Source organism: Mobula hypostoma, chromosome 11 (assembly GCF_963921235.1).
Source record: "Mobula hypostoma chromosome 11, sMobHyp1.1, whole genome shotgun sequence".
Classification (NCBI taxonomy): Eukaryota; Metazoa; Chordata; class Chondrichthyes; order Myliobatiformes; family Myliobatidae; genus Mobula; species Mobula hypostoma.
In genome coordinates this window covers 111,181,051-111,253,139 of record NC_086107.1, presented here as the reverse complement: position 1 = coordinate 111,253,139, position 72,089 = coordinate 111,181,051, and the positions used below count along the sequence as shown (strand labels likewise).

The window sequence follows — 72,089 nt, the reverse complement described above, 5'->3', positions numbered from 1 at the left end:
CTCTATGTTCTATGTTCTTTCTGGGACAGATGTTTCACTGACTTCACATCCCATAGTCTACCAGTTCCTTCTTGCAGAGCTTCCATCCACAACGGGTAATGTGAGTCCGACGGCTATTACCTCAGAGGCCACAAGATCTGAATCTGAATCTGAATTTGAATCAGGGTGAAGATCACCAGCATGCAGTATGTTGTGAAATACATCATAATAAAAGCTATAAATTACAGTAAGAAGTATATTTAAAAAATAAATCAAATAACTAGTGCAAAGGGGGTCACGGTAGCGTAGTGGTTAGCACAACGCTTTACAGTACAGGCGACCCGGGTTCTATTCCCGCCACTGCCCGTAAAGAGTTTGTATGTTCTTCCCATGACTGCGTGGGTTTCCTCCAGGTGCTCCAGTTTCCTCCCACAGTCCAAAGACGTACCGGTTGGTAGGTTAATTGGTCTTTGTAAACTGTCCCGTGATTAGGCCGGGATGAAATCGGAGAGTTGCTGGGCAGCACAGCTCGAAGTTCCGGAAAGGTCTATTCCACGCTGTATCTCAATTTTTTTAAAAAGAGGGAAAACGTAGTGAGGTAGCGTTCATGGGTTCATTGTCCATTCAGAAATCTGATGGCAGAGGGGAAGAAGTTGTTTCTGAATCATTGAGTGTGTGTCTTCAGGCTCCTGTACCTCCTCTTCGATGATAGCAATCTCCATTTCATCAGCTGGACTTTATTCCTGCTATTTGTCATGAGGTCGTAGAGCTCAGAAGCATGCACAACAAGCTGCCCGCCCATTTAACCCTAGCCCAATCACAGGGCAATTTACAATGACCAATTACCCTATTAGCCGGTGTGTCTTTGGACTGCGGGAGCACCAGAGGAGACCCACGTGTTCACGGGGAGAGCATACAAACTGCTTGCAGAGGATGCCGGAACTGAACTCTGAACTCCAACAGCCCCAAGCTCCAATAGCTTCGTGCTAACCATTACATTACTTACGACATAGTTGGAGGCCTTCCAGCCCATCTAGTCCATGCTAGCTCCCAGAGAACTCCCATCAGTTCCACTACCATCAGTAAGGAGGTACAGAAGCCTGAAGACACACACTCCAGTCGTGGCACAAGGGAACACACAGCGCACAAGAAAATTCCACGAAGTGTGGTTTTCTGCGAACAATTCTGTAAACAGACACATAGATCTCAGTCCTACTTTTTTTTTGCTGGTTGTGGAGGTGGGGGTCGTTGTTTGGCTGCTGCTTATCTATGGGTAGGGGAGCTGGGGGTGCTTTGGCGTTCTAACATTTAACTGTCATACATTTCTTGGGGCACTCCTCTGTTTTTGTGGATGTTTGCAAAGTAAAAGAATTTCAGGATGTGTATTGTATACATTTCTCTGAAACCTATTGAGACTTATAAGCCGCTGCGGGCAAGATTCCGGACCACAAGGCACGAAGTTTGCCACACAGCCAATCAGTGACGAGATTTCCTCCCCACATCACAACTGAGTTTCCAAAATGACAACCTATCAGCTGATTGAAAAGTATATAAAGGCCAAGCATCCGGAGGACACACCACAATCAACAGCACACCGACGACATCTCCCGGAGACAACTCAATCTAACCACACACACTCAATGTTTTAGGAACAGCTTCTTCCCCTCCGCCATCAGATTTCCGAACGGTCCATGAACCCATGAACACAACCTCAGTAACTTGCTCTCTTTTGGCTCTAATTATGTATTGTTCTTAGTCTTTCATATTGTAACTTATGGTACTTCTTCTGTATTGCACTGCCCCTAAACAATAAATTTCATGACATACTGTGTGTGAATGATAATAAACCTGATTCCGATTCATTCCCCTTTAACCCTTAAGTTCTCTCCTTTCCTCTTCAATACCCCACCAATTTCCCCATCGCTTCAACTCAGGTTAATGTTAAGCAGTGAATTAACCAATCAACCGGCATGTTTTTGGGATGTGGGAGGAAACCACAGCAACAAGGGGGTGCCCACACAATCACAAAATCAAGGTCGAATCTAGTCACTGGAGCGGTGAAGCAGCAGGTTTGCCAACTGAATGGCTTGACTGGCACTTTACTGTCAGCCACATTGGTTTGGAAGAGCAAAGGACAAGAGATGTTCTTCCCCCAAAATATCTTGGGGGGTGGGCACTCAATGGTAGAGCTAGCTGAGTCCCTGCCTGGTAGTGCCAGGGGCAAGGGTTTGATCCTGATGTCCAACAGAGTTTGTGCATTCTCACTCTGACCATGTTGGTGCACTAGTTCGGTAAGTTAGTTAGAGACTGTGAATTGCCCCTAGGGCACCGGTGAATGTTCATAGAGTTAAACAGCAGGCCCTTCAGCCCATCTGGTCCATGCTGACCAAGATGCCCGAGCCAGAGTAATGGAACCTGGGGAAGCTGATGAAAATGGGTTGAGATTAATGCAGGGTTAGTATAAATGAACAGTTAATGGTTGTTCAAAGTTCGAAGTAAATTTTATTATCAAAGTCCATATATGCCACCATATCCAACCCTGAGATTCTTTTTCCTGCGGGCGTACTCGGCAAGATTATAGCATAGTAACTCTAAAAGGATCAATGAAAGATCAACCAGAGTGCAGAAGACGACAAACTGTGCAAATGCAAATATAAATAAATAGCAATAAACAACGAGAACATGAGGTAATGAGATAAAGAGTCCTTAAAGTGAGCCCATTGGTTGTGGGAACATCTCAATGGATGGGCAAGTGAGTGTCGTTATCCCCTTTTGCTCGAGAGCCTGATGGTTGAGAGGTAGTAACTGTTTTTGAACCTGGTGGTGCGAGTCCTGAGGTTCTTGTACCTTCTACCTGTTGGCAGCAGCGAGAAAAGAGCAAGGCCTGGGTGATGAGGATTGCTGATGATGGATGCGCTTTCCTGTGACAGCGTTTCATTTAGGTGGTTGGGAGGATTTTACCCAAGATGTACTGGGCCAAATCCGTAATCTTTTGTAAGGTTTTTCATTCAAAGGCATTGGTGTTTCCATACCAGGCCGTAATGCAGCCAGTCAATATACTCTCCACTATACATCTATAGAAGTTTGTCAAAGTTTTTGACGTCATGTCGAATCTCCTAGGGAAGTAGAACCGCTGCTGTGCTTTTTTCACAGTAACATTTACATGTTGGGTCCAGCACACGTGCCCAGGAATGTAACACCCAGGGATATAAGGTTGCTAACCCTCTCCACTTCTGATCCTCTGAGGAGGACTAGCTCATGGACCTCTGGTTTCCCTCTCCTGAAGTTTACAATCAGTTCCTAGGTCTTGCTGACATTGACTGAAAGGTTGTTGTTATGACACCACTCAGCCAAGTTTTCAACCTCCCTCCTGTATGCTGATTCACCACCACCTTTGATACGGCCCACGTGGCAAGATGAAGAAACTGTTTCATTGTTATAACACTTTACAATTCTATGACATTAGTTGGATTCTAACTGCTTCAGCTCAACTTTGACAAGAAGTCTTTTTTAAACTGAATCAAAATTATGAAACTCTTGTTGGAGTACTTAAACCTTAGACTGAGTTTGAATGTCTCAGATACCATTTCAGAGACGCAAGCAGAGAAGAGCTAGGAACAGCAGTACTCTAGCTAAATGACTTAATTAATAGTTTTTACACAGATCTTGTGACCCAACTCCCACCATGGACATCCCAAACATGGGACCGAAAGGAGGAAGGTTGGGCATAGGGTTAACAACCCCATCCCATAAAGATCCGAAGCACCAGAAGCTTCTGAGAGCCTCACCAGGGGAGAGGAAGGATCTTCGAAGATGGGTTACAGCTGGGGATGGTTTGAAAGACTGGCCCAGCACAGAGGACTCTGTCAGTGGCTTCCGCCCCGTAAGGGTGATGGGGTTAAGTGTGACCCAACCTCAACTTCAGCTCAGGAATTTAAATTGTAAATTAATTAGCTTGAAGTAAAGCACTTGTATCAGGAAAGATGACCACAAAGCTACCCAGAATGAAAATCTTGGGGTTATTTCTCAGTGCTTTCCTCACTGAATTTCCATGAAGGGTGGAGAACGCAAGGAGAGCCATTATTTTAGGCCTCCTGATTTTCTTCCTGATATTTAAGGTGATTGAAAGTCTGAAGCAAAGAGCTTATGTCAGGAAAGATTACCATAAAACCACCAACAATGAAAATCTTGGGACTATTTATCATTCCATCCAGGCAGCCTCCAACCTGATGGCATGGACATTGATTTCTCCTGCCTTTATTTTTTTCTCTCTTTTTTTTATTTTCCCCTCCCCCTTCCCTCTTCTTCCATTCTTCACTTTGGCCTCTTACCTCTTCTCCTCACCTACCTCTCACCTCCCCCCAGTGCCCCTCCTTCTTCCCTTTCTCCCACGGTCCACTCTCCTATCCCATCAGATTCCTTCTTCTCCAGCCCTTTGCCTTTCCCACCCACCTGTCTTCATCTACCATCTTCTAGCTTGTCCTCCTCCCGCTCACACACACACACACACACACACACACACACACACACACACACGCACGTCTTTATTCTGGCATCTTCTCCCTTCCTTTCCAGTCCTGATGAAAGGCCTCGGGCTGAAACATCGACTGTTTATTTATTTGCATAGATGCTGTCTGCCCTGCTGAGTTCCTCCAGCATTGCGTGTGTGTTGGTCGAAGAATAAGTCTGTTGAAATTTTTCAGACAAACCATAAGGGTTATAATAATGGGAATGTAAAAACAAGAAATAGGAGAGGGAGGTGCTGGTATGAAACAGAACAGTACTGAAAGCATCGACTATAATTTTTTTCCTGCCTATTATGCCACTGGCATTTAGGGCACCAACGAAAGTCCTCCTATCTCTGGCAGTGTTCGGGACTTCCTCCATCGTGTCAGTCGCTTCCTCCTGGTTTTCGCTACCGTCAGTCACGCAGGTCCCGGGTGGAGACTCAGGAATACCGTCGCTCTCAGATGTAGAAGAAATCTTCGCTGCTGTTTCCGTAACAATTTTGTCTGACCAGTCAGGGTTGTTAATCCTGAACTGAAACCCCCACACCTGGAGGACTGGTGGACCACTCTCACTCTGGGCTCTACCCTTCGACCAGTTTGGCATGGGTGACCCCACCAGGTGCCACCCATAAAGCTCTGTCTCCGGCCAACATAACTCTCTGGGTTATCGAGGCACACAAGCCACCAAATCACAACAAGATTGTGGACCTCGATAACCCAGAGAGTTGAGGATTGACTATGAATGTGAGAATTAAAAGACTGTTTATTCTTGTAAATAATTTTCACTCCGTATTCCTAGACTGTAGTCACCAAATCGATGCCATTGCTCTTCTGGTGAATGGTGAACCCTCGGTTGTTCACGATGGGGGACATGGAGGTGATAATGCCATCGAAGGTCAAGGATAGGTCATAGAGTCATAGAGGACCACAGCCTATCTAGTCTGTGTCAAAATGTTAGGCATAGTCCCTTTGACCCACAGCCCTCCATACCCTTCCCATCCATGTACCTATCCAAATTTCTCTTAAATGATGCAATCGAACCCGCATCCACCACTTCCACTGGTGACGCCAGTCTCTCGGTGAAGAAGTTCCCCACTCAAGTTCCCTTTAAGTGTTTCACCCTTCACCCTTAACCCATGACCTTTAGTCCTAGTTTCACCAAAACTCAGTGGGAGAAAAGCCTGCTTGCTTTTACCCTATCTATGCCCCTGATAATTCCCCGACACTCTGGGCAATAAAGTCCTGACCCATTCAAAGTCTCAAGGTACGTTTATTATCAAAGTATGGATACCTTATACAACCTTGAGATTTGTCTTTTTGTAGGCAGTTGCTAAATAAAGAAACACAATAGAACCCACAAGAAAAAAACCCACAAGACAAAGACCGTCAAACAGCTGAAAAAGAACAAATCTGGCAAACAATAAAAAAGTAAATGAATAATACATGAAACATGAACCGTAGGGTCCCTGTAAGCGAGTCCAGAGCCATGGAGCCAGATCAAACTTTCCCAGTAACTCAGGTCCTCAACATCCACTGCACCCTTTCAATCTTACTGGTAGCTCTCCTGTAGATTGATGCTCAGACTTTCCTGTTGGAGAGAGCCCAGTGGAGTGTAAAGTACTGAAATTAAACCAAAGAAAATCTCTAAAACAAACACATGCAGGGAAAACAGAGAAAGCTATAATATGTTTCATAAGAATAAAGAGAACAAGAAGATATCTGAGGAAGTAATAGGGACTATGAGTTATTTACTGTGCTTGGGGGCAGAGGATACAGACATTGGAGCTGCCTTCACGTGTATGGAACGTTGCCAACATTGTGGTTAAAGAGGAAGAGCATGAAACATAGGTTGTCATAAATATAATAACAGTGGAAGAATTAAAGGGCTTGTCACCTTTGGATAAGTTGCAAGCCGGAATGAATAATATCCTGGGGTTTTACACACAGTGGCCACTTTATTAAGTCCACCTGTAAAGAACTGCCTGTTAATGCAAATGATCTAATCAGCTAATTGTTAGGCAGCAACTCAATGCACAAAAGCACGCAAGCATGGTCAAGAGGTTCAATTGCTGTTCAGCAAACATCAGGATGGGGGCGAAATGTGATCGAAATGAGTCCACACAGTTCCTTCCCTTCCACCCCACTGTTTAATTCAGGCATTCCCCCCACCAATTCAAATCCTGATGAAGGGCCTCAGCCCGAAATGTTGACTGTTTACTTTTTTCCACAGATGCTGCCTGGCCTGCTGAGTTCCTCCAGCGTTTTGTGGGTGCTGCTTTGGATTTGCAGCATCTGTAGATTTTTTTTGTGTTTGTGATTTACCACATGGCCCTTGAGAGATTCAGGGTTCAGGGTCTGGTGGCACAGAATGTGAGGCAACTTCACTGCTGCAGCCTTCCTCCACCTGCACTGCCACTGCGATGTGCCATTATCATCCCCACTCCACCATTGGGATCTTGGTCGGATTCCTCTTTGTCTGGACCTCGCCTTGACCTTCCCACTATGCGTGACCCTACCAGGAGCTAAACTCCAGACAACATCGCTCTCGGGATCTCAGAAACTCACAAGCCTCTTCACCACGACAAGGTGGCAATGCCATACAACCAGCAACTCAATGCATAAAAGCACGCTGACATGGTCACGAGGTTCAGTTGTTGTTTGGACCAAACATCAGACTGGGGAAGAAATGTGACTTTGTCGGTGCCAGACAGGGTGGTTCGAGTGTTTTAGAAACTGCTAATCTGGGATTTTCATGCACAACCATCTCTAAGGTTTACAGAGAATGGTGCAAAAAACAAAAACCATCCAGTGAGCAGCAGTTCTGTGGGCGAAAATGCCTTGTTAATGAGGGAGGTCAGAGGAGAATGGCCAGACTGGTTCAAGCTGACAGGAAGGTGACAGTAACTCAAATAACCACACATTACAACAGTGGTGTGCAGAAGAGCATCGCTGAATGCACAACATGTCGATGGGTTATAGCAACAGAAGGCCACAGTGGGTCCCACTTTTGTATCTAACAAAGTGGTCAGTGAGTGTACATGGAAATGCACATTTTGTAATTTTATGAGGCAGTGTCTGATCCAAACGTAACCTCACTCAGTACTCCTGTTGACTCATGGTCACCCTTCAGCCCCATAGCTCAAAGTCAAAGTAAATTTATTATCAAAGTATTTATATGTCACCACATACAACCCTGAGATTCAGTTTCTTGCAGGCATTTACAGGAAAATAAAGAAATACAATAAAATTTATGAAAAAAGCTAAACATAAAGACTGACAGTCAACATATGTGCAAAAGAAGACAAATTGTGTAATTAATAAATAAATACCCTTGAGCAAATACACACAGAGTGCTATCTCAGGAAAGCAGCATCCATCACCCGAGATCCCCACCACCCAGAGTGTCCTCTCTTCTTGCTGTTGCCATCAGGAAGAAGGTACAAGAGCCTCAGGACTTGCACCACCAGGTTCAGGAGCAGTTCAACAAAGAACTGCTTTTTTCGGCTTTAAAGAAATTCAAACATTTCTTTAAAGCTATGAAACTGGCTCCTGAACCCAAGGGAATAACTTCACTCACCTTCACTTCAACACACACAAAATGCTGGTGGAACTCAGCAGGCCAGGCAGCATCCATGGAGAGGAATAAACCGTCGACGTTTCAGGCCCTTGTCCTTCAACAGGACCGGATAGGAAGGTAGAAGAAGGCCTGTCTCCAACATCCACAGGCTTTGTAGGAAAGCTATCCAGATCCCCACTCCCCTTTGTTTGAAGGAAAACTTCCTGATTTCCATGCCTGAACAATTAAACCCCAGTGATCCGGGTTTCCCCCTGTATGCTGAAGTTATTGAACAGAATACACATTTTCATCTCTCCCAGAGAATTACAGGTAACATAGTGTAGTAACACACACAAAAATTGCTGGTGAACGCAGCAGGACAGGCAGCATCTATAGGAAGAGGTACAGTCGACGTTTCGGGCCGAGACCCTTCGTCAGGACCAACAGAAGGAAGAGATAGAAAGAGATTTGGAAGTGGAAGGGGGAGGGAGAGATCCGAAATGATAGGAAAAGACAGGAGGGGGAGGGATGGAGCTTCGAGCCGGAAAGTTGACTGGCAAAAGGGGTATGAGAGGATCATAGGACGGGAGGCCTAGGGAGAAAGAAAGGGGGACGGGGGAAGCCCAGAGGATGGGCAAGGAGTGTAGTGAGAGGGACAGAGGGAGAAAAAGGAGAGAGAGAAAATATATAATAAATAAATAACAGATGGGGTACAAGGGGGAGGTGGGGCATTAGCGGAAGTTAGAGAAGTCAATGTTCATGCCATCAGGTTGGAGGCTACCCAGACGGAATATAAGGTGTTGTTCCTCCAACTTGAGTGCGGCTTCATCTTGACAGTAGAGGAGGCCGTGGATAGACATATCAGAATGGGAATGGGACATGGAATTAAAATGTGTGGCCACTGGGAGATCCTGCTTTCTCTGGCGGACAGAGCGTAGGTGTTCAGCGAAATGGAGCTCCAGTAATCATTGATCGGGATTCAATTCCGACCGCCGTGCGCAAGGAGTTTGTACTTTCTCCTCGTGACCAAGTGGGTGTCTCCGGGGTGCTCCAGTTTCCTCCCACATTCCAAAAGGATGTCCAGGTTAGTGTTAGTAAGTTGTGGGCATGATGGCACTTGCAGGCTGCTCCAGCACCCCTTCAGGCTGTGTTGGTTGTAGATGCAAACAATGCATTTCATCGTATGTTTTGATGTAAATGTGACAAATAAAGCTTTATCTTTCTATTATCTTAATTTAATCAGCCTGAGGATTGAAAAGGGAGGGAGAAGATGCCAGAATTAAAATGTAGGGGGAGGGGGAGGAGGACTAGCTGGAAGGTGGTTGGTGAAGCTGGCTAGGTAGGAAAGGTAAAGGGCTAGAGAGGAAGGAATCTGTTCGAGGAGGAGAGTGGACCATAGGAGAAAGGGAAGGGGGAGGGAATCCAGGAGGAGGGGATAGGCAGGTGAGAAGAGGAAAGAGGCCAGAGTGGGGAATAGAAGAGGAAGGGAAGGTGAGGATAGAAAAGTACCAGAAGGAGAAATCGATATCTTTGCCATCAGGTTGGAGGCTACCCAGACGGAATATGCGCTGCTTCTCCACCTTATATTCACACGAGAGGAGGCCATGGACTGAAATATTATAATGGGAATGGGAATTGGAATTAAAATGTTTGGCCATTGGGGTGTTCTGCTTTTAACAGGTGGAGCAGATGTGCTCAACTTCACCTGCCCCATTATTGGACTCACTTCCAAGGCTCCTCGTCTCATGTTCTCAATATTTAACTGCTTATATATTATTATAATTTCTTTCTTTTTGTAATTGCACAGTTTGTTGTCTTTTGCACACTGGCTGAACACCCACATCCCTGTCCCTAAACCCTAACCTGACCCGTAAGCTAACTCACCTCTTTGTCCCCAAAACCATCCTTACGAATCAAAAAAACTATTTTAAAATGACAAAGTCTGAGCTGCAACTCAGCAGAGGTTTCAGTTCAGCACCACAGACCAAGGCCATGACTGCGCCAGAGTACTTCGAATTTTACAATTATACCTTGCTATTATACAGTGCACTTAATAATAGCTTCTAACATTTTCCCAACAACAGACGATAATAAACTGATCTGTAGTTTCCTGCTTCATATTCCCCTCCCTTCCTGAATAAAGGCATTGCTTTTGCTATTTTGCAACTGAATCGAAGCTTTTCCAAACTTGGGGATCTTTAAGAAATTCAAATCAATGCAAAAGCCATCTCTCTACCCGTTTCGTTTAAGGCCTACAATGAGGTCTGCCAGAACCCGAGGCAGAGGCTGCAATTTACTCCGTGTCAGTTCCCCTGTGATTTTCCTGAGGTACTCCCTCCACTCCAGCTCCCCAAGGAGGAAATTGCAAAGGCTCTGACCATTATTTTTCCACCCAGCCTCGTATCAGGAGTGGTGCCAAAGTACTGCAGTTGTGCTGTTGTTTGAACAGGGAGGAGTAAGTAGGGGCCAGTTAAGTTAGTTTCAGTACTGGACAAATTAAGTGTGATTAGAAAAATAAAAGAAATAGAAGCAGCAGCAGGAAATTTAGCCCCTCTGCCAGACAATGAGAGTGTAGAACTTTACAGCACAGAGCAGGCCTTTTGGCCCACAACGTTGTGTCGACCTTTTCACCTACCCTAAGATCGATTTAATCCTTCCCTCCCACATAGCCCTCCATTTTTCTTTCGTTTCTGTGCCTATCTAAGAGCCCCATAAATGTCCTGAATGTACCTGTCTCTACCACCACCTCGGCACTGCACTCTCAGACATCCCACCCTGCAAACACTCATTTCAGGGAGGTAGCACCATTAATTTGCGGGAGACTCCCGGAACTTCCGGGAGAGGTGGGATGTCTGCAATAGAGTAGCTCCTGAGCAGCTGGCCAGCTAGTTTAAATAACGTTAGCTATGCTAATGAACGAATGACTGTTAAACTCACCTCAACATGTCTTTTACAGTCTTAACCCACCATGGGCAATAGAAAAGTCACTGTTGCAAACAGTGCAGCGAGCAACACTGTCATTATTTTTGACCCCTATTAGGCAGGGGTACACTTTAGTGTAGTCTGGGGTGACGTACGTTTTATATTTCCTGTTTTTTGGAACACTCTGCCATGGCGCGCTCTCTCTCTCCCTCGTGGTCACTCTCGCACGCTCTCTCTTGCTCGTGCACTCTCTCTCTCGTGCTCCCTGTCTCTTGTAGTCGCTCTCTCGCTCACGCGCTATCGCTTGCTCTCAAAAAAATCAATTTCTGGGATATTGTATATAATTTGTGGGCATCAGGGAGCCACTATTAATATGCGGGAGACTCCCGGAACTTCCGGGAGAGGTGGGATGTCTGCACTCCACGCACCCTCCTCCCTCTGAATTAGCTCTGACATTCTCCCATGAGGTTCTCCATTGGTCAGTCCTCACAGGGGAGGATATTGCATCCCAGCTGCCTATGGGATATGCAAGCCAGGGCAGTACAGTACAGAGAGCAAACTGTTGCCAATGTAGCAAGCTCCCCCTCTTCAAAGGAATGGCAGAGACTGATACAGTTTGACACCAATAGCACCACAGGAATTGCCAGTCAACGTTGAACTCGGTGTAGGACTGCCTTAAGGACTCCAGCTCTGGATTTTTCCCTTGGGGTTTAGTCCCGAAGCCTTCTCCATGAATAGTTATAGCCACAAGGCAGTGAAGGTTTGAGATCAGAGTTTTCTTTCTCCTAGATGAGCTGCTAATCACGGCTGATGAGCCCCATGTACCCAAAGCGACTGGTTTTATGGTGCCGGTAACCCAACTTTACCCCTTCTCCTGTCAGTAGAAATGGTTCTGCTAGGCTTAGTAGCTAAGCCACACGTGAAGGTCAGGAGCTGGACTTGGTTGTCAGAGGCTATTTGAGATGCACACCATTGGGAGCATTTAATAGGAGCTTGTCCCCACCACCATCTCTGTCAATAGGAATCGATAGCCTATACTTTGCCTGATCACCTTAAAATTATACCCCCTCATCTTATTTGGCCAACAATCTCTTTGATCCCCTACCATCGGCCAGGAAGTACCATAGCATTAGGCCAAGAACTGTTAGAACGGCAAACAGCTTCTTCCCTCAAGCAGTGAGATTACTGAGCTCCCTGCCACCACCCAGGTCTCATCACGTATGAAGCGTCAGTAGCGTTATACTGTTTACTTTTTAACTTGTGTCATAAATGCACCTTATTATTTGTTAATTTAGTTGTGGTAATATTGCTTTACGTGTTGTGTGTGTGAGTGATACATACTGTGTGGTGCACCTTGGTCCAGAGGAACATTGTATTGTTTGGCGGCATACATATGTCTGGTTGAATTACGATAAAACTGAACTTGAATTTGATTAGACATTTCCACCCTGGTCACCAGTAGTCATCAGCAGCCAACTAGTCTTCCCACTCTTTACGTTCAGCTAGTCAGTCATTCTTCTGACTATACTAGTATCTTATTGACCGGGAAGAGTTAGATTACCTGGTAGGATGGGTTGCATACTTCAAATAGACAAGTGTTAGGTAATCTCTTTTGGAAAATGTAAGGAGCCAAAGAAATGAACAATAAATAATTGGATACAGAGAGGTGTGGAGGAACAGAGGTCCTTGGAATGAATGTTCACAGATCCTTAATAGTTGGGATGTTTTAAATCATTAATCAAAATCCAGAATACAACTAAAAGAAGATTATGTTGAACCTGCAGCCAACATCATTTGAACTCTGTATACAGCCCTGTCACATTATACACCCGATCGATTGAGCGATCTGGGTACTTTGCTGTCTCTGAGAAAAATTCCAGGAGGCGAGCGGCCTCGAGGTGGAGACGCTGAGAGGCGGGGCAGTCAGTCAGCAAGTGCTCAGCGCCAGCTACCTGCCTCTTGCTCGCCGCTGTGACATATCTCTCGTTCACTGCCCCCGAGGGAAGGTGTCTGTGTGACTGATCTCTCGCTCGCTGTTCCCGAGAGAAGACCTTTGTGTTCGAGTGGTCTCTCTCTCTCCCTCAACACAGTCGGAAGATGTTACCAAAGTTCTGCAATTTATGGACTGTGGACTGCCGTTCAAATTAGACTCTTTCAACTTTATGTTTTTTTATATATATTCTGTGCTTTCTCCCATCTTTCTTGTTACTATATGGCGCGATTTGTTAGTTTTTTTTGTGGGGGGAGGTTTGGTGTTTGATGTTCCCGCTGTTTGCACGATTTGTTTTTCTGCGTGGGGGGAGGGTTTGACGTTGCCATTTGCACAATTTTTTTCACCTGGTGGGTTGACGTCGTGTTGCTGTTTGCATGATTTTTTTGAGCATACTGTGGTGGTGGGGGGGGGGGTGATGTTTCTCTATGAACGACCACCATGGTTTTTGTAATTATCTGTAGAAAGCAAACGTCAGAGTTGTACACTGCATACGCAATTTGATAACAAATGAACCTTTGTTCCTTTTTGAAGCCATTATAGGAAAGATGTGATTGATCTGGAGAGGGTGGAGAGGGTACTAGAATGTTGCCAGAATTGAAACATTTTCACTGAGGGGAAGATGGGATTGTTTGACCTGCCGAGTTTTTGGAGGATTTTCTGTTCTTATTTGTATTTATAAGTTTAAGCTTCCTTTTTAGCTGAGTGGAGGAGAACGGGAGTGATGAACTGTGAGGTGCAGCCCTGGGGAGAGATGGAATAAACAGGGAGCCGTGACTCTAGTCTCACACAGAGGCTGACATCTTGTGTCATCACTGATTAACTCACTCGTTCCTCAACAGGTTTATTCATGCACTAGGAGAACAGTACGACCCCTGTCATCAAACTGTTCTGAAGTCTGAGCAAAGAAATTACATCTTTTTCCAGAAATTCCATCACCTAAGTTACAGAAAAAGGCTGAACAAGTTGGGTCCTTATTCTTTGGAATGTAGAAGGTTGAGGGGGGACTTGATAGAGGTATTTAAAATTATGAGGGGGATAGATAGAGTTGACATGGATAGGCTTTTTCCATTGAGAGTGGGGGAGATTCAAACAAGAGGACATGAGTTGAGAGTTAAAGGGCAAAAGTTTAGGGGTAACATAAGGGGGAACTTCTTTACTCAGAGAGTGGTAGCTGTGTGGAACGAGCTTCCAGCAGAAGTGGTTGAGGCAGGTTCGATGTTGTCGTTTAAAGTTAAATTGGACAGCTATATGGACAGGAAAGGAATGGAGGGTTATGGGCTGAGTGCAGGTCGGTGGGACTAGGTTAGTTGGACTAGAAGGGCCGAGATGGCCTCTTTCCGTGCTGTAATTATTATATAGTTATATGGTTATAAATTGACTAATGGATATAGGGAGGGCATCACAGTAGCGTAGTGGTTTTAGTACGACACTTTACAGTACAGTCAACATGGGTTCAATTCCCAATACTGCCTGTTAAGGAGTTTGTACGTTCTCTCCGTGACTGCGTGGGTTTCCTCCGGGTGCTCTGGTTTCCTCCCACAGTCCAAAGTCATACCGGTTAGTAGATTAATTGGTCATTGTAAATTGTCCCATGATTAGGCCAGGGTTAGATCGATGGCTTGCTGCACTGCACGGTTCGAAGGGCCAGAAGGGCCTATTCCACACTGCATTTCAATTAATAAATAAATTCTGACCAATTGGTGACCTTGTGTATGATCAAATTCCTGATTTGCATTATAGAACACTATGATAATCTAGGTATTAACAGCCAATAGAATCTGCACGTTAAAGGCCAATAGTACTTCAGAATTACTAAAATAACTGGCCAACAGTAAGTGTCATTCTAGAATCCTTTGTTTACTTTCTTATCTTGTCTTGGTATGTCAAATGGCTCTGCTCCCTTGCTGTACCAATGCTCTTCAAAGAGCTCTCTTGCCTGGACTGTCTACACACTATCTATAAACTATCCTTGCCTGAACAATAATAATTTAACCCTTGCCTTGCTTCAGTTTCCACACTGGGATCACTGAGTAAACCTGCTAACACTGTCTGTTTTGTCACGGTATGAGTGGAGCCACACTGTGAACAACTTCGATCGATCCTTTACACCACACTCCTTATCAAGAAGGAAACAGAAAGGCACTCACCCTGTTCAAGGCAGTAATCTTGCACTAGGATTTTCAATGGGAAGCAGGAGGATATGAGATGACAATCTGCTAACGTACTATTCGGGAGGGTCTCGGTGGTAGTCCCTCAATCTGTACAAGACATACTATGGAATAGGTGACAATTCACAAGTGTCAAAAGTTAAATAATGCAGTCTGCAAAATGCAGTCCCAGTAAAGGGAATAAACACAATCAGGTGTATTATCACTAACATACTGTATGTTGTGTGGTTAAGGCGTTCGTCTAGTGATTTGAAGGTCGCTAGTTCGAGCCTTAGCTGAGGCAGCGTGTATGTCCTTGAGCAAGGCACTTAATCATACAGTGCTCTGTGACGACACCGGTGCCAAACTGTATGGGTCCTAATGCCCTTCCCTTGAACAACATTGGTGGCGTGGAGAGGGGAGACTTGCAGCATGGGCAACTGCTGGTCTTCCATACAACCTTGCCCAGGCCTGCGCCCTTGAAACCTTCCAAGACACAAATCCATGGTCTCATGAGACTAACGGATGCCTATCATATCACTGTATGTTGTGAAGTATGTAGCTAAATTACTGAGTCAGCATGAAGGGTCTTGGCCTGAAGTGTTGACTCTTTATTCCTCTCCATAGATGCTGCCTGACGTGCTGGGTTCCTTGTGTATTGCGAAACCTGCTGTTTTGTGGTGTAGGTTTTCGCAAATGAAATGGCAGAGGTGTTTTACATTTAAGAAAAAATGTAGCAACTCTTCTATTGAACACAAAAAAACTGTACAGGAAGTCCTTTATGTAACTACCTCCTCACGTCAGACAAGCCTCTTAAAGTGAACACCAACTCGACGTTGGCAGCTGTGAATTCTGTACCTTTCCACCAATTACATTGCCCTCCACAAGACATAAAAAATACTCAAAGTTACAATAACTAGAGCAAAAGAACAATATCAAAGTATTGTATTCTTATATTCTTATAAACCCCTGGATGAGTCTTCAATCCTCCGCTGTCTCTTTTGTTGTTGCACGTTGGAGCTGCCAAAACATGGCATTTTATATGCCGCTCTCGAGGGAAGCATTAAGTACTCCCATTCAGAACGATTGCAGACAGAATAATACTCTTCCGTTTGGAATTCTATTGGATGATTGTCTCCGAAACAGACCAGGTACAGGGAGGAAACCCCAAAAGTGGTTCTTCTACGGCTTTCGTAACCTCTGACCCCTCCCGTGAAACGATTTACAGCCAATAAGGTATTTTATAAGTGCAATCTCTATTGAAATGTCAGAAATGTGCCTCCGCGAATTTCGACAGATGTACCGTGCAGAGTATTTTAACTGATTGCATCCCAACCTGGTTTGGAGGGGCCACTGCACGGGATCAGAAAAAGGCCGCAGGCAGTCGTAAGCTCGGCCAGCCTGATCATGGGCCCTAACCACCTCAACACCCTGGATACCTCCTGTCCTGTGCAGGGGTGGGGGGGGCGTGGCATATTTGCTGTTCAAAACCCTCTTCTGTCATGATTAGTCAGTTTAAAAACTGCTGCTGCTCCTCCTATTGGCTGGCTTGCATGTCACAGCATCTAGTGTCCAGTTTCAAACGCCCCGGGAGTATAAAGAATAGCACGTGAGAGATTCTACCTCTCCTTTCATCCCCGGAACCATTGGGAAGGCATGCCCCGCGCGCATATTTGTTGAATATTTAGTTCTGTAGTTTGTGTAACTTGCAGGAATGTTTGGTCGTATTTTTTACTGTTTGTCATTAAATGACTAATATGCTAATTCACAGTCAGCGTTTACTCCCTCATTCACCAAACCCGCGAACCTGCTTCAGTGTTACGCCTTCAAAAGGTGATGTCTCAAAAAGATGGCAGACCATGCCCTTTTCTCATTGCTACCATCATGGAGGAGGTACAGGAGCCTGAAGACACACACTCAGTGATTCAGGAACAGCTTCTTCCCCTCCGTCATCAGGTTTCTGAATGGACAATAAGTTCATCTACACTATCTCACATTTTTTTCTTTTTTTTTGCTCTCATTTTTGCAATATTATTTAATTTTTATATAGATTGTGCATTCTAATTTACGGCGTTTTTATTGCATTGTGCTGCTGCCTCAAAGCAACAAATTTCACAATGTACGCCGGTGATATTAAACCTGATTCTGATACTAAGAGAAAAAGTTGGAAAGGGTGAGTGGCTTCAAGTTCCTGGGTTGTCAACGTCCCAGAAGATTTCTCCCTGGCCCAATATATTGATGCAATCACGCCAAAGGCGTGCCAGCAGCTATGCTGCATTAGGGGTTTGAAGACTTCTGGCACATCAAAAAAGACTCCAGCGAATTTCTACAGATGTACCGTGAAGAACGTTCTGACTCATTACATCACCGTCTAGTATGGCGTCCCCAGTGCACAGGAGTGGAAAAAGTTGCAGAGGGTTGTAAACTCAGCCAGCTCCATCACAGGTAAAAGCCTCCCCTCCATCGAGGACACCTCCAAAAGGCAATGCCCCGAGAAGGCGGCATCCAACATGAAGGACCCCCATCACCCAGTTTCTTCCCCTCCATCATCAGATTTCTGAAAAGTCCATTAACTTATGAACACCACCTCACTATTCTGATCTCTTTTTGTACTATTTAGCAGTAAATTATATTTTACAAACAGCCGCAAATTAACAAGCCAAAAAGAGACCACAAAATAAGAGAGAACAGATACTTAGCTCAACTGGGTAACTGAAGGCTAGGAGCAACTGGTTGAGGTTGGATGGTTCGTATGAGTGAACAAGGGCCGTAGATGAGACCTGGGTTTAAATAGGCTGCAGGTGATGAGTTGGAAATAAGTGGCAGGTGGCTCCTGCTAGCTGGGTGGAGACAGGGAGGTGCCTGCCAGTGCAGGCCTGACATGAAGGCACGCAGACATATTTTGGGATGTTATCTTGAAGTTGTGTACAACCTTGATGAGGCCTAATTTGGAGTAATGTGTTCAGTTTTGGTCACCTGCTTACAGGAAAAACGTAAATAAGGTTGAAAGATTACAGACAAAAATTATGAGGATGTTGTCGGGTCTGGAATTATAAGGAAAGTTTGAATAGGTTAGGACTGTGTTCCTTGGAATGCAGAAGATTGGGAGGAGATTTGATAGAGGTATACAAAATTATGAGGGAGTAAATGCAAGCAGGCTACTTCCACTGAGGTTGGGTGGGACTATAACCAAAGGTCAGGGGTGAAGGGGGAAAGGTGAAAAGTTTAAGAGGAATATGAGGGAAAACTTCTTCACTCAGAGAGTCACGGGAGTGTGGAACGAGCTGCAGGCACGAATGATGTGTGAGAGCTCGATTTCAACCGGGTCCCCCCGGTTTCCTCCTGCAGTCCGAAACATACCAGTGAGTAGGTTAATTGGTCATTATAAATTGTCCCGTGATTAGGTTAGGATTAAATCAGGGTTATCGGGGGTTACTGGGCGGCGTGGTTTGAAGGACCAGAAAGGCTTATCCTGTGTTGTATCTCTATGTAAATGAAAAAGTTAGTCAATGGTACAGCACAGGAACAGGCCCTACGGCCCACAATATTTTGCCAAACCAATTAAATTAGTAATAAAATTGCCAACTAAGTGAATCCCTTTGTATACACAATGTCTAAATCCGTCCATTTCCCTCATATTCATATGCCTATCTAAACACCTCTTAAAAGTTCCACACAACACGCTGGAGGAACTCAGCAGGTCGGGCAGCATCCGTGGAAACGATCAGTCAACGTTTCGGGCCGGAACCCTTCGTCAGGACTGAAGAGGGAGGGGGCAGAGGCCCTATAAAGACGGTGGGGGGAGGGTGGGAAGGAGAAGGCTGGTAGGTAGCCTCCTTCTACTACCCATTGTGTTTTCCCCTATTCCTTCTTCATCTTTCCTGCCTATCCCCTCCCTGCTTCCCCTCCCCCACCCCTTTAACCCTTACTGGTTTTTCACCTGGAACCTACCAGCCTTCTCCTTCCCACCCAACCCCACCTTCTTTATAGGGCCTCTGCCCCCTCCCTCTACAGTCCTGATGAAGGGTTTCAGCCCGAAACGTTGACTGATCGTTTCCACGGATGCTGCCCAACCCGCTGAGTTCCTCCAGCATGTTGTGAGTGTTGCTTTGACCCCAGCATCTGCAGAGTATTTTGTGTCTTAAAAGTCCCTAATGTATAGTACAACGCAAAAGTCTTAGACACATATATATAGCTAGGGTGCCTACGACATTTGCACAGTACTGTAGTAATTTCATATATCACACTGTATGGCTGCCGCAATAAAAAAAATCAAATTTCATGACATATGCGAGTGATGATAAACCTGATTCTGTTATGGGTCTTTATTGTGGACTGAGAGTGGGAGGGGGGACAGGGAGAGGGGAATCACGGTTGGAAAAGGGGAAGGGAGAGGGGAGGGAGCAGGAAGCACCAGAGAGACATTCTGTAATGATCAATAAACCAATTGTTTGGAACCTAGTGACCGTGCCTGGTGTCTCAGGGCTTTGTGAGTCTGCACCCGTGCCTGGCCTTCCTTCTCTACCACATGTCCCACCCTCCTCCCAACATCCTTTGCTCTCAACCAGGTTTGCTAACTTACTTTCTGCTCCACGTTGTGCAGAAGTCTTAGGCACCCTAAATACATATATGCGTGTGTGTATGTATGTGTGTGTGTGTGTGTGTGTGTGTGTGTGTGTGTGTAAGGCTTTTGCACAGTACTATATCGTATCTGCCTCTGAAGCCTCTCTGTATTGTCTTCACAAACCATACTGCCACCCAGCTTCATATTATCAGTAAACTCAGACATATTTCACCTGGCTGCCCCCTCATTCAAGTCATTTATGAGAGCCATGAGCAGCTGAGATTCCTGCACCCATCCATGCATGGTTACAATCTCCCTATCCCAAAATGACCTCTTTATTCCTGCATCCTGTCCGTTAAGCGATCCTCGGTCCAGGCTGGTAAATCACCCAAGAACAAACTCTTTAATTTTACTTAATAACACTTCCGTATGCCACCTTCTCAAAGGTGTAAGTCTATATACATCCATTACCCTCACTGATTCTGTTAGCTACAACCCAAAAACCTTCTGTCCCACTGATTGTTCCAAGACGATTTTCCTGTCATAAATCCATATTGATTCTGCCCAGTCCGACGAAGCGCCCCAAGTTTTAGAAAGGGTGCAGAGGAGATCTACCAGGATGCTGCCTGGATTAGAGAGCATGCCTTATGAGGAGAGGCTGAGTGAGCTGGGGCTTTTCTCTTTGGGGCGAAGGAGGATAAGCAGTGACTTGATTAGGGTGTACACGATGGTATGACGTATGTGTGGCAAATTACATACTCAAGAGATTCCGCAGATGCTCGATATCTTGAGCAATGTGCACAAAACGCTGAAGGAAGGAGAATAGACAGTCAGCATTTTTTTTCGGGGTGAGAAATGACTAATAGGAAAGGACATAATTTTAAAGTGATTCAAGGAAAGTACAGTTGGGTGTTCTACCCAGCGTGCATGTAATGTGCTGCTAGGGGTGGGAGTGAGGCAGATACGTTAGCGATGTTTATGAGACTTGTAGATGGGCACATGAATGAAAGAAAAATGGAGGGCTATGTGGGAAGGGTAGATTGATCATGGAGTGGGTTAAAAGGTCAGCACAACATTATGAGCTGTACAGTACTATTTATTCTGTGTTCTAATCATCATCATCATTATCATTATGTGCCATGTCATATGACATTGGCGATCATGGTCTTATCCATGGAAAAGAGTAAACAGTCGATGTTTCAGGCCGAGACCCGGAGTCCTGGAGAAGGGTCTCAGCCCGAAACATCAACTATTTACTCTTTTCCGCAGATGCTGCCTGGCCTGCTGAGTTCCTCCAGCATCTTGTGTGTGTTGCCTGGATTTTCAGCGTCTGCAGACTATGGTCTTGTGCATGACCATGGCAAACTTTTCTACAGAAGTGGTTTGCCATTGCCTCCTTCTGGACAGTGTCTTTACAAGAAGGGTGACCCCAGCCATTATCAATACTGTTCAGAGATTGTCTGTCTGGTGTCAGTGGTTGCATAACCAGGACTTGTGATATGCACCACCTGCTCATCGGACCACCCACCTCCTGCTCCCGTGACTTCGCGTGACCCTGATGGGGAGGGGGGCGCCATGCCTTGCCCGAGAGTGACTTCCAGGCTAGCAGAGGAAAGGAGCACCCTACGCCTCCTCTGGTAGAGACATCTCTCCACCCCGCCACCTAAGTGTTCCAATACCACTTCCTTAAAAAGAGACGCAGAATTTCCCCTCTAACCGAAGTTGTGCTGGATGATTTGGGGTCCCCGTGTTTTCTCATTCCCTCCTCTCTCAGAAATCTGTAAACTCAGCCAGCTCCGTCGTGGGCACCAGCCTCCCCAGCGGCCAGGACGCCTTCAAAAAGGCGACGCCACAAGCAGGCAGCATCCATCACGTCGGACCCTCAGCAGCCGGGTCATTGCTACCATCAGGGAGGAGGTACCGGAGCCTGAAGACACACACTCGACATTGCAGGAACATCTTCTTCCCTTCTGCCATCAGATTTCTGAATGGACAATAAACCCATGACCTCAGTATTTTTTGCTCTCTTTTTGTATTCTTTATTTGTATTTATTATTGCAATTTAAAGGTTTTTATGACTACATACATAATAATAACTAAAAACTACAATAAGAGCATATATAATTCTAGTGAAAGAGCCCCCGAAACACACAGCGGACTGAAATCATTATTTTCCACCCAAAAGTCCGGAGTCCCTACCAGTAAAATTAAAAGCAAGTTACGGGAGGAATTTGCAATGAGTCCCTTTAAGGACGGAAAAGTCTGGCGGGGAGTGGGTGAGGCTTTGGGAAGTCCTGCAGTCGCTGGTGAGCGAGGAGGGCGTTGGCTTGAGTGAGAACGACTTGTGATCATTGCGTCTCGCTTGGGCTCGAACTCGGCAACTGGCTTCACTTCCAGGGATTCCAGGTAAGAATCGGTGTCCCCGCTCCGATATCTGTCTTCCACCCGCTCCCAAACTATTATTTTCTGGGGGGGGGGGGAAGCGAGCCCTCTAAAACTTTTTTTTAATCTTCGAGAAGAGCTGTTTAATTTTTCAAACCTCCGCCTTGTGAGGGGCTGAGCTGATACTCCGGGTTGTGGTGACGGACTTCATTTTCGGGCAAATCCGACAGCTGGCATTCGGGGACAGAAGCTGACATCGGCACCCGGCCAGAGTGGAAGAAAACAACGTTTTTTTAAAGCGGAGTAGCGTTACGATTTTGCATCTTGTCCCCAAAATGAGTTGTACATTTTAACTGAAGTGGACAAGACCCTGTTACTCTGTAGTTTTATCTTCAAATCGCCTCCACGGTGCGCTGGAACGTGGGTGTCTTAGAAAGGACCTGGAGTTTAGTAATAACGGAGACGGTATGTAACCTGATTGCTCCGTTTTTTAAAAAAAACACATAATTTTAGAGTATAAATGAAATAGACGGGACATGTTTCTGCATCCTTGTTATTATCAAAGGAAGCATTATTTATTTGTAGACGTGCGCGGTACACCTCGCCTTTCCTTTCGGCAGAGTTGGACGCGGGTGTTTCTTTCTCGCTTGTCTGTAAACCAGATGTTTTGAATCAAGTTTGTATGTATTTTAAAGAGCCCCTTAGCGCCCGCGGTGGTAGGAATTTGGAACTGTGTGTGTGTGAGAGAGAGGGGTGTGCGTATAGTTTTGTTGTTTCAAGTTGCAGGTCGCTCCCACCGTCTTCGGGGTCGCTGCAGGGAGCTAGTTCGCTTGCAAGTCTTGTCAGTGGCTCTGAGCGCTCCGTTCTTATAACTCGCTGATGTCCGGCACATAGGATGCGGTCCCGCGGGGCGGGGCGGGGAATGAACTTGCCTTTGCTATTTTTTTGGGGGGGAGGGAGATCTCATTGAAACCTATAGACTATCGAAAGGCCTAGATAGTGAACGTGGAGAGAATGTTTCCCATAGCGAGTGAGTGGAGGACCAGAGGGCACAGTCTAAGAATACAAGGATGTCCCTTTAGTACAGAAGTGAGGAAGTTCTTTAGCCAGAGGGTAGTGAAACGGTGGAATTCGTTGCACGGACGGCTGTGGGGCGGAGACTCTTCCCTGGCTTTCTGTCAACTCCGGCCGATGCCAAGGTATTTGTGATGCATCAGGAGTGCAAAACCTCTGCCTGCGGTTCAGGACGCACATCGACCGGGCGTACGGGCGAAATGGGGAAGGTGAATATTGGCCAAAGCCCCCCTCCCCCCCGCCCCAAAAGACATCGACGGGTCCCGGAACAGTTTTAGACAGTTTTAGGTTCTCTGCAGTGTGCGCAGGTTTGGGTACATTTAAAGCGGAGGCTGATAAGTTCTTGTGAAAGGTTACGGGGAGAAGGCAAGAGAATGGGGTGGAGAGGGATAATAAATCAGCCATAATGGAATGGCGGAAGAGATTCGACGGGCCGAGTGGCCTAGATCGCTCCCATGTTGTATGTTCTTCGCGATGAGCTTGGAGTTTGTAGTTCTGTCGCCTCTTTTACACCGTGTAGAGGTTGCACGGCGGGGTGGGGGAATGCGGTCGGCGGGCACGCCGTGATGGCCTCGACACTGCGGAGAATCTGAACTGGTTCCCGGGGTCCGCCGACATCTGGGGGGGGGGGTAGCGACGCTGGTCTGGTGTGGCCAATATTCACCCCTTTTTTTTCCCATTTCGCCCCTACACGCGGTCGGTATCCGCCTTGAACTCGTAATCAGAGTTTTCGCTTTCCCTGATGCATCACAGATACTTCGGCATCTGCTGGAATTGAGAGAAAGCCAAGGGGGAGAGTCTCCGCCCCGCATTCCTCCCGCCGATGTCACTTGAATTTAGAGTTTTCGGTTCCTGAAACTTGTGCCTTATTTTCTGGTTACATAGCTACCTCATCTGGTACGATGCCAGTGTGTTCAGACGTTGTGGCCCTTTGGGGGCCAACCAAGGGTATTTCTGACTTTTTAAAAACATTTTTTTGCAATTGCAAGACACTGCTGGACATCTAGAACTTTAAATACTGCAGGTCTACCTCATCAGCAAGCTGTTTGTTGGCAGAGGAACTGCAGCAGTTGGACTTGGCGCGCACTGAGTTACTGCCTGCTACAGGAAGGTATCAGAGGCAGTGCACGAAGGCGGCATGCAGTCTACCAGCCAGTGATTGTCTTGGACCTTTCTCTTACGATCGCAAGGCCCTGTTGGACATTGATAATGTAAATCGCCGCAAGTCTGTTTCCCTTGTTTGTTGGCACGAAAGGTGACGGGGGGGGGGGGGGAGCCGTGTGATCTCGGTCGTAACAAGGACTGGGCCTCAAGTGGTGGGCATGCCTGCTGCTGCAGTCCAGGAGAGGAGATGCTGGAAATGGTGTAGCTCGGTGTTTATACTGTGTTGGAGGCTGGCCGTACTGCTGGTGGTGCTATCCACTGTTGGATTGGTGGCATGCTGGATTTTCTGTGTGTGTGCGCGCGTGTGTGTGTGTGTCTCCTTTCGTCTGCTAAGAACTGTTCTTACTGATAACACCTATACACCATTAATTTATAGGACATGACACTCAGGGATTTGGGCTATATATATCTTTTTGTGTGACTATGTTTTCTTGTGTAGCCCCCCGGCCACCCTCAAGGTCGCTCGGCTCGCTGTCGTCTAGGGAAACAGCCCTCAGCCCCGCCAAACTGGGTAATTAGTTTGTGTGGATGCTGTGTGATGTACCCCACCCTGCCCAAATAACAGACAATACACCAGATACAATTAAATGATTTACAGTTTATAGATATTACTGGAACTATATAATTAATAGAGAATAAATATAAAAGGAAAATAAAAGGCGCCACACTTATCAAAGTTCAGTCTCCTCGTGCACAAAAAAGTTGGAGCTTAGGACCCTTCTTCTTCACCCTGTGACCCCTCGGACCACCTCGACCGGCCGCCTGGGACCAACAACGGTGGTCGACCAGACACTCCACACGAGTCCGTCTCCGTCTCCTCTCCCCGCCGAACGCCCCGCTCGGGGTCCAACCCATTAGCGGACTTACAGCACCTGGTCCATTCTCTGTCTCTCTCTCCCACCTTCTCCCTCAAAACCCCGTGCATACAAATCTTCCAGATACACCAAAGTCATAACAACTATCCCAAGTGGTTCGTAACATCCTCTTATCACCCCCAACCCACAACAAGCTGCTAGCGCAAAGCTTTCTCAGCGTTTAACATAACAAAGAAGCCATTTAAAATTTAACATACAAAAAAAAGAAAGACCCCGTACACTTGCTATCTTATATGTGCCTTGTGCTGTGTGTGACTGTTGGTACTGTGTTTTGCACCTTGGCCCCCAAGGTATGCTGTTTCATGTATGGTCGACATTAAAATTTAATTTGCCTGGTGCAGGATATGGAATCAGAATCAAGTCTATTGTTACTGACACGTGGTAAGATGTGCTGTTTTGTGGCAGCAGTACAGCGTAATACATAAAGTTCAAAGTAAATTTATTAAAGGACATATGTCACTATATACAACCCTGAGATGCATTTTTCTGTGGACATACTCAGCAAATCTATAGAATAATAACTATAACAGGATAAATGAAAGCTGAAAGTAAATTTTGTTTTCAAAGTACATATAAGTCACCATACACAACCCTGAGATTCATTTTCCTGTGGGCATACTCAGCAAATTTATAGAATAGTAACTATAACAGGATCAGTGGAAGATCAACCAGAGTGCAGATGACAACAAACTGCAAATGCCAATATAAATAAATAGCAATAAATAATGAGAACATGAGCTAATGAGATAAAGAGTTCTTAAAGGGAGATGATTGGTTGTGGAAACATCTCAATGGATGGGGCAAATGTTCAAGAGTCTGATGGTTGAGGGGTAGTAACAGTTCTTGAACCTGGTGGTGGGGGTCCTGAGGCTCTTGTACCTTCTACCTGAAGGCAGCAGCGAGAAGAGACCATGGTCTGGGTGGTGGGGATGTCTGATGGATGCTGCTTTCTTATGGCAGTGTTTCATGTAGATGTGCTCAATGGTTGGGAGGGCTTTACCCATAATGTACTGGGCCAAGTCCACTACCTTTTGTAGGATTTTCCATTCAAAGGATTTGGTGTTTATCTACCAGGCTGTGATGCAGCCAGTCGATACACTCTCCACTGCACATCTGTAGAAGACTATATTAAAAACTCACAGTAAATTATAATAGGTATGAATAAAGTAGAGCAAAAATAATGTCCATGGATTCATTAGAAGGACGTCCCTTTAAAACAGAGATGAGGAATTTCTTTTAGCTAGAGGGTGGTGAGTCTTTGGAATTTATTGCTGCTGTTGGCTGTGGAGGTAAAGTCATTGAGTATAGTTAAAGTATTGAGGTTGGTAAGTTCTTGATTAGTAAGGGCTTCAAAGGTTTTGGGGAGAAGACAGGAGAATAAGGTTGAGAGGGATAATAAATCAGTCATGATGTCATGGCAATGCAGACTCGGGTCGAATGGCCTAATTCTGCTCCTGTGTCGTACGGTTGTACAGTGATGGAGCTCGCTGAGTTTGCAACACTCCACGGTTTTTTCCGATCCTGTGCAGTGGCCCCTCCATACAAGACAGTGAGGCAACCAGTTAGAATGCTCTCCATGGTCCAGCTGTAGAAATCTGCTAGTCTTTGATTTCATACCAAAATCTCCACAAACTCCTAATGAACACTGAGCGTCATAGGAAGTCATTCCTGCCTGTGGCCATCAAACTTTACAACTCCTCCCTTGGAGGGTCAGACACCCTGAGCTGATAGGCTGGTCCTGGACTTATTTCCTGGCATAATTTACATATTATTATTTAATTATTTGTGGTTTTATATTGCTATATTTATACTCTATTCTTGGTGCAACTGTAACGAAACCCAATTTCCCTCGGGATCAATAAAGTATGACTATGACTATGAAGTATAGACGCTGGCGTGCCCTGTTTATAATTGTGTCGCTGTATTGGGTCCACGATCTATCTTCAGTGATGCCGACTCCCAGGAACCTGAAACTTTTCACTCTTTCCACTGCCGTCAGCCTTTACACTGCCCATAGCTCCGTGTCTGCCTGGCTTCTGCATTTACTTTGCTGTTCTCAGCTCGCTCCCATTTACCTACTCTACCGTTCCTGTGCGTGGAAGTTGTGTGCCTAATATGCGAGTGTGTGTGTATACATACACACATCTGTAGAGCTATACAGCTGGTTGAAGCAAGAATACTGGTTCTGTGGAATTCATTGCCACAGTTGGCTATGGTGTCAAGTCAATGGGTACATTTAAAGTGGAGGTTGATAAGTTCTTGATTAAGTTCAAAGTAAATTTTATTATCAAAGTACATATGTATCACCATATACAACCCTGAGATTCATTTCCCTGTGGGCATACTCAGCAAATCTATAGATTAATATCTATAACAGGATCAATGAAAGATCAACCAGAGTGCAGAAGACGACAAGCTGTGCAAATGCAAATATAAATAAATAGCAATAAATAATGAGAACATAAAATAACAAGGTACAGAGTCATTGGTTGTAGGAACATCTCAATGGATGGGCTAGTGAGTGTACTTATCCCCTTTTGTCAAGAGCCTGATGGTTGAGGGGTAGTAACCGTTCTTGAACCTGGTGATGTGAGGCCTGAGGCTTCTGTACCTTCTACTTGATGGGAGCAGTGAGAAGAGCACATAGCCTGGATGGTGAAGATCTCTGATGGATGCTGCTTTCCTATGACAGCGTTTCATGTAGATGTGCTCAATGGTTGGGAGGGCTTTTTCTCTACTTTCTGTCTCCCTCCCTTTTTCTCGAAGGACTCATTTGTTTCGGAATCCTTTCGCTTGCTTCTGTTTGCATGATTCGTGTTTTTTTTTCTCTTTGCGCTTCGAGTGTTGGTCTTTATTTTTTCTAATTGCAATCTTTCGGGTTTTCTTTCTTTGTGGTCGCCTGTAAGCAAACAAATCTCAAGGTTGTCTATAATTTATGCATCCCTTGATAATAAAAGTATTTGAATCTTGAATCTTTTCAAAGACATTCCTGCCATGTTGTTTTCAATCATCTGAAACAGTCTCCAGATCTGGAGAATTTGGGAAACATGCACCATTGTATCAACCATCTCACCAACCACTACTTTTATGAACCCAGGGTGAGGTCCATGAGAATCCAGGGATCTGTGAGCCTGCAGCTCCAATGGTTTGCTCTGTCCCACTGCCCCAGCGACTGTAAATTTTTTTGGCTTCCTCCCTGCCTACAGTTTCCGATTCGGAGCTATTTCTGGGATGTTAATTGTATCTTCCACAGTGACAACTGATGCAAACATTTATCTTCTGTTTTGCCTTATCATTTCCACAAGCTTGCTTTCTGCAGGTTTGTATTAATTCTTGCCTTCCATTTTTGTCATCTTCAGTCTTGTACTTGGCTTCCTTTATTAATCATTCAGACATCTGTTAATTTTTAAATGCTGTCCATCTTGCTGTCCGTTAAATAGTCTTTCCTGCTCTTCTTGTTCTGTTGATAATCATTGACTCTGTTCATTTGTTCAGTTTATTTAAGTTTGATTATTGATGTTTGCGCATGTGGCCGTTCCGCTAATTATTGATTGCCCATGGCTGTTTGCACTGTTGCCTTGTAAATTGTTGGATGCTATTGTGTTGTTTGTTATGATGTCCTGTGGTTTATGCTTGGCACCAAACTACAATCAATTCTGGGATGTTTCACATACTGGCAAAGCCGCGACACTGATTATCTGACCTAAGTCTCCTTTTGGACAATTGTATGATTGTACTTTAAGTTGGGTACTATGTTAAACGTTTAACCGCGGGTGGTGGATGCATATTTCCTTACAAAACGAGTGGTAAATACAAGACATAGAATTCAGCCCTTTGGCCCATCATGTCTTCTCTGCGATTCTATCATGGCTGATTTATTGTCCTCTCAACCCCATTCTCCTGCCTTCTCCCCATAACCTTTGACACCCTTACTAATCAAGAACCTATCAACTTCTGATCAACCTATCAACTCAATGACTTGGCTGCCACAGTCGTTCATGGCAATGAATTCCACAGATTCACCACCCTCTGGCTAAAGAAATTCCTTCACGTCTCTGTTCTAAACTCCAGACAGTTTAAACTCCTTGTATTCTGAGCCTGTATCCTTTTGTCTCAGACTCCCCCAGTATTGGAAACACCCTCTCCACATCCACTCCATCCAGGCTTTTCATTTATTTGATAGGTTACAATGAGATCCCTTTCATTCTTCTAAACTCCAGTGAGTACAAGCACAGAGCAATAAAATGCTCATAAGTTAACTTTTTCATTCCTACATTCATTGTCGTGAACCTCCTCTGGACCTGTCCTAATACCAGCACATCCTTTCTTAGATAAGGGGCCCTATTCACAATACTTGTATAGCCCAATGAGTCAATGTTCCCTCAGAATGCAATTCCATTCCCTAGTAGTTTTCTCTGTAACCCACTCTCCTAGCATCTCATCAGTTCTACAACCTACCTGCATCTGGGGCCATGGATGTTGCAAGCCAGGGCAGTACAACGTGGAAAGCAAGCTGTCGCCCATGTAGGAAGCTCCCCCTCTCCACGCATCTGATGAACTCAAAGGAACGGCAGAGACTGTTACAGTTTGGCACCAGCAGCGTCACACGAGTTGTCAGTCAACATTGAAATCAACGTGAGACTGCCTTAGGGACTGCAGCTCTAGATTTTTCCCTTGGGACTTACTCCCAAAGCCTCCCCCGTGATTGAGTTCAACCACAAGGCAGCAGAGGTTTAAGATCTGAGATTTCCTTCTAGATGAGCTGCCAATCACGGCTGATGAGCCCGAGCTGCCCACAGCGACTGGTTTTAAGGTGCCAGTAACCCGCATTTGCCCCTCTTCTGTTAGTAGAAACGGTTCTGCCGAGCTTAAGGCTGATTTATACTTCTGCGTCAACTCAATGCCGTAGGTACGGCGTCACCACGAACCCTACGCAGTGCCTACATGGATCCCTACGCCGTAGCCTGGCGTGAACCTCTCCCAGAATGTAACTATGCATTGCGGCAATGCACACCGCAACAACTGTGATTGGTCAGCTTGGTAGCATCGCATTTCCTCCTACGCTGCAATAGCTTCCCATTGGGCGACTGAAGGGCAGGGGAGGAACTCTGGCTGCAATGCTCTCCATAAAGCTTTCCAGACCTCCGAAATTATGGAGGGCACACTTCGCTTTTACGAAAAAAGACGCTCGCTTTAAACTTGTTTACCCCAAGAAAGACTACCATGACCATGAAGCCTTGCGCGGGCAGGTATGTACGCATACGTGACGTGCCCGAATTGCAGAGTGACGCAGACACACCAACGCACACGTATAAATGCTCACAATGCGCATAGGACACTTGCGTAGGTTACGGCATCGAGTTGACGCACAAGTATAAATCAGCCTTGAGTAGTGAAAGTAAGGAGCTGGATGTGGTTGTCAGAAGCTACTGTATTTGAGGTGTACACCATTGGGAGCATTTAACTAGTAGTGGGATCTTATCCCAATTACCACCCTTAGTTATAACAACCTTAAGGAACCCACCAGCATACAGGAGGCAAGTAACTGTGGCCAATTGACCTGTAAACTAGCATATTTTTTGGTATGTGGGAGAAAATTCTGATGATTAAAAGGAAAATGTAGAAACACCATACAGCACTGGAGATTGTGTTCAAACCAACTGAGTCACAGAAGCTGTGGCCTTTTGAAGTAGTGGATTCCAGTTTATTAGGACACCATCAGAACCAGCACATTTTGATCCAATTTGAATCATTTTGATCCAAAAGATCCAACTGTTAAACAATCAACAGTTTTGATCCACTGTTTGTTTACCTGAGTAACAAGTTATATATTTAAATAAAATACAGAACAAATTTAAACATTGTTAATATTACTACAGGACTATAAAACTGTATGACTTCCTCATAGTTATTGACTGAGGAATTGGTGCTACTGGGTACTTTTGTTGTTCCTTTCGAGGCCATGCTGTTTCTTGAACATTTTTGTCTGTTTTTTATGAGACCAAGTTGCTATCTCACCGCTCAATCCAGCACAGATGGAAAGCGTGCAAGGAGCCAACCGGATTTGAACCCAGGACCACTGGCATCAAAGTCTGGTGCAGATGCTACTACATCATCACCCGGCTGCCGGGTTCTTTTGATTGACTCTAAATGAACAACTTCAGAGGACCACATTAGTCTGCCCACACTATACATCACCATCTTCTAACAGTGATGGTTAGGGAAAAAAAAAATCTACAAAGCTCATCTGAGAGACAGAATTAATTAAATCTCTATAACTTGTGCAAACTCTTTCTTGCGGTTGACGGTTAAATAACCCAGGATTAGTCTATGGATGGAAATGGTATGGAACACTTTATACCAGTTGTGGGTCAATGGGACTTAGCATCATTATGTGCCATGTCATATGATGTGAGTGATCATGATCTCTGACCATGATTGATCTTGGCAAATTTTTTCAAAAGAAGTGGTTTGCCATTGCCGCCTTCTGGGCAGTGTCTTTACAAGATGGGTGGACAACAAATTTTATTGAAAGTGTTGCTTCTTCAGAATTTTCTTCTTGTTTATGGTAGACCACTTGAACACAAATATAATTTCAGACTACTTGTATCACAGGAATTTGGAAATACAAGACATTAACTTTTATTGACTACAATATGTTTAATTGCATAACGGTACTGATGGATTGCAATGGTGCAACTGAGCTAAGAATGTTTTGCTGATGATTTTCATTTGTACTCAGTGTCTGAGGCTTCTCACTTCAGTGTCCAACAATAATCAGCCAGCAGTTTTCCATGACTGCAATGTTCCTGGTGAAACCTTTCACCATGCTCGTCACTGACAGCGCCAGGGTTTGCTGGGAAGAAGTCTAGATGGAAATGCAGAAAATGAATCTGTTGCACTTCCTGGTTTTGTATGCTTGAAGCATGTTGTCAACCAGCTGCACATGGATTGATGCTGTGTAATTGCCAAGAAAAATTTCAACACCATCCTTGAATGCCTTCCATGTGATTTCCTCTGGTCCCACCAGAAGTTCTTGGAATTGCCTGTCATTGATGACCTGTTTGATTTGTGGACCAACAAAAATGCCTTCCTTATTCTTGGCATCAGTTATCCTGACTTGAATTATGAACTAAATTAACAAATATAGGCGATTCCAAAAAAAAACTGTGCGATTGGGAAATTTCATGCTGATTTTCATGATCAGCAGTATTCAGGAAGCAAAATCTTTGTTGCTCAGTGATATCAATCCTCTTCAGAGGGACTAGACAAAATAATAGTTCAGCACATTGTGGTGCTCCCTGACTCTATATGACTCTCTAATCTACTCCTTGGCTTGTTGTTCTTAACTCAAGGTGACTCTTAGCCAGTGTACCGGTGATCTACCATTGTCATTGTGGAATTGGTGCACATATTTGGGATATCCCTAAGGCTCATGATCTTCTCATCCATTGCCCTAGCTGGGCTCACGCTTGTGGCTTGAACGGGGTACTGGACGCTGTAGAATGGGGGTTCCTGACATCCTGAGGTTGGTACTGTCTGGAGTTCGGTCATCTGGTGCTTGGCTCCTGGAAGGGTCACCCATGTTGGTGCAATCCAACCAAGACCGCAGCAGTGGAGCTGGCGGAAGATGATGATGCAGTGGCAGTGAAGGCAGAGAAAGGGTGCGGCAGTGAAGGGGCCCCAGCCAACTTGCATTCCGTGCCTCTGGTCTCTGATTCCAGGCTGCAGAAGGTTGCAAACTCAGCCAGCTCGATCATGGGCACTAGCCACCCCCACTCCCACCCCAGCATCCAGGACACCTTCAAAAGGTGCTGTCTGTAAAAGGCAGCATCTATCATTAAGGACCCTCCATAACCCAGGACACGCACTCTTCTCATTGATGCCATCAAGGAGGTGGTGAGTGGTACTGCCTGTGTATCAGCCTCCCCATGTTAAACAAAGACACAGACAGATGTTCTCCAATAAGGGAATCTACCCTAACGTCTCAGCTCCATTGTGGATGGTCCCCAAGCCCGGCTGTGAAGGGAGGAGGGTTGGACACAGGGCCAGCAACCCCATCCTGTAAAAATCTCAGTGCTACAGAAACAGCAACGGAAGCTCTAAGAACTTCATCCCTGGGAGGGGAAGGACACACCAAGAAGGTGGCCTACACCAGGAGACAATGTGAAGGACTGGCCCAGGTCAGAGGACTCCAGTGAGCTACCCTCAGTGGTCTATACCCCAGTAGGGGTGATGGGGCTTAGTTAAGTACCCAGACATCTCGGATATGCGAATCCTGTATTGGCCTCTACAACCAGCTAAGGACCCACCGATAGACAACCCCTTAGGAGAAAAGCATACTTGATTTGAGTGATCACATTACCAGATTTAGCAAGTTCTTGCCACGTTTGAAGCTTATGGAGCAACAATGAGTGTAGGGAGTCTTGTACGTGGGCACCAACCAGCCACCCTTCTGGCTCGGTAAAACTGAGAACCAAGGGGACACTTTGTGGTCCCACCAATATAAGGGTTAAGTATGTGGGTTGCTGGGTGGGGCAGCTCTTTGGGCTGTGGCTCTAAATTTAAAAAAAATCAAATTAAAAACAATTAAACTGATTACCCTTGGAGGGTGAATTACCCACATTTTAACTGTGGCACTTGGAGGAAGTGTGGACGTCCCTGTGGTGATGCCTCTTGAACCAAAAATGCCTTTGCAAAGGCACATTTGCCAGAGGAAGACAGCCCCGTAGCACCCACCCAGTGGCTCCCCCTCTGATGGGTACCATAGAAGGGAAGTTCCCATCTGGCCCAAACCTAGCTTCTTATATTGACTGCAGCCATTGGCTACGCTGCTGCCACATCCTAGTGCTCGTGTCTCCGCCCACAGGATGTTAACCAGTTGCTGGTCAATTGGTTAAGTTCTGCGAAGAGAGAAGCGTCGCCATTTTACTCTTTGACTGTTCAAGTGCTTCCAGCATTTATTTCAGATTTCCAACATCTGCATGATTTAGTTTTTACCGCCAAGCCCTGTTTGGCTGTTAGGTAAGAAATGGGAGCAGGAGTCGGCCATTCGGCCCGTCGAGCCTGCTCTGCCAATCAATAAGATCATGGCTGATCTGGCCATGGACTCATCTCCACCTACCTGCCTTTTCCCCGTAACCCTTAATTCCCCTACAATGCAAAAATGTATAAATGTAAGAGTAAAGATAAAGCTTTATTTGTCACATGTATATCGGAACATCGAAAAATGATTCGTTTGCGTCAGATCAGAGGATGTGCTGGGGGCAGCCTGCAGGTGTTACCACGCTTCCAGCACCAATGTAGCGTGCCCACAACTTACTAACCCTAACCTATACCGTACAAATTCCTTACAGACAGAGGCAGAATTAAGTTGGCATTGTAAAGCGTTATGCTAACTGCTATACCACCATTTAATATTAATGAAGAATTATTTTGTGCCACGTGCAGGCATAAATGTTTCCATGATGCTTTTGAGACTTTAGTCTTCTCCTGATGTCTTGCTCAGCATTTGCCTTGCAGCCAACTTTGAAATGCAAATGGTTGTCATCTGTTTTACATGAATGTAAATTGTGTTGGAATAGGGAAATGCAGCCTTAAAGATGCATCACTAGGCGGGTGTCCTCCTTGGGTGCCACAGTGGTTAGCGCGGTGCGGTTTTACCTTGTGGTGCTGGAGTTAGGAGTTTAATCCTGGTGTCCCCTGTAAGGATTCTCTGTCCATCCTCCCCGTGGAATGTGTGGGTTTTCTCCTGATGCTTCCGTTTCCTCCCACAGTCCAAAAATGTCCCGTTGGTCATTGTAAATTGTCCTGTGGTTAGGTTCAGGGTTGTCGGAGGCGGGGGCGGGGGGGGGGGTTGCTGGGTAGGGTGGCGCTGAGTAAATTTAAAAACCAATCTTAACTTTGAGAAAGATCAAGCAATTTATTTCTCATCGTAGTTGTGACGCAACTTGCAAGTGACCAGTTTTCATCATTTGTGTGGGGATTTGAGCTCTTGGTTCACTCTCGTTGTGTTATATGAATCAATAAATTCTGACAAGTCTGCTCAGTTCGCCCGACCGTCATTGCATGGTGTTGATGCAGGGGATTGTACTCCTCATAATGTGAATGAGTAGATTTGCATCTGGCTGCCTTTATCTGTGCCAGGAATCTGTTTACCTCGTCACTGTGTGCAACGAGGCGTGAGTCACATGAAAGGGACTGGGACGTGATTTTCAGGTTTGATTATGTGTGCATGCCGACACGTGCCCGTAGGTTGACGGAAGAGGCAGCAGCTGTATGTTGGAGGCTGGCTGTTCACGGGCTGGTGGGGGAGGAGGGGGAACAAGGTGTCCTTGTCACAGCAGCCGGCCCGAACCTTTATCCCAGTGAGCTGGCCTGACTGATGGAGCTTTCTCTGTGGGACCTGCCCAGTCTTATACACAGGGCCGCACACCCCTTTCCGGACCTAGGATCCAGCTGTTCCTTTTGGAACAGTTAACTCCCAGCACAGCAGTGAGCAGCATGGGCTCGGAACTTTCCCAGCCGCACAATCCCGGCCAGAAGTTGCCTTGCTGCTCGTGGTCTGTCTCCCTCACAAATAAAGCTGGGAATTTAATGAGAGGGCAGAGGCTAGCAAGTTACCCACTCGCCCATTAAGTGCAAATGGTCTCTTTGTCGTTACCAGTATCTGCTTCTGGGCGGGGTAGAAGATGCAGGAAGTTATTACCCCATTTACCACACTCTTTAACCAAAGAGCGTAACCTCACTCGTCTCTTTACTGAACTGTTCCTACATCTATAGACTCATCATTGAAGTCGCTGCTGCCGTCAGGCAGGTGGTACAGGAGGCTCAGGACTCACACCGCCAGGTTCAGGAACAGTTATTCCCCCTCAACCATCAGGCTCTTGAACCAGAGGGGATAACTTCACTCGCCCCATCACTGAAATGTTCCCACAACCAATGGACTCGCTTTCAAGGACGCTTCATTAGAAGTTCTTGATATTTATCGCATTTATTTCTCTTTGTATTTGCACAGTGTTGTCTTTTGTATATTGGTTGTATGTCCTTCCTGTTGGGTAGAGTCTTCTACTGATTCTATTGTACTTCTTACATTTACAATGAATGCCCACAAGAAAATCAATCTCAGCGTAGTATATGGTGATGTATATGCACTTTGTACTTCGACACAGCCCTCCCACCAGCGATTGCAGTCAGTCAGGACTACATTGAAGTCTTGATGTACCTTGACTGCCTCAAGAAGGAGGCATCCGTCTTCCAGGCCGCCCACCATCCAGGTCAAAGGTCAAAGTGCACATATATCGCCACCTTCTCACTGCTTTATGAAATCTTCTCATTGTTCCTATCGGCAGGAGGTACAGAAGCCTGAAGTCCCACCCCGCCAGCTTTGAGAGTGGTGACTTTCCTACAATCATCAGGTCGTTGAACTGACCTACATGACCCTACCACACTACAGGCTGCCGCTTGCTCTACCATGGACTTGTATCTGGTTGCGCTTTGTTTCTTTGCACTAATGTCTTTCAGATTCCCCCCCCCCCCTCCCCCCGGCTGTCTTGTATAACTAGTGTTCTTTTCAGAATCAGGTTTAATATCGCCAGCATAGTCATGAAACGTGTTGCCTTTGTGGCGGTAGTACAACGTAATATATAATAATAGAGAAAAATGTGATTACTATGTGTGTGTATACAAAAAAAGAAATACAGAAATGAGGTTATGTTCATGGGTTCAATGTCCATTCAGAAATCAGGTGGCAGAGGGGAAGAAGCTGTCCCTGAATCGCTGAGTGAATGCCTTCAGGCTTCTGTATCTCCTACCTGATGATAGTAATGAGAACAAGGCATGGCCTCGGCGATGGGGGCCTTAATAATGGATGCTACGTTTTGAGGCATTGTTCCTTAAAGATGTCCTGAATACTCTGGAGGCTAGTCCCCACGATGGAGCTGACTGACTTTACAACTCTGCAGCTTCTTACGGTCCAGTGCAAGAGCATCCACCCCATCCCACACCAGACAGTGATGCAGCCAGTCAGAATGCCCCCCCCCCAGTACATCTGTAGAAATTTGCAAGTGTGTTTGGTGACACACCAAATCTCCTCAAACTCGTAATAAAGCCTGACTCAATGTGCATGTGATGCTTCTGTGAGCAAGCTTTTTATTTGCATGTCAATCTCACTGTACATCTGCAAACAGCCATAAAGCTCTATTTGTCTTGACGGTTAATATTGCAATCTATAAAGAGGCCATGTCTAAGAGGATTGTTTTGACTGCTGAGATTATTGGTTCATCTTTTATCACTGGGCAATAAAACTAGATCTTAAAAAATGATCCAGCTTGATTTGACTAGACAGAATGAGATTTAATATCCCCAGCATATGTTGTGAAATTTGTTAACTTTACAGCAATAGAAATACATGATAAATAAATGTAGAGGGAAAAAAACTGAGTTACGTTATGTATATGCATATGAAATGAAAATCAGATTTTTTAGGTATCTAAGGGTGAGCGACTTAAGGCTTTTGGATCTCCTGCCTGAATGTGAGCAGTGAGAAGATGCTTTGGCCCAGATGGTGCAGGCTGCTGATGACGGATGCCATCTTCTTAAGGCAGTGCCTCATGGATGTTAATGATTAAAGATTAACTTTATTTGTCGCATGTACTTTGATATACTGGGTCCAACCCATTGATGCAGTTTCAAAGGCACCGCGACGGCCGTATTTAATCTAGAGTTTGAGGAGATTTGGTAAGTCACCAGAGAGACTCTCAAATTTCTACAGATGTATCATTGGCAAGCATTCTAACCATACCCCCAGACCATACCCGTCTGGTATGGGGGGTTGGGGGTGAAGGGGGTGGTTTTGCGCAGGATCGAAAGAAGCTGCAGGCAGTTGGAAACTCAATCAGCTCTGTCACGGGCAGAACCCTCTGTAGATTCCTGGACATCTTCAAGGAGTGATGCCACAAAAAAAGGAATCCATTATTAAGGACCCCCATCACCCAGGATATGCCTTCTCATTGCTACCATCAGGAATGAGGTACAGAAGCCTGAAGGCACACACTCAATGACTCAGGAACAGCTTCTTCCCCTCTGCCGTCCGATTTCTGAATGGACATTGAACCCATGAACACTACCTCACTACTTTTTTGCACTACTGATTTAATTTAACTTTTTAATATGTATATACTTGCTGTAATTCAATTTTTATTATTAATATTGCACTGTACTGCTGCCGCAAAACAACAGATTTCGCAACATTGCGCCATATTAAATCTGATTCTGAAGATCAAATGAAGGTTCCTCAAAGGTGAAGATTAGTTTTTTGTCACCTGTACATGAAAACTTTGAAACATAGTGAAAGGCATTGTTTGTGTCAACTACCAACACAGTCCGAGAATGGGTTGGGAGCAGTCCGCGAGGGTCACCGGACTTCCAGTGGCAACGTGGCATGCCCACAGCTTACTACCTGTATGCCTTTGGAATGTGGGAGGAAACCAGAGCACCCAGAGGAAACCCAGGTGGTCACTGGGGGAACATACAAATGACAGTGGTGGGAACTGTACCTGAGTGGCTAGCACTGTAAAGCATTATGTAACAGTAAGGCTGGTTCCCGAAGGTTGTCACAGCCGGAGGAGGTGGTGGGGATGAGCTCCCGCTATCAATTAAATGCTCACAAGACAAACATCACTGTCTCTGAAAACCAAGTCCAGCTCCTAGCCTTCAAGTGTAGCTTAGCTACCAAGCCCGGTGGTACCGTTTCTACTGACTGGCACTTTACTGGCACCTTGAAACCTGTCGCTTCGGGCAGATAGAGCTGGACTGCTGTGGTCTGTAGCTCATCTATTAGAGGGAAAACTGATCTCAAACTTCAACACAAACAAGAAAAACTGTAGATGCTGGAAATCCGAGCAACACACACAACATGCTGGAGGATCTCAGCAGGGCAGGCAGCATCTATGGGGAAGAAGGTACAGTTGACGTTTTGGGCCGAGAACCTTCGGCAGGACCCAGCCTGAAACGGCAACTGTCCTTTATTTCCATAGATGCTGCTTGGCCTGCTGAGTTCCAGTGTTTTGCGTGTGTTATCTCAAACCTCCACTGCCTTGTGGCTATACCCACTCATGGGGAAGGATTTGGGAGTAAACCCCAAGGGGAGAAGATTGAGGTCTGGAATGCCTAAGGCAGTCCTACATTGAGTTCATGGCTCACGAGCAGCTCCTGCAGGTGCTAAACTGTATCGATCTCCGTCGTTCCTTTGGATTCATCAGCTGTGTGGAGAGGGGAAGCCAGACATCCCACCCTGCAAAAACTCATTTCAGGGAGGTAGAACCATCAATTGGCGGGAGACTTCTGGGAGAGGTGGGATGTCTGCAATCGAGTAGCTCCTGAGCAGCTAGCCAGCTAGTTTAAATAACATTAGCTCTGCTAATGAACGAATGACACCTGTTAAACTCACCTCAACATGTCTTTTACAGTCTTAACCCACCATGGGCAATAGAAAAGTCACTGTTGCAAACAGTGCAGCGAGCAACACTGTCATTATTTTGACCCCTATTAGGCAGGGGTACATTTTAGTGTAGTCTGGGGTGACGTACATTTTATTTTTTTTTGGAACACTCTGCCATGGCGCGCTCTCGCTCACGCTGTCTCTCTCTCTCATGGTCACTTACACGCTCTCTCGCTTGCTCTCTTGCGCTCTCGCTCGTGCTCTCTCTCACTCACGTGCTCTTGCTTGCTTTCTTGCTCGCTCTCTCGTTTGCTTGCTCTCGCTCTCTCTCTCTCGTCGCTCTCACGCACTCTCTTGCTTTCTCTCGCGGGCTCTCAAAAAAATTGATTTCCGTGATACTGCATATAATTTGCGGGCATCAGGGAGCCACTATTCATATGCGGGAGACTCCCGGAACTTCCGGGAGAGGTGGGATGTCTGGGAAGGCTGCCCTCCGTATCGTACTGCCCTGGCTTGCTAGGACGCAATATCCATGGTCGAACCATGACCAACAGAGGGCCAGTCAACAGTTAGGCCTCTGAGTTTCCTCACTTCATGCAGCAGCCTCTGCAGCAGTAATGACCAGACGGGTACCTAAGGGAGACTGAGCAACTTTATCCCTTCTGAACGTGTGTTGCGGTGTGAATGCTGTTACCTTGCAACTCCACCATCTGGGTTCAGTCCCAATCTCTGCTCTGAGTAGAGTCGCTACGTGCTCCGTGTCACTGTCAGGTTACCTTCCACCCTCCTGGTGCTGTATTAGATGGTTAACTGGCTGCTGTAAGCTGTCACTTGGTGGCAATGCGCGGTGGGGGAAAACGTCAAAGGGAATTAGTTGGTGGTCAAATATAAGAAGATAGATTGCAGATGGAGTTGTTGTCAGTGCTGTCCACTCACTGAAGAACAAGCTGGACCAGGCCAACTTGCCATCAGTTCTACAGCCATGCCTTCAGGAACTTGGGCTACGTTCTTTTTCCCTTTGTGACTATATTTTTTCTGAAATTGTAACCATAAGTGCTATTTGTGCAGTGTGGTAATGGTTATGTGTTTTGCACCTCGCCCAGGAGGAATGCTGTTTTGTTTGGCGATGTTCGTGTACGGTTGGAGGACAATTGAACTTGACTTGAGGGATGAAATGGGACTGATGGGATTTCCTCTGATTGGGGCTGATATGGACCTGATGGGCCAAGGGGCCTCCTGTATCTAACAGGAAGGAGTTGTCCTTTGTACAGGTTGTACTGAGTAATGGTGGTTGTCCGTCGATGACAGGAAACTTGTGTCGGAGAGTTTCTAAAGTGGAAAAGCCCCTTGCACTGAGGGCGGTTCCACTCTCTTGACTTCAGAAGTTCGGGTCCAATGGTACGAACCAGTGTCACAAACAGGGGCCTTCCTGGCTGTGGGATCTCACTGTAGATTCACTAGAGGTGACTTTGCTTGCTGGCATGCCCTACTCTCACTGGGATACGAGGCCTCCAGCTACCCCCGCCTGGTTTAGCCCACCTGTAGAAGCAGTTTACCAGGTGTGGCTAGTGTCGCAAGTAAACAGCTATTTTGGAGCCACTAAGTGAGAGCTGAGTAATGAATGGGGTCCATTTTCACAGCTGATTATTTTGTCCCCGAGTTAGAAATTACACAGCTCACTTGATCCAGTAATCTCACTTCCACTGTGCTCGAATGGATAGCGTTGAAAAGTCAAAAGGATGACAGGAAAGAACTATTTCTGAAAATGGAGGGGGAGAGAGAGGAAACTACTTCTGCCATTCCTGGGAACAAGTGTATGTCAAAGACATAGAAAAGTACTGCACATAAACAGACCCTTCAGCCCATCTAGGCTGTGTCAAACCATTTAAACTGCCTACTCCCATCATCCTGCACCAGGACCATAGCCCTCCTTACCCCTCCCATCCATATTCCTATCCAAGCTTCTCTTACATGTTGAAATTGTGCTCACATCCACCACTTGTGCGGACATTTCGTTCCACACTCTCACGACCCTCTGAGTGAAGAAGTTTTCCCTCATGTTCCCCTTAAACTTTTCACCTTTCACCCTTAACCTGTGGCCTCTGGTTCTACTCCCACCCAGCCTCAGTGGAAAAACCTGCTTGCATTTACCCTATCTGTACCCCTCGATTTTTTTATACCTCTATCAAATCTCCCCTCTATCTTCTACATTCCAAGAAATAAAATCCTAACTTACAATAGGGTCTTTTAAGAGGCTCTTGGATAGGTACATGGAGCTTAGAAAAACAGAGGGTTATGGGTAACTCTAGGTAATTTCAAAAGTAAGTACGTGTTCAGCACAGCATTGTGGGCCAAAGGGCCTGTATTGTGCTGTAGGTTTTCTATGTTCTACGCAATCTTATAACTCAAGTCCTCCAGACCTGGCAACATTCTTGTAAATTTTCTCTGTATTCTTTCAACCTTGTTTACGTCTTTCCAGTAGGACAGTGACCAGAATGGCGCACAATACTCCAAATTAGACCTCCCTAATGTCTTATACAACTTCAACATAACATCCTATCTCCTATACTCAATACTTTGATTTATGAAGGCCAATGTGGCAAAAACTTTCCTTACGAACGTATCTACCTGTGACACCACTTACATCAGTGTATGTCAGACATTTAAATTTAATAGTAGAATATTACAGTACAGTACAAACACCACAATATTGTGCCAACCCTTAACCTACTCTAAGATCAATCTAACCCTTCCTCCTACATAGCCCTCCCATGTTTCCATCAGCCACGTGGCCACCTAGGAGTTTCTTACACAAAATGCTGGAGGAACTCATCAGGCAAAGCAGCATATGTGGAAAAGACAGATGTTTCGGGCCAGAATGTTGACTGTACTCTTTTCCATAGATGCTGCCTGGCCTGTTGAGTTCCTCCGGCATTTTCTGTGTGTTGCTCGTATTTCCATCATCTGCAGATTTTCTCTTGTTTGTAGGAGTTTCTTAAAGACCCCTAATGTATCTGCCACTGCACCCGGCAGAACATTCCATGCACTTATCACTCTGTTTTTTAATTAAAAAAAAACAAACTTGTCTCTGGCAGCTTCCCCTACAATTTCCTCCAATCATCTTAAAATTATACGCTTTCATATTGGTCATTTCCACCCTGGGGGGAGAAGGTCTCTAGTTGCCCATTGGATCTAGGCATCTTGTTCATCTTTCTCAAGTCACCTTTCATCCTCCTTCACTACAAAGAGAAAAGCCCTCACTCACTCAGACTATCCTTCTATTTAGGACTTGGTTCATGTGTAAGGATGTCTATAAGTTGTGCATTCCTAACCTGGGGAGAGTATATTTTGCTTGATTTCCTGAGTTTGTGACACAGAATCTAATTTAGTATCTCTAGATGTGGTCTTGAATCTCTTTGCCAGTACTCCTAGTGAGCTGCTTGTCTGATGTTGGTGGCAGAGACATTGGAGGGATCAACAACACCCAACAGGCTTGGACGGGAAAGTAAGGCGAGGGCTGAGCGCCGAACTTGCACCGCCCAAGATGGGTTGGGTAGATCACTGAGCAACACACAAAACACTCAGCAGGTCGGGCAGCAATCATGGAGGAAAATGGGGAGCCAACTTTTTGGGTCGACACCATTTATCTGGTCTCAATCCAAAACATTAACTGTCCACGTCCTTCCACAGATGCCGCCAGACCCACTGAGTTCACCCAGATTCTGTCATCTGTAGCCTCCCATGTCTCTAGTTAGATCAAGAATTCCAGGAATCTTGGCTGTTACCATCAATGTATCCAATTATTGTTCATTAAATGTTGGAAAATTCATGACCTACCTGGAGTTTAGCTGATTCCAGCAATATATAAAGTTGAATGAGCAACCAAACAACATATTGTGAACAGTTTTGGGCCCCTTAACAGAGAGAGGAAGTGCTGACATTGGAGAGGGTCCAGAGGAGGTTCACAAGTTATCCTGGGAATGAAAGAGTTAATATACGAGGAGCATTTGATGGCTCTGGGCCTGTACTTGCTGGAGATTTGAAGAATGACGGAAGATCTCATTGAAATCTAGTGAATATTGAAAGGCCTAGATAGAGAGGACATGAAGAAAATTTTTCGTATTGTGGGAGAGTTTAAGGCCAGAGGACATAGCCTCAGAATGCAAGGCCATCCCTTTAGAACAGAGATCAGGATAGATTTTTTTTTTGTAAACCAGAGGGTAGTGAATCTGTGAAATTCATTGCCACAGGCTGCTGCGGAGGCCAAGTCATTAGGTGTATTTAAAGCAGAGTTTGATGGGTTCTTGATTAGTAAGGACATCAAAGGTTACAGAGAGAAGTCAGGAGAATGAGGTTGAGAAGGACAATAAATTGGCCATGATGGAATGACAGAGAAGACTAGATGGATTGAACAGCCTAATTCTGCTCCTATGTCTTATGACTGACGTCTTATGTCTAATGTATTTGTACTCTCCACAGGGTCAAAATTGTGCAGCAGTCAACTAAAGATAACTTCTTGGATTCAATATGTTGCTGTTACTAGTGTCAATCTGCCTCTTGCACCTGATGACCATCATCTTTCTCATTATCGCTACAGCTAACAATGTAAGTATGGGATGGGGCTCACACTGTTGGTTTTGCCCACTTCCGATTGGTTCTGGCACCTCATGTAATGGAGTGTTTTGGCACAGGTGGGGATCAGTCACATCCATCTCCAGTACCAGTCTTCCATCTGTGAAAATGAACCAGATTTTTTTTGAGCCTGGTCTGGTGGGAATGTCCCATAGCTATAACCTTTGACCCCCTTTCTGATCAAGAACCTATCAACCTCTGCTTTAAATATACCCCATCACTTGGCCTCCACAGCTATGTGTGCCAACAGATTCCACAGATTCAGCACCCTCAGGCTAAGGAAGTTCCTCCTCATCTCTGTTCTAAAGGGACGTCCTTCTATTCTGAGGCTGTTTCCTCCGGCCCAAGACGCACCCACTATAAGAAAGATCCTTTCCACGTCCACTGTATCTAGACCTTTCAATATTCAATGGATTTCAATGAGATCCCAGCTCCCCCATTCTTCTAAACTCCAGTGAGTAGAGGCCCAACATTTTTTTTTGTGTGTATCCAGTGCAGACTTGCAGCGTGATCCTTATAAATTTGCCATATTTCCTATCCTCTGGAAATTTTCAAACTCGTCGAGCAAGGTCCAGCCACGAAGGCTCAGATCCCACAATTCACAACCCCAATTTCTTCCGAGATCGTGGAGGTGATCCATCGTGCTCTGAGCTGCTGGTCAGTCTTCGTTAATGATCAGAAGTAATTGGTTTGTGACGTATGTCACAAACTTGCCTTCGCACCTGCTCCTGGGTGACACTCCCTCTTCAAGGGGGATGGGGTTAGGTTGGAGTGGGTGGGCCTTAGAAAGCATCGTAGCCATTTATTAGATGCTCCGGTCAAGGTGTCAGAGGATGTTTCCAAAAGAGGCAGCACAGCTTTCTGCAATGATCAATAAACCAATTATTGGAATCAAATGACCTTGCCTGGAGTCTACACTCGCCCCTGACACTCCTTCTCTGCCGCCTGTCCCACACTTACCCCAGCAATCCACCCTCACTGTTCCCAATATCTTTTTCCTCCTGCCAGATTTACAAACTCAGTCTCCGCTCCACATTGGCAAATAAAGTACTGTGCAGATGTCTTAGGCACCCTAGCTACATCAAAAGAGTCTATAAAAAGTATTCACCTGCCCCACCCAGTCAGTTTTCATATTTTATTGTTTTACAACATTGAATCACAGTGGATTTAATTTGGCTTTTTTTTTTGACACTGATCAAAAAAAAACTTGCGTCAAAGTGAAAACAGATCTCTACAAAGTGATCTAAATTAATTACAAATATAAAACACGAAATAATTGATTGCATAAAATATATGGCACACCAAATCATCACTAGTGCAGCCAGCTGGTTTTAGAAGTCACATAATTAGTTAAATGGAGATCTGTTTTTGGAGGCCTGTATGCAGTCAAGGTGTTTCAATTGATTGTGGTAAAAATATACCTGTATCTGGAAGGTCCAGCTGCTGGTGAGTCAGTATCCTGGCAAAAACTACACCATGAAGACAAGAGAACACTCCAAGCAACTCCGTGGAAAGGTTATTGAAAAGCACAAGTCAGGAGATGAATACAAGAAATTTCCAAGTCAATAAATATCCCTTGGAGTACAGTTAAGTTAATCATCAAGAAATGGAAAGAATATGGCACAGCTGTAAATCTGCCTAGAACAGGCAGCCTACAAAAACTGAGTGATTGTGCAAGAAGGGGACTAGTGAGTGAGACAACCAAGAGACCTATGACAACTCTGGAGGAGTTACAAGCTTCAGTGGTTGAGATGGGAGAGGCTGCGCATACAATTGTTGCCCGGGTGTTTCACCAGTCGCAGCTTTTTGGAAGAGTGGCAAAGAGAAAGCCACTGTGGAAAAAAACTCATGAAATCTCAGCTAGAGTTTGCCACAGAGCATGTGGGAGACTCTGAAGTCAGCTGGAAGAAGGTTCTATGGTCTGATGAAATCAAAGTTGAGCTTTTTGGCCATCAGACTAAACACTATGTTTGGCACAAGCCAAACACCACACAAAAACACACCATCCCTACCATGAAGCATGGTGGTAGCTGTTGTGGGGATGATTCACTGCAGCAGGCCCTGGAAGGCTTGTGCAGGTGGAGAGTAAAATGAATGCAGCAAAATACAGGGAAATCCTGGAGGAAAACCTGATGCAGTCTGCAAGAGAACTGCGACTTGGGAGAAGATTTGTTTTCCAGCAAGACAATGACCCCAAGTATAAAGCCAAAGCTACACAGGAATGGTTTAAAAACAACAAAGTTAATGTCCTGGAATGGCCACGTCAGAGTCCAGGCCTCAGTCCAACTGAGACTTGAAAAGGGCTGTTCACTCATGATCCCCATACAATCTAACAGAGCTTAAGCAGTTTTGTAACGAATGGGGGAAATTGCAGTATCCAAATGTGCAAAGCTGACGGAGACCTATCCACACAGACTTAAGGCTGTAATTGCAGCCAAGTGTGCATCTACTAAATGCTGACTTGAAGAGATGAATACTTAAGCAATCAGTTATTTTGTGTTTTATATTTGTAAATAATTCAGATCGCTTCGTAGACACAAACGAGTCTTTTTCTATTATTCAGTGTCAAAAAAACAAATTAAATCTACTGTGACTCAATGTTGTAAAACAATAAAACATGAAAACTTTCAAGGGGGGTGAATACTTTTTATAGGCACTGTTTGCCCAAAGAATTTTGCACAGAACCATGCAGGTTAGTGTAAGTGAGTTTTGGGCAGGCTATGTTTGTGCTGGAAGCATGGCAATACTTGTGGGCTGCCCAGCACTGATTTGACACATAACATTTCACTGTATGTTTTGATGCATATGTGACAAATAAAACTATAATCAATAGTGAAGAGTCTAGGACAGGAGGCACAGCCTCAAAATAGTCAGATGTCCATTTGGAAAGGAGATGAGGAATTTCTCTTGCCAGAGAGTGGTGAATCTGTGAAATTCATTGCCATGGATGCTGTGGACGCAAAGTCATTGGGTATATGTATTTAAAGCGAAGGATGATAGGTTCTTAATCAGCAATTAGTAAGAGTGCCAAAAGTTGTGAGAAGAAGGCAGAAGAATGTGATGGTGAGGGAATACAAATCATTCATGATCGAGTGGTAGGGCAGTCTCAATACGCGGAATGGTCCAAATGTGCTTCTTGTATCTTACAGTCTTATCAACAGTGAATGTTGGAAGGAAACTGTAGGTCAGACAGCATCCATGGAAAGAGACACAGTGTTAACATTTTAGGCCAAAAATCATTTGGACAGAATTGGGAAAGAGAGACTTCATCAGAATTGGGAAAGCGAGTAGAAAGTTAGTGTCAAGTTGCAGAAAAGGGGAAGGAATGGATAGGTCAAAGGGAATACCTGCGGTAGGGAGAGGTCAGAGTATGTTGTTCTTTCTTTTTAAATCTTTTTATTGAGTAAGTATACAAAAAAGGTAAGCCATATAAACATTAATACAATGTTGAAGTATAATAAAATTCCAAAAGTTAACAATACCAAAAAGAAAATACTACAATGTAATTTAAGCATAAGAAACCAAGATAACATAATAGTATACTAAATTTTATATATATCAATGGAAAAAAAAGAAAAAAAAACCCCCAAAAAAAAACCCACCGTGCAGCTAACTAAAAGCAAGGCAAAGCAATGGGCTAACTTGAAACCAAACAGAGTTAAACTTAAAATCACGTCCTCAATCCCGACCTCCATTAAAAACAGTGAAAAAAAAAACAAGAAGGGTAAATATTACATTAAATGAAAATATCGAATAAAAGGTCCCCAAATCTGTTCAAATTTAAATGAAGAATCATAAAGGTTACTTCTAATTTTCTCCAAATTCAAACATAAAATCGTCTGAGAAAACCAAAAAAAGGTAGTTGGAGCATTAAGCTCTTTCCAATGTTGTAAAATACATCTTTTCACCATTAAAGTAAGAAATGCAATCATTCTACGGGCTGAAGGGGAAAGATTACTAGAAATTTTAGGTAGTCCAAAGATAGCAGTAATAGGGTGAGGAGAGATATCTATATTTAATACCTTAGAAATAATATTGAAAATATCTCTCCAAAAAGTTTCCAAAGTAGGGCAAGACCAAAACATATGAGTTAAAGAGGCTATCTGCCCCGAACATCTATCACAGAAAGGATTAATATGCGAGTAAAAACGCGCTAACTTATCTTTGGACATATGTGCTCTATGAACCACTTTAAATTGAATTAGGGAATGTTTAGCACAAATAGAGGAAGTATTAACTAATTGTAAAATCTGCCCCCAATCATCCACAGAAATGGTAAGCCCCAATTCCTGTTCCCAATCTACCCTAATCTTATCAAATGGAGCTTTCCTAAGTTTCATAATAATATTATAAATCATAGCCGATGCACCTTTCTGACATGGATTAAGGTTAATTATCGAATCTAAAATATATATAGGAGGAAGCATTGGAAAGGAAGAAAGTATAGTACTTAGGAAATTTCTAACTTGTAAATATCTAAAAAAATGTATTCTTGATAAGTTATATTTATTAGATAATTGTTCAAAAGACATAAGGGAACCATCTAAAAATAAATCCAAAAACCGTAAAATACCCTTAGTCTTCCAAGTTTGAAAAGCGCGATCCGTAAAAGAGGGAGGAAAAAATATGTTACCTAAAATAGGAATCGCTAACCCGAATTAATTAAGATCAAAAAATTTTCTGAATTGAAACCAAATGCGCAAAGCATATTTAACTATCGGGTTAGAGACCTGCTTAAGACGTTTCGAATCAAAAGGAAGAGAGGAACCTAAAATAGAACCAAGTGTATAACCCTGAACAGATTGTAATTCCAATGCTACCCATTTAGGAATAGATAGTATGTCCTGGTCAAGTAACCAAAATTTCATATGTCGAATATTAATAGCCCAATAATAAAATCTAAAGTTAGGTAATGCTAAACCTCCATCTCTCTTAGCTTTCTGTAAATGTATTTTACCCAGTCTCGGATTCTTATTCTGCCAAATAAATGAAGAAATTTTAGAGTCAACTTTATCAAAAAAAGATTTAGGAACGAAAATTGGTAATGCCTGAAACACATATAAAAATTTTGGCAAAAAAAACATCTTAACTGCATTAATACGACCAATCAAAGTTAAATATAAGGGAAACCATTTAGATGAAAGTTGAGTAATATGGTCTATTAATGGTAAAAAGTTAGTCTTAAATAAATCTTTGTGTTTACAAGTAATTTTAATCCCAAGATATGAAAAGTAATTATTAATCAATTTAAATGGAAATTTATAATATAAGGGAAGATGTTTATTAATCGGAAAAAGTTCACTCTTACTAAGATTTAATTTATAACCTGAGAAAAGACCAAATTGTGCTAATAACTCTAAAACAGCAGGAATGGATCTCTCAGGATTAGAAATATATAAAAGTAAATCATCAGCATAGAGTGATAATTTATGGGACTTTAATCCCCGAGTTATCCCAGTAATATTTGAAGATTCTCGAATAGCAATTGCAAGAGGTTCTAATGCAATATCAAATAATAGGGGACTAAGAGGACAGCCTTGTCGAGTACCACGAAAGAGAGGAAAAAAAGGTGAGTTTAAAGAGTTAGTACGAACCGAGGCTACAGGGGAGTGATATAACAGTTTAATCCAGGATATAAATTTCAAGCTAAAATTAAACATTTCAAGCACCTTAAATAAATAAGGCCATTCTACTCTATCAAAAGCTTTCTCGGTATCTAAAGAAATAACACACTCAGGAACATTTTGTGAGGGAGTATAAACGATATTTAACAATGTACGAATATTATAAAAAGAGTAACGACCTTTAATAAAACCCGTTTGGTCTTCCGAAATAATAGAAGGAAGTACTTTTTCTAGTCTATTTGCTAATAACTTAGAAAAAACTTTAGAATCAACATTTAGTAAAGATATTGGTCTATAAGATGCACATTGAGCAGGGTCTTTATCCTTCTTTAGTATTAGAGAAATTGATGCTCTATTAAAAGATTCAGGAAGTTTACCAAGTTTCAAAGAAGCCTCAAAAACCTTACAGAGCCAAGGAATCAATAAAGAAGCAAAACATTTATAAAATTCAACGGTAAACCCATCAGGGCCAGGAGCTTTCCCCAGATTCATAGAAAAAATAACATTCTTAATCTCATCCATTGTAATGGAAGTATCTAATAAAGAAGACATATCCTGTGAAATCTGAGGGAAGTCTAACTTATCTAAAAAATCATTCATATATTTAGAATCTCGAGGAGACTCTGATTGATATAAAGAAGAATAAAAATCACAAAAGGTTTGATTAATCCCCACATGATCCAATATCAATCGATCATTTTGGTTATAAATCTGATTGAGATTTAACATAATTAGATTTCAATTGATTAGCCAGCAGCTTGCCAATTTTATCACTGTGAACATAAAAGTCACTTCTTGTTTTCTTTAATTGGTTTACAATCGAGGACGAGAGTAGTAAACTGTGTTCCATTTGAAGTTCAGTTCTTTGTTTGTATAACTCCTCAGAAGGAGCCATAACATATTTCTTATCAATTTCTTTAATCTTGTCCACAATTGCCATCTCCTCCTGCTTCTGTTTCTTCCTCAAAGCAACGGAATACGAAATAATCTGACCCCGAATATAGGCTTTAAAAGTGTCCCAAAGAGTGTTAACCGAAATATCTTCTGTATGGTTAATTGTAAAAAAAAAAGCTCAATCTGTTCATTCATAAAATTAACAAAGTCCGAGTCCTGAAGCAACAGCGAATTAAAACGCCATTGTCTATTGTTTGGTATATTGGCCATAATTTTAATAGAAAGCTTAAGTGGAGCATGATCCGAAATGGTTATAGAATCATAATCACATTTAATCACTGAAGGAATGAGACGAGAATCAATGAAAAAATAATCAATTCTTGAATAGGAATGATGAACATGTGAAAAGAAGGAAAAATCTTTTTCCTGAGGATGCAGAAAACGCCAAATGTCCGTCGACCCAGAATCAGAAAGGAAAAAATTAATCAAGTTTGCAGATTTATTAGGTAAAGTCCGTAAAGGAGCCGAATGGTCCAAAGCTGGAGACAAACAGATATTAAGATCTCCGCCCCAAATCAATGAAAACTCGTTCAAATTCGGAAACTGATCAAACAATGATTTATAAAATTCCGGACAATCCATATTAGGAGCATAAACATTAACCAAAACTACTTTTTTATTAAATAGTAAACCACTAACCAATAAAAATCTACCATTCGGATCAGAGATAATATCCTGTTGTGTAAAAGTAACTGAGGAATCTATAAAAATAGAGACGCCTCGAATCTTAGCATTGGAGTTTGAATGAAATTGTTGTCCCTTCCAGAATTTGAAAAAACGTAGTCTGTCCCCCCTCCGTATATGGGTCTCTTGTAAAAATAAAATTTGTGCTTTAAGTCTCCGGAACACTTTAAAAACTTTTTTCCTTTTAATAGGATGATTAAGACCATTAGTATTCCAGGAGACAAAATTAATAATAGACTCCATAAATCCTAAAGTCAACCCACAACAAGGAGGATTGACGATAGGCGCGACCCACAAACCCGGAGAGGAAACAGAACATACAAAAGATACCGGGGAAAAGGACGCAACCAGTACTTCAATAATGTATATAGCCCAAAGAGAAACAAACTAAAACGTGAAGCCCCTCCCACCACCCACCGCCCCAAGACCCCAAGGCAAAATCTAAAGCAGACCCGCCAGAAAGAAGCAAGCGCTAAAACTACCCCCATGACTTCCGGTATACGCTCCCTAAAAAAAAGGTATAAATATGAAAAGGATCAGCTAGTTGTAAAACAGTAAAAAAGTAAGTAAAAAAAAAAGTTAGCTCAATTAAAATACACACAGAACAGAACAAAAGCCGGAAAATATATATTAAAAAAAAACCACAATAAACCTCAAACCCATGAATAGACACAGCAACAAGAAAAAATAGGATTATTAACATAAAGTGGTTATAAAAAGCAAAACAGAATAAAATTTAAAAAAAACTACAAAATTTAAGGCCACACAGGAAATACGTAAGATGACAAAAGGGAAGTAACCACCCAGAATCCCCTGGGAAAAGAAAGAAATGACGCAGTTAAAAAGAAAGTTTAGCAGCCATATTAAGAAATCAAAAATAAACTTTTCTGCCCAGATAGGGCACGAAAAAGTTAAAACCAACCAATTCACAGCCTCCGATCAACGGAGATAATTAAAAAAAGGCAATTAAGATGTTGAAGATGAAAGTTAATCCAGATAACTCTGGGCATCCGATGGAGAATCAAAAAAACGAAGGGCTCCATCTAACATACGAATCCTTAGACGTGCAGGGTACAGCAGCGCTGGTCTTAAATCCATCTTATAGAATTCCGACATCACGGATCTGTAACGAACCCGTTGGTCCCAGATTGGTTTACTGAAATCTTCCACGAATCGGAACTTAAGATCCGAAAAATCAATGAAACCTTTAGATCGAGCGAATCGAAACAGTCTCTCCTTGTCTTGAAAATAATGAAAACGTAAAATAACATGCCTAGGTCTATCTGACCTAGACGAGTATGATGGGATTCTGTGAACACGATCCAGTAGCGGTGGTTGGTCAGGAAATACAGTAGGGAATGCATCTTTTAAAAGTTGAGAGAAATATTTCATGGGGTTGTTAGCTTCAACAGCTTCCCTCACCCCGATCATTCGTAAATTCTGCCGTCGCATTCTAGATTCCAAGTCAGATTTTTTAAATGTCAAAAAGTCAAGTTTCTTCTTCATTACATTAATTGTTTCTTCGATTTTCCCCATCTTAAGCTCACTTTGTTGCGCGAATTTTTGAAGATCAGATATAGCCGACTGATGTTCCGCAATAAATGTTTGCATCTTATCCATTGAATCGGCAATTTTCTGGAGATTAGTTGAGATTTCCGTATGAATCAGGTCTTTAACAGAGCCTGCAATTTCCGTGCGAATCATCTCCCTAACAGAGGTTGAGTCAGAGTATGTTGTAGGGTTTGTCTTCTGGACATATGAGCTAATGTGGTTAATTGGCGGAGGATGCACTGATCCCAAGGAGAGTGATAATGTCTTGTTGGGACGTATCAGCCTGTGGTAATGGAGAAACAGTAAATGATCTAAATTCACAGAACTTGCAGTAGGAGAGGCCAGTTCGGAGACAAAATGTAGAGAATTTGCTAGAATCCCCACAGCTGTAGAGAGTCCAGATGAGTGAGGAAGAGCTTCCCAATTCTCCACCCTGCTGCCATTCTGACCCATTTGTAAGTGACCTCCTGCAGTGAGGAACGACACCCTTTTTAATTCTAAGCATATTGCAGCTTTCCAGACTTCAGGTAACTTGCCTTGTTTCACAACTGAGCGTTTCTGCCTCTTGGGAATAATTCTGAAAGTGCGTAGCTTGGGTGGCTGATGGTCGGGTTGAGTTGTTCTCCGATCTTGGCAATTTACTCAAACGTTTCGTCACCATACGAGGAGACATCGTCAATGCGCTGTTAATTGTGGCCAGTCCTCTGACTGCGTGGCCTTTATACACTTTTCAATCAGCTGATTAGACATCATTTTGGAAACTCAATTGTGATGTGGAGAGGAAATCTCATCACTGATGGTGAATTTTGTGTGTTATGATCTGGAATTTTACCTGCATTGGCTCATAAACAGGGTCACGGCGCAAGCTAACATACGGCACGCAAGAGAATTTCTAGAAGCATGGTTTTCCACAAACAATTCTGTAAACCAGCAAATTGACCTTGATCCTATTCATGAGCCGATGCCAACAAAATTCCAAACCACAGTGCACAAAGTTCGCCACACAGCAATCAGTAACGAGATTTCCTGACCCCACCACAGCTGGGTTTCTGAAATTATGTCCATCTGCTGATTGAAAAGTATATAAGGGCCAAGTATTCAGAGGAAACACTGCAATCAACAGCATACTGATGACGTTTTCTCACATGGTGATGAAACTGCGAGTAAATTGCCAAGATCGGAGAACAACTCAACCCAAACATTTCTGCCTGTCTTCTAGTGATCTTTGGCTTGGGATTCTTCTCCCATTAACACAGTCTGCCCTGCAGAGCCAGTCTCACCTTCCTGCTGTTAGTAACACAGCACCTTCTTTCTTTCTTTTTCCATATTTTTATTAATTTCTTACATAAAATAGAGTACAGTACAATATATAATATGTATCGATTACAATATATTGAAATCACAGATAAAGTGTAATTACTCCATATCCATATAAAATTAAATCTAAACATAATATTGAAAAGAGATAATTTTATGATACAAAAAATCTAAACCTACTACCAGAAAAAAAACAGCTGTTAGGTTTAAAAAAAAGGAAGAAATCCTTAACATGTAGTAAAACATATTATTAGCCAACATCTGTGCTTAATAGCAAATCAAAGATTTTGAAAATAATTCCAAAAAGGTCCCCACAATGTTAAAAGGTTCAGAATTTGAACAGCGAATCGTCTGTAAATTTAAGCAAGACATAACATCATGTAACCAATGATTATGAGTCGGCGGAGTGGCATCCTTCCACTTAAATAACAATGCCCTCCCGGCTATAAGGGAAATAAAGGCCAAAATATGCAGATTATGTGTCTCCAAAATAATACCATTTCCTCCAACAATACCAAATAAGACAGTCAAAGGATTAGGGTTAAAATTTACTTTAAAAAGCTCCGAAAAAGTTTGAAATACTTCCTTCCAAGATCTTTCAAGACTCGGACAAGTCCAAAACATATGGATCAATGAACCTTCTCCATTATTACATCTATCACAAAAGGGAGATATATCCGAATAAAAATGAAACAGCTTATCCTTAGGCATATGGGACTGTACCTTCTAACTGTCCCTATTAACCCATTATGACCAGAGAGCCTCTGCAGATTATCTCCATGGCAACCATTGTCTTGCCCTTTCACTGATATTCCCTTTGTCCTATTAATCCCTCTCTGCAGTTTAGACCTTTTGAGGCCTCCGTTGATCAGAGTTGACCATGGATGCTGCGTCTTAGCTGTCCACATGATTCACAAGCCAGGCCAGTATGATACGGAGTGTGAGCTGTTGCCCATACAGCAGGCTCCCCCTCTCCACGCAGCTGATAAACCCAAAGGAAGGGCAGAGGCAGATGCAATTTGCCACCAGCAGCATTGCAGGAGTTGCCAGTCAGCGCTGAACTCAATGTAGGACTGCCTTGGGGGCTCCAGCTCTGGAATTTCCCCTCAGAGTTTACTCCCTGTGAGCAGGCATAGCAGCGGATAGTGAGGTCAGCTGAGAAGATCATCGGGGCCCTCTTCCCGCCATCACAGACACCTACACCACACGCTGCATCCGTAAAGCAAACAGCATTATGAAGGACCCCACGCACCCCTCCTATAAACTCTCCATCCTCCTGCCATCTGGCAAAAGGCACCGAAGCATTCGGGCTCTCACGACCAGACTATGTAACAGTTTCTTCCCCCAAGCCATCAGACTCCTCAATACCCAGAGCCTGGCTTGACACCAACCTACTGCCCTCTACTGTGCCTATTGTCTTGTTTATTATTTATTGTAATGCCTGCACTGTTTTGTGCACTTTATGCAGTCCTGGGTAGGTCTGTAGTCCAGTGTAGTTTTTGTGTTTTTTTTTCTTACGTAGTTCAGTGTAGTTTTTGTATTGTTTCATGTATCACCATGGTCCTGGAAAATGTTGTCTCATTTTCTGTACCAGCAGTAATGGTTGAAATGACAATAAAAAGTGACAAGGCAGCAGAAGTTTGAGATAAGAGTTTTTCTTCTCCTAGATGAGCTGCCAGCCACAGCAGACAAGCCCCATCTGCCTGAAGCGACTAGTTTCAAGGCACGAGTAACCCGCCTTTTCCCCCTACTCCTGTCAGTAGAAATGGTTCTCAGACATCCCACCCTGCAAAAATTCATTTCAGGGAGGTAGCACCATCAATTTCTGGGAGGGGTGGGATGTCTGCAATAGAGTAGTTCCTGACCAGCTAGTTTAAATAACGTTAGCTATGCTAATGAATGAATGACACCTGTTAAACTCACCTCAACATGTCTTTTACAGTCTTAACCCACCATGGGCAATAGAAAAGTCACTGTTGCAAACAGTGCAGCGAGCAACACTGTCATTATTTTGACCCCTATTAGGCAGGGGTACACTTTAGTGTAGTCTGGGGTGACGCACGTTTTATATTTTCTTTTTTTGGAACACTCTGCCATGGCGCGCTCTCGCGCGCTCTCTCTCTCGTGGTCGCTCTCGCTTGCTCTCGCTCTCATGGTCGCTCTTGCGCTATCTCTTTTGCTTTCTCGCTCTTTCGCTTGCACGCTCTCTCTCGTGGTCGCTCTCGCTCTCTCTCTCTTGCTTTTCTCTCGCTCGCTCTCAAAAAAATTGATTTCCGTGATATTGTATATAATTTGCGGGCATCAGGGAGCCACTATTAATATGCGGGAGACTCCCGGAATTTCCGGGAGAGGTGGGATGTCTGGGTTCCACCAGACTTAGTAGCTAAGCCACACGTGAAGGCCAGGAGCTGGACTTGTTGTCAGACACAGTTGGAGGCAAACACCATTGGGAGCGTTTAATAGGTAGTGGGAGCTTGTCCCCATTACCATCCCTGGCTATAACAACCTGAAGGAACTTAGACCTAACTTAGTTTTTAACTTTCCCAGTTCTGAAGAAAGATTGCTGACTCAAAGCATTGACCCTGCACCACTCTCCACAGTTGCTGCCCAGTTTCCTGAGTATTCCTTGCACTTTCTGCTTTTGCACAAATTTCCGGCATCTGCGGTATTTTTCAGAGGGTTCGCAAGGCTAAGTTATCCAGTGATTTTGGGGAAGAAAAGATTGATGGATGGAATGGGTTTCTGGGGCTGAGAAGGGAACTGATCTTGGCTTGACTGAATTGATCAGACAGGAGGCAGTCTAATCCAGCTGGGATATAACTGGGAGAAATGTCTCTGGGGTGAGGTGGTGAGCAGAATTGTGTTGGGGAGAAGGACAAACACCAGATCAGAATTGTCAGGGTTAGTATCGCTGGCATACAGTATGTCTTGAAACTTGTTTCGTGGCAGCAGTACATTATAATAAATCTGTAAATTACACTATAAATTACAATAAGTGTATATTTTTAAAAAAGTGCAAAAAGAGAGAAAAAATACTGAGGTTGTATTCACGGGTTCATTGTGCATTCAGAAATCAGATGGCAGAGGGGAAGAAGTTGTTCTTGAATTGCTGAGTGTGTGCCTTCAGGCTCCTGTACCTCCTCCCTGATGGTAGCAATGAGAAGAGGGCACGTCCTGGCTGATGGGGGTTCCTTAACGATGGACGCCACCTTTTGACGCATCTCCTTTTAAAGATGCCCTGCATGCTGGGGAGGCCAGTGTCCATGGTGGAGCTGGCCGAGCTTACAACTTTCTGTGCAGCCTTTTCTGACCCTGTGCAGTGGCCCCTCCATCCCAGAAGGTGATGCAGCCAGTTAGAATGCTCTCCACGGTACATTGTGAGTGTCTTTGGTGACAGCAATCCTCGAACGCTTAAGGAAGTACCAGGATATCAACAGGATACATTGATAAACAACGGCCATCCGGGCCAGCGATTGTGTCTCAGCTCGGGATCTGATTAAAATTGCGTCTATTCGCATCCTGGTTAGCAATTTGTTCATTGGCCTGTATTTCTCACCCCCACCCCAATTCTTTTCCATCCTGTATGGTGACTGTTTCTTCTGCTCACAGGTTTGGTGGACCACAGATGATCATGGCACGGACATTTGGAAGGGATGTTTCTACAGCAACGGCACCTGTTTTGTTATAGACTATAAAGGTTTGGATGGTAAGACTACCTGCCACTGGCATCCAAATTCTGTGTTGTCTATTGCTCCCTGGATACCCTGTCTCGGCTTTAATCGGGTTTATTCAATGAGGCAGTCTCTCAGATACAACCTGAGAGTCATAGAGAAGTAAAGCACAGAAACAGGCCCTTTGGCCCATCTAGTCCATGCCGAAACCATTTAAACTGCCTGCAGTGGGATCTTAGCCCTTCATATTTCCACTATCCATGTACCTAATTTGTCATCTTTTGGCCGTTTATCAGTCTTTTTTTTAAATATAAAAGGACTTAAAGGTGAGTTTAATTCGTCACCTGTGCGTTGAAACATACAGAGAAATGTGTTGCCTGTGTTGAGGATGTGCTGGGGGCAGCCAGCGAGTGTCAGCACACTTCCAACCCTAACGTAGCATTCCCACAGCTTACTGACCCTAGCTCATACATCTTTGCAATGTGGGAGGACATGGAGGAAACGTACGCGGTCACGGGGAGACGTACAAGTTTCTTACAGGCAGCGGTGGGGATTGAACCCCAGTCTTACAGCGGGCACTGTGAAGTGTTACGCGAACCTCTACGTTGCCGTGCCACGCTGGAAGAGAAAAGGAACCTATGTCAGAAGATGGACTTCTGACCTCTCAGTCTACTGCAGCTCCATAAACCCTGGTTAGACCACACTTGGAATTGCACCACCAAAAACATCTTTCCTTCCCTTTCTCCCCCCCCCCCCAAACTTCCTGCTCTCTGCAAGGATCGCTCCCTTCGCAACTCCCTTGTCCATTCATCCCTCCCCAATGATCTCCCTCCTGGTACTTATCCTTGCAAGCAGAGTATGTGCTACACCTGCCCCTACACCACCTCCCTCACCACCATCCAGGGCCCCAAGCAGTTCTTCCAGGTGAGGCGAGGCTTCACCTGTGAGGCTGTTGGGGTCATGTCCTGTGCCTGGTGCTCCCAGTGTGGCCTCTTGTGTATTGGCGAGACCCGACGTAGATTGGGAGACCACTTCACTGAGCACCTGCACTCCGTCTGCCCGAGAAAGCAGGATCTCCCAGTGGCCACCCATTTTAATTCCACTTCCCATTCCCGTATGGCGATCCATGGCCGCCTCCACTGTTGTGATGAGGCCACACTTGGTTTGCAGGAACAACACCGTATATTCCATTTCAGTAACCTCCAACCTGATGTTATGAACACTGATTTTTTTTGAACTTCTGGTAATAGTCATAGTCATACTTTATTAATCCCGGGAAAATTGGTTTTTGTTACAGTTGCTCCATAAATAATAAATAGTAATAGAACCATAAATAGTTAAATAATAATATGTAAATTATGCCAGGAAATTATGAAATAAGTCCAGGACCAGCCTATTGGCTCAGGGTGTCTGACCCTCCAAGGGAGGAGTTGTAAAGTTTGATGGCCACAGGCAGGAATGACTTCCTATGACGCTCCGTGCTGCATCTCAGTGGAATGAGTCTCTGGCTGAATGTACTCCTGTGCCCACCCAGTACATTATGTAGTGGATGGGAGACATTGACCAAGATGGCATGCAACTTAGACAGCATCCTCTTTTCAGACACCACCATGAGAGAGTCCAGTTCCATCCCCACAACATCACTGGCCTTACGAATGAGTTTGTTGATTCTGTTGGTGTCTGCTACCCTCAGCCTGCTGCCCCAGCACACATCAGCAAACATGATAGCACTGGCCACCACAGACTCGTAGAACATCCTCGGCATCGTCCAGCAGATGTTAAAGGACCTCAGTCTCCTCAGGAAATAGAGACGGCTCTGACCCTTCTTGTAGACAGTCTCAGTGTTCTTTGATCAGTCCAGTTTATTGTCAATTCATATCCCCAGGTATTTGTAATCCTCCACCATGTCCACACTGACCCCCTGGATTGAAACAGGGGTCACCGGTACCTTAGCTCTCCTCAGGTCTACCACCAGCCCCTTTCCTTCACCATTTCCCATCCTCTTTTCCCGCTCTCACTTTATCTCCTTGCCAGCCCATTCCTCCTGGTGCTCCTCCCCCCTTTTCTTTCTTCCATTGCCTTCTGTTTCTTTCAACAATTTACTTCCCTTCACTTCATCTCTTTTCCCTTCGGGTTTCACCTGTCACCTTGTGTTTCTCTCTCCCGTCCCCCCAGCTTTCTTTCTCCAGTCCTGCCGAAGGGATTTGGCCTGAAATGCTAACTGTACTCTTCTCCTAGATGCTGCCTGTCCTGCTGAGTTCCTCCAGCATTGTGTGTGTGTGTGTTGCTCAGATTTCCAGCATCTGCAGATCTTCTCTTGTTTGTGATTGGTTTACCACACTTGGAGTGTGGTGTTTAGTTCTAGTCGTCTCATTAAGGGAAGGATGGGAAGCTTTAGGGAGGGTGCAGAGGAGATTTACCAGGACGCTGCCTGGATTGGAGAAAATGGCTTATGAGGGTAGTTGTGGGAGCTAGAGCTTTTCTCTTTGGAGAGGAGGAGGATGAGAGGTGACTTGACAGACGTGTACGAGGTGATACGTGGCTTAGAGTGGACTGCCAAAGACTTTTCCCAGGGTGGAAATGACTAATACAAGGGGGCACAACTTTAGGGTATTTGGAGGAAAGTACGAGGGGGGTGGGGGTACGTGGAATGTGCTGCCAGGGGTGGTGGTAGAGGCAGGTACATTAGGGACATCTACAGGACTCTGAGGTAACCATTTTAGCTTTCATCCATGTGTCTGAGGGAAGGAAGGGTTAGATTAATCTTGGAGTAGGTTAAACGTTCAAAGCAACATCATGGGCTAAGGGTCTATATTGCACAGTACTGTTCCACATTCTAGGAAAAGATTGTTTAGAGCAGGGGTTCCCAACCTTTTTAGTTGCCGTGAACCAATACCATTAAGCAAGGGGTCCTTGCACGCTAGTTTGGGAACTCTGGTTTAGAGAATGGAAAACGCTGGGAAAAATGGAGGGAATGAAAATAAAAGTTTGTATCAGTTTTCTGTGTTTTTTTTCTACTGTTTGTTGGATTGTGGTGTCAAATTGTTAATTTCTTTCTGTTTTTCTTATAGTTTAACTTATTATGCTTGTGTTTCTATAAACATGTTCAGTGAATATTTTCTAGAAATATCAGTACAGATGCTTCTGAATTTTTCTAGAAACCTCTTGGTTTTCAGTAGCAGGTATCAAGCCACTTGAATCTGGGAAGTTTCTCGGTTAATTGTTATCACTGGAATTTCATATCTCTCGTCTGAGATAATGACTGCTTTTGCTTTAACCTCTCTGCTCTTTTTTTGATCATTTTCTGCTCTTGTAACACTTCAAAGTACACTTACGATCAAAGTATATATATACAACTTTGAGATTCATCTCCTTACAGGCAGCCGTGAAACTCACTAGATCCCATTTTATAAAAGACGGTCAAACGCCCAATGTGTAGGGAGGAGGAAAAAAAAAACAAATCATGCAAACAGTAACTGCAGGCAAATAGCCTTCTGAACTGCAGTCCTCAAAGAGAGTCCAAGACACATAGTTTAGTGCAGAGCCAGAGCAAATGTCGCAGAGCATTGAGCTGAATCAGCCCACCCATCACCTTGGGCCCTGACACCCTGACCTTTTCAATCTGGCCCAGCGCTTAAATCGTCGTTCAGTCACCTGAGTATCCTCTGGTGCCTGGACACTGCCACCAGGATTTGGCCCGTACCTGTTCTTTCTGATTCAGCAAGGCACTTAAGCTGATCAAACCCTGGTTCTTCCTCACTCTCGCCTTTCCTCTGTTCTGTCACATCGAATTGCCTCCAAGTCCAGAGGGAAGTCACAGCCTACTGTCTACAATGGTCATTTGCCAGAAAAGGAGTGACTAACAAAGTATTCACCTGTTTTTCCCCCTCTCGTTAGCCACCAGCCAGAAGTTGCTGAGATTCACCAGTGCCATCTTAAACCCGATTACTTAATCGTTAGCAATAAATTATGTCTCATTGTTGACTTTCGAAGAACCTTTCGATTACAAATGTATCAGAATCTAATGAATTAATGTATTGAAGTTTGTAGAAAAGAGGAAGAAATGGAAAACATCCCCTAACTAGGTAGTCTTGGTTTCTCTCTTCACCTGGTGACCTTTCAACTTGTACCTCTAGAATCCTTGCAGGCGATCCAGGCGTGCATGGTGCTGGCTGTGATCTTCAGCTGCTGCGGGCTCTTCGTTTTCATCTGCCAGCTCTTTACACTGAATCAAGGAAATCGATTCATCTTCACCGGTGTCTTCCAGCTGCTCGCCTGTAAGTCTGCATACATTTTGCTCTTAGAAATAATCCAGAAGATGTAAGGCTCGAGTGGTCGACGGTTGGGTTGAGCTGTTCTCCGACCTTGGCAATTCACTTGCAAACGTTTCGTCACCACGCGAGGAGACGTTGTCAGTGCACTGTTGATTGTGGCGTGTCCTCCGAATGCTTGGCCTTCATACACTTTTCAATCAGCTGATTGGCCGCCATTTCAGAAACTCGGTTGTGATGTGGCGAGGAAGTCTGGTCGCTGATTGCCCGTGCGGTGAACTTTGTGGTCGGGAATTTTGTCCTCATCGGCTCATAAATAGGATCGAGGACTGTGTGTTCGTTTAAGAACTGTTGGTGGGAACCACACTTCTAGGAATTCCCTTGTGTGCCGGGTTTTCGTTTGCTCCATGACTTTTACTGATGCCCAGTTAACCAGTGAAGATCAAGAGGGGCACAAATTCGGCTGGACGTCAGTGAAAGTCATGGCGCAAGTGAACACGCGGCAAGCAAGAGAATTCCTAGAAGCGTGGTTTTCCACGGACAATTTAGTAAACAAACATGTAGACCTCAATGCTATTTATGAGCTGTTGCCAGCAAAGTTCCCAACCATAATGCATGAAATTGACTGCACAGCCACTCGGCGATGAGATTTCTTCCTCACATCACAATTGAGTATCCGAAATGACGTTTAAATTTGCTGATTGAAAAGTGCATATAAACGCCAAGCATCTGGACAGCGCACTGAGGATGTCTCCTCGCGTGGTGATGAAATGTTTACAAGTAAATTGCCAAGCTCGGAGGACAACATTTTGTTCTTTGTAGTCACCCGCGGTTGATGGTCAGAGGGATTCAAGAAGAAAAAATAGCAGCTGTAGTTAAATCATTGCGTTCTAGAAGTCCTGGGACATGCAAGAAACAGGAAGGAAATAGCTAGGTGCCCTCATGCAAAGTCTGACAGTCTTATTCATTTATTAAAAGGATGTATAAAATCAGGAAATCAAGTGTTTTGAATCCATCTTGTGGTCTGATCAATCACTAACCTCTTCTCATAGAACAGGGGTTCCCAACCTTTATCATGCTATGGATCAATACCAATAAGCAAGGGGTCTGTGGATCTCAGGTTGGGAACCCCTGAGGTAGAGTCATAGAGCTCTACAGCATAGAACGAGGCCCTTCGGCCCATCTAGTCTGTGCTGAACAACTATTCTGCCTATTCCCATCGACCTGCACCCTGGACATATCCCTCCCATCCATGTACCCATCTAAATTTCTCTTAAATGTTGAAGTCAAACCTGTATCCACCTCCTCCACTCGCATCTTGCTCCACTCCCTCATCACTGTCTGAGTGAAGACGTTCACCCTTAACCCACGATCTCTAGTTCTAGTCTCACCCAGCCTCAGTGGGAAAAGCCTGCTTGCATTTACCCAAATAATTCTGTATACCTTTATCAAACCTCTCCTCATTCTCCCACGCTCTAGGGCAGGGATTCTCTACTTTTTTTACACCATAGACCCTTACCATGAACCAAAGGCTCCACGGATCTCGGGAATAAATTCTTAACATATTCAACCTCCCCTAACTATAAGCCGATTAAATCTAAAAATCAACTGAGTTTCCTATTTTGAGTATCTGCGTTTATTTATCCACATTGTGGTCTTGGATCAGCATCTGCTTGTCCCCTGTTAGCGTCCTCTGCTGCCCTCGCAGTGCGGATAAGCAAAGCTCTGCAGTGAGTTAAACACCGTCTCAAAAAAGAAATCACCTGAGGCAACTTTCAGGGCTTTTACTGAGATCTTGAATTTGAATCTGCAGCAAGTTAAATAGTACTAAATTCAATACAGAATCACCACGTGTCTTAAAACGGTTGATTATTCTCGCAATCAGTATTAACCAATATAATACATGTACACATCACTCTATAACTATGCCCTGTGAACAAGAGTAAATTTGTGGTACAATATCTTACTAGCAATATTTTGTTGTTGTTCCTCTCCGCGCCTGTGATGCATCGGGTGGCAACCTAGCCATTTTAGCGTTTTTGTCTGTTTTTTACGAGGTCGAGTTGCTAGCTTGACGTTCAGCCCAGCACGGGTGGAAAGCATGCGAGGAGCGGGCCGGATTCGAACCCACTCCGGTGCGGATGCTGGCTACAATAGCAATGGGCGATAAACATAATACTTCCCTCAAAATGTTTGCCAATATTAACTAAATATAAGACTCACGGATATTGCTGTTTTGGTGGATGGGTATCTTTTCACCACGTGCTTCAAGTTAATTCACACAGGAAATGATGTAAAAAAGAAATAGCTTGTGTACAGGAAGTGATGTTCAACTGCGCCTCTAGAGACCAGAACATGTCCTGAGCACCCATGTGGCAGTCTGCAAGAAAGGATGGCTCTCCTCTGAGACTCTTGCAGAGTATTTTTGATGATTTTGTTAATATTTAAAGCTTCAGTGTGGAGACCACTTTGTCTAGCGGTGAAATGAAAGGTGCTTTTGTGTCCTCCTCCAGGTTTGTGTGTGGTGATCGCGGCAAGCATCTACACCATTTACTTCCACCGTGACGACAAGACTGGCTGGTACGGCTCCTCCTATGTCCTGGCTTGGCTCTGTTTCCCCTTGACACTGGCCAGTGGGATAATGTACACGATACTTCGCAAGAGAGAGTAGGCCTCCCCCTTACGGCCGATGTACAAGGCTCAGGGAAAATGGATCTTGGGGCCTAGTTAAATTTTTTTTAAATCTTAAACTGGATTTCCATTTTGAAAAGACAATGCTATTTTTGTAAATTCTTTGTCCTTTACTCGTACTCTCTCGTGCACCTCTGTCCCCAACCCCCCCCCCCACCACACGAACCCATGCCTGTTATCTGTTAGCTGAAAGGTGTGCAGCCTACCCAAGGGCCTGCCCTGTGAGTAGCACAGAGGCCATCCTCAAATGAGAGGATCTTGCCTCCCTGTTTCTCACACAAACTCGGGGCAATACATATTTTAAATAATTACATAATAGGCACTCTCGTTTTTCCCCCTGCCTCCGCCCCCTCCGCTTACAAAAATCTGGGTCTTATGGTCTTGGGGAGTGAGGAAATTTGAATTGATAGAAATCCTGATAGGTTCATCATTAGTCAGGGCATCAAAAGTTACTAGGAGAATGGGGTTGAGAGGGATAATAAATCAGCCACGCTGGAACAACAGAGCAGGCTTAATGGGCCGAATGGCCTAATTCTGCTCTTGCGTCTAATACCTCAGACACTGCCATCTACCAGAGAAGAATGTGCACTCCTTTTGAAAACTCCTGTGGTCGTTTGATTGAATTCTGGTCAGAAGCTAAGTTGCCCAGATCCAGAAGATATCTCTGGCCAATAAACGACTTGTTTTTTTTTCTTCCCATGTCGGTGTACTCAAAGTAGAGTTATTCCTAAAGCCTGCTCTGTCTTCGTTTTGCCTTAGCGCTTCTTACCATTATAGTCTTATGGCTTCTGTTCCACTCCCTCCTTTGGGAAGGGAGGGGTGAAGTGGGCGGGCAGGCAGCTCTCTTCAGAAGGATGGTTGGGGCTGGGTGTGAGACCCACCAAACACAAGATCCAATCAAGCAAAATGGTATTAAGTTGCAGTACAGCATGAAGCCTGTTCATTCAGCTTGGAGTTTAGTCACATAGTGCTTCAAACAGCCTCCTTAAGATGAGGGTGGATCCTAATCTGCTTCTCAGAAAAGTCTTGATAGGTTTCAGAGCCATCTTGTCTATACATTATTCCTCTTTATTACTGTGGGAAAATAAAATAGCCCTTCAGGATTCCCTCTAGAAACTCGGCAAGTCAGGTAGCATCTATGGAGGGGAATAAATAGCTGACGTTTCAGTCTAATGAAGGGTCTCAGCCCAAAACGCCAGCTCTTTTATTCCTATTCGTGGATGTTGTCCGACCTATTGGGTTCCCCCGGCGCGTTGTGTGTTCCGGAAGGTTCCAGCATCTCTTGTGTTTTAAAAATCCCTTTTTGATCAATTTTTTAAAAAGATCTTAAATCTCTCTCAGGCTAACTATTATACTCCCAGCATCTAGTTTAATTAATTATATATTTTAAAAAAAGAAACCACCAGGTGGAAAATACAAGAGCAAACACACAACCAGCCGATCCCATTCCCACCTTCCATTGTAGAAGTTGTTTCGTTCTGATGTATTCCTCAGTGAAAGTTCGTTAGAGTTGGATTAATCTTTTCAGACTTTCACTCCCCCCCCCACACACACACACACAAACAAACACACTTCCAGTCAATGTTCAGTGTAGATTTACTAAAGAGTTGCTGTGATCTTTGCACTGTTGTGGGGGCGTGGGGGTGCCATTTTGACTTTATTTTGTAATACCAGTGCTGTATAAACTATTTTGAAAGTAACAAAATACAACTCTTCCTAATTAGTACTTCATTAATTGCCTGTGGAGTGGCTGACCAAAGTACCGTCTGTTGTATTGTGAATGTTCCTTCCAGTGAGTTTTCAGTCAGTCCTTACACTTGGCTCTCTCAAGCTCTACCAAAGATGCTCCTTCTCCCAAAGTTATTTGTACCCAAAGCTCTGGAAATGAGTAGTCAGTTCGGTGTTACACTGACCTGCAAACCTTAAGAGAATATCTCTGACTTGAGATGTGGCGGCAAAATGGATGGGTGAGTAGATTGTCCAAACTGGGTGGAGTGGGAGGTGGGTGAAGACTGTAAGAGAATTGGCGGAGGGCGTGAAACCAAGCGAAGTGCAATCAGTGGGCTCTTTATCAGGCACAGGAGTGGAACCTGGCATGATCTTCTGCTGCTGTAGCCCATCCACTTCAAGGTTCAACACGTTGTGCGTTCGGAGGTGCTCTTCTGCAAACCACTGTGGTTATTTGAGTTACTGTCGGCTTGAACCAGTCTGGCCATTCCTCTCTGACCGCTGTCATTAACAAGGAGTTTTCACCCGCAGAACTGCTGGTTGCTGGATTTTTTTTGGGGGGGTTTTCCCACCATCCCTGTAAACTCTAGAGACTTGTGTGTGAAAATCCCAGAAGAGCAGCAGTTTCTGAGATACTCCAAACCACCAAAAATCGTTCCACATTCAAAGTCATGTAGATCACATTCCTTCCCCATTCAGATGAACAACAAATGAACCTCTTGACCATGTCTGCATGCTCTTGTGCATTGTGTTGCTGCCACATGATTGGCTGATTAGATATTTGCAATAATGACCAGGTACCTAATAAAGTAACCACTGATGTATATGTTAAGGATTTGGGTTGGCAATGCTCTGAATGGAGAAGTTGGGTTAGGGATGTTGAATGGCCTCCTGGACGAAAGTTAAAGTAGGGGGGAGGAATGTTTCAGCACAAAGCTGATGCACAGCCATGGCAAGAAATAGAAGAATACAGAGGTCAGAAAATGAATCTGGGCAGGGGTGGAAAGTACAGTGAGAGACCAGCAGATGATGCAAATCTGAAAATCATAAAAATGCTGGAAACATTCAGTAAGTCAAGCAGCACCTGCAGAAAGGGAAACAGTTGAGCTTTGAGGTTAAAGGCTCTTCGGAACTGGGAAAGAAACCAGGTACAAGTCACAGAGAAAAGCTGGGGATTTGTCGATAGGATAAAGGGAGTATTCTTGATAGAATGTGGCTGGGTTTGCTCAGACTACAGAGTAGCTGGGCAATAGGGTGAGGGCAGTTAGCGAAAGAGAGAGAACTCCAACAGAGAGGTTAAAGTTAAAACAGAGTTCATTGTAACATGCGCGCGCACACACACACACACACACACAATGCTGGAGTAACTAAGCAGGTCAGGCAGCATCTATTGGTTGACGTTTCAGGCCAAGACCTTTATCAGGACTCCAATCCGTCCCCTGCTGAGATCCGAAACTCAAAGAAAGATGCTTTCTGAGGTGAGCCCCATATCTCAGAAGAGATGTATTGTCATTGGAGAGAATCCAGATGATTCCGGGAATAAAGGGGTTAACATATGAGGAGCGTTTGGCAGCTTTGGGCCTGTACTCACTGGAATTTAGAAAAATGCGAGGGGATCTCATTGAAATCTACTGAGTGTTGAAAGGACTAGATGGGTGAATGTGAAGAGGATGTTTTCTTTGGTGGGGGTATCCAGAATTAGAGGACACAGCCTCAAAATTGAGGGTTGACCTTTTAGAACAGGGGTAAGGAGGAATTTTTTTTTAGCCAGAGAGTAGCAAATCTGTAGAATGCTTTGCCACAGACTGTGGTGGAAGCCAAGTCCATGGGAATATTTAAGGTGGAAATTGATTGTTTCCTGATTGGTCAGGGCATCAAAGAATATGGTGAGAAGGTGGGTGTAGGCGGTTGTGTTGGATCAGCCATTATGGAATGGAGCAGACTCGATGGGCTGAATGGCCTAATTCTGCTCCTATGTCTGATGGTCTTGTGCTGATACTCTCTGGCAGGCCAGGCAGTCTTCTGTGAGGACAGAGGGGGAGAAAATTGGGTTAAAAATTACAAATGGATGACCTTACAACATTGGGCCAGTTCTGAAACAAACCGAAATAGCAAGTTCTCCTGAAATGTGGATTTTCATACCAAGTCCAACAAGGCTACAATGTATCCAGCCTCCAGTTTGCATTAGAACCATGTGACAATGAGATGGAGCATAGAAGTGACAGGCTATGGGGTCACCTCTACAGACGGCATGGAGATGTTCCACACACTAGATCCCCCAATATGCTGTTGGTCTCTTCTCATAAGGGAGATCACATAACGGACTAGATTGCAAGAATTGCCAGTGAATCTGGTCAAGGAAGGGTGTGCCGTCCAAGGACAGATGGAACACAATTTAAGTACAGAGCCATGGGAAAGTATTCAGCCACCACAGCTACTTTCACACCTTACCAATTCATTTTCTAAGCTTAAGATGTTTTGAAGTGGGATTTTTTGAGCTATTCTAAAAACAACGTGCATAATGATAGCTTTTGGAATGTCTCTTTTTATCTGACAACAACTAAAACCTAAAATTGTGAGGCTGAAGAAGTATTCATCCCCCTTTTAATTATGCTAACTTTCCTTGGGTGCAATACCAACTTACCCAATTTGTTGATGTAGAAATTTGGAGGATCACCTATTTTCAATGAATTCATAAGAATAAATACCCTCTTCCTCTGTAAAGTCCAACAGTATGGTAGATTTTGAACAGAACAAAACCAAAATGAAGGCAAAAGAACATTCAAGACAAGTCAGGGAAATGGTAATCGAGAAGCACAAATCTGGGGAAGGGTATAAGACCATCTCAAAGGCACTGACCATATCTCTGAGCTCAGTGCAGTCCATCATGAAAATATGAAACCACAGCCACACTGCTTAAGTCAATCCACCCTTCTAAACTTAGTTGCTGGAGGAGAATGGCACTTTAAAAAGCGGCTATTGTGATGCCAACAGTCACTCAGCAGCTGCAACTGAAGATAAGGTTCATGGCTTCACAATCTCCAAGGCCTTGCACAAAAAGGGTATTTGCGGAAGAGTGGCAAGGAAGAAGCCCTTGCCTGTAAAGATTTGGCATGGTGTCACTTGGAAGATACTGTGAAGACATGGAAGAGTCTTGTGGTCGGATGAAACTAAAATGGAACTTTCTGGCCTCAACACTAAGTGGTAAGTGTGACATGAATCTAATACTGCACATTAACCAGGTGACACCATCCCTACTGTAAGGGTGGAGGTAGCAGCATGCTATGGGGATGCCTTTTGGAAATCCGGTCAGGATTGATGGGAAGATGAATGCTGCTAAATACAGAGAGATCCTGGATTAAAGACCTGCTGGCCTCCACCAGAAAACTTAAACCTCCTTCCCAGTTAATCTCTCAGGAGGACCACAGCCCAGAGCAACCATGGAGTGGCTTTAAATGAAGAAAATTAATGTCCTTGAGTGACCCAGTCAGATTCCTGCCTTTAACCCGATTGAACATCTCTACCAAGACCTCTAAATTGCTGTCCACTGCCGCTTCCCAACTAAGATAGCACAACTCCAGCAATTTTGTGAGGAGGAGGAGGAATAGGCGTTGTGCAAAACTAATAGAGATTTATCCAAAAAGACTGCTGGCCCTAATAGCTGGTTTAACAAAATGCTGAGCAAAGGGGGATGAATACTTTTGAACTGCAGATATTTTTTTGAAGCTTTAGTTTTTCATGCTTTACAATTTACCCTGTTTTTGGGGGGGCTCTAATGTGGGGGGAAAAGGAGTATGCAATTCACGAATAAAAATTCTCAGTTATATTGATCCAAGTACCTGGCTGTAATATTCATTTACGTGAACAAAGTGTCGGGTGCCGACTACTTTTTCAAGGCACTGGGCATGGTGAGGGTATAACATCGGTGACGTTGTCAGGGTGACTTACAGGCGTGGAGGGGCTAGGGTGTGATACTAGGATTTTGGAGCCAACGGCCCTACCAATTCTGGACCCTTACACACTCTCCAAGTGCCCCTTGGTGGATACCAGCCAGTAGCGAAGAACTTTGAATACAAAGTTTACCATCAAGTGTTAAACTGACTGCCAGAAGATTGCAAATTGAAGGTGAGGCGCTGCAAAAGGAAACGTTTCCACCCCATCCGCCTCTTGTCATTTGGTAGTGAAGTTTAAAAATGAGTCATGACCAGCCCTGGGTAAATCTACTTTATAAAATACTTCAAGATCGGAAAGAAAAATTCTCACTGGGAACACCACTGCAATTCCTGGGCTCTCAGTGGCATCCAGTGCAAAGCTGCCTTGAGCGCTGGCGCCCGATTTATCCTCCTGGCCACTCAATCCTTTCCCCCATTGTCACACAGTATGTTCCATCCACAAAAGGTACTGAGGTCACTTACAGCTTGGGGCGTCGGAGTTCATCTCCGGCATCACCTGTATGGAAATTGTACGTTCTCCCTGTGGAATGTGAGGGTTCCCTCCCACAGTCCAAAGATTTGTACCGGTTAGTAGGTTAATCGGTCATTGTCAATTGTCCCGTGATTAGGTTGGGGTTAAATCGGGGGTTGCTGGGCGGCGTCCGCGCTGTATCTCTAAATAAATAAGTAACCATTCTTAATCCGTGTCCCACACCTTAAAGGACAAGGGCAGGAAGGTTATGGGAACACAGAACGCCCCTCCATGGAAGCTCCTTATTTTGAAATCTCTCGCCATTAGCCGGGTATCTCCTCCCAAAACGCTCTATCTTCACTTCTGCAGTGGTTCATGAGGGTGGCTCCCCACTGCCACCGTGCGGCTGATTAGGGATGTGCAGGAAATGCTGGCTTGCCGCGAATACCCTCGTCAATTAAATCGTTTATTTAGAGAAAAAAAATCGGTTGCAGGCCCGGTTATCGAGTTATAGAGTACTACAGCACAGAAAAACACCCTTCTGCCCATCTAGTCCGTGCCAAACTTATTCTGCGTTGTCCCACCTCCAGCATTATTGCACGATCAAGGGCAATGTCACCCTCCTAACGCTGATTACCAAAGGTTACACACCATTCCAACTGGGAGTGATTTTGCTCTGTTTTCCCTGGATTTTCCTCTCTCACAACACACTTCACAAGATAATCCGCTCCCCCAGCACCTTTTGCAAGCACCAAGGAATGCGATAAAGGTCGCAAGAATGACCCAGCAGATCAGGTAGCATTCATGCAAAGGAATGAACAACATTTCAGGCCGAGACCCTTCATCTGCACAGTATGTTGCAGTGGGATGAGATTTTGCCTGGATGATTTCTTTGCTATCCTTCGTATCCATCGAAGAGAGAAGGAGAGAAGGCTGGGTCTTCATTTACAGTTTCATC

At 44.3% G+C, this 72,089-nt stretch overlaps 1 protein-coding gene across 2 annotated transcripts; it reads left to right on the top strand.

Annotated features, from left to right (window-relative positions):
- The first annotated feature begins 21,918 nt into the window (after positions 1 to 21,918).
- LOC134354108 (peripheral myelin protein 22-like) lies at positions 21,919 to 66,548 on the top strand. Of its 2 annotated transcripts, none has more exons than XM_063062886.1 (5): positions 21,919 to 22,075; positions 44,084 to 44,209; positions 57,976 to 58,072; positions 62,174 to 62,314; positions 64,822 to 66,548. In XM_063062886.1, exons 2-5 carry the CDS (start codon positions 44,132 to 44,134, stop codon positions 64,977 to 64,979), a joined length of 474 nt encoding a protein of 157 aa, XP_062918956.1. In that variant the 5' UTR covers positions 21,919 to 22,075; positions 44,084 to 44,131; the 3' UTR covers positions 64,980 to 66,548. The 2 variants fall into 2 exon arrangements, with proteins under 2 accessions (XP_062918956.1, XP_062918957.1); XM_063062887.1 differs by lacking the exon at positions 21,919 to 22,075 and adding an exon at positions 22,496 to 22,516.
- Positions 66,549 to 72,089: the final 5,541 nt, after the last annotated feature.

Coding starts and splice junctions, on each gene's coding strand:
- LOC134354108 (XM_063062886.1), top strand. CDS start 44,132: ATGTTGCTGTTACTAGTGTCAATCTGCCTCTTGCACCTGATGACCATC. Junction 44,210..57,975: donor TTATCGCTACAGCTAACAAT/GTAAGTATGGGA, acceptor TTCTGCTCACAG/GTTTGGTGGACCACAGATGA. Junction 62,315..64,821: donor TGTCTTCCAGCTGCTCGCCT/GTAAGTCTGCAT, acceptor GTCCTCCTCCAG/GTTTGTGTGTGGTGATCGCG.